This window comes from Onychomys torridus, chromosome 20, assembly GCF_903995425.1.
Source record: "Onychomys torridus chromosome 20, mOncTor1.1, whole genome shotgun sequence".
NCBI lineage: Eukaryota > Metazoa > Chordata > Mammalia > Rodentia > Cricetidae > Onychomys > Onychomys torridus.
Genome location: NC_050462.1, coordinates 37,492,958 through 37,565,046, shown reverse-complemented (window position 1 = coordinate 37,565,046; position 72,089 = coordinate 37,492,958).

Below are 72,089 nucleotides of genomic sequence, written 5' to 3'. Positions count from 1 at the left end.
TTGGGAGTGCACACTTGATAGGGCTATTGAGACACTAGGTCACTGGGAATGCACACTTGATGGGGCTATTAAGACACTAGGTCACTGGGAGTGCACAATTGATGGGGCTACTGAGACACTGGGTCACTGGGAGTGCACACTTGATGGGGCTACTGAGACACTGGGTCACTGGGAGTGCACACTTGATGGGGCTACTGAGACACTGGGTCACTGGGAGTGCACACTTGATGGGGCTATTGAGACACTGGGTGTGCACACTTGATGGGGCTACTGAGACACTGGGTCACTGGGAGTGCACACTTGATGGGGCTACTGAGACACTGGGTCACTGGGAGTGCACACTTGATGAAGCTATTGAGACACTGGGTCACTGGGAGTGCACACTTGATGAAGCTATTGAGACACTGGGTCACTGGGAATGCACACTTGATGAAGCTATTGAGACACTGGGTCACTGGGAGTGCACACTTGATGGGGCTACTGAGGCACTAGGTCACTGGGAGTGCACACTTGATGGAGCTATTGAGACACAGCCCCTTACCTCCCCCTCTCTTTGCTTCCTGGCTGCTTCGCTCTGTCATATGCTCTCCACCATGTTGATCATCTACCTCATCACAGGTCCAAGCAAGGGAGCCACACACAAGGACCAGCGCCCCTGTAGCCATGAGCCAAAAAAAAAGTTGAATTCCTTTAAGCTGGTTACCTTAGGTATCTTGGCACAGGCATGGAGAGCTGAGGACGAACCACCCTCATTGCCCTCCCTCTTGACTGAGGCAGCCCCTCCTAGTGGAAGGCAACAGGATGAGTGAAGGAGCTTTACAGGAGCCTTCACTCCACTCGAAGGAAGAGCCTTTGTTACCCAAACATCTTAGGAAAGCCCCACTTCTAAATGCCACCTTACTTCCCACCAAGGCTTAAACTGGAATCTTGGGAGGCCTTGCTGGAACAACAGAAGCCAATTGTAAGGGACTGGTTTCCTTAGGCTTACCTTAGTCAGGGTCCTGGAGAACGAGCATTGCTTAAAGCAGAAGGCAATGATAACATGGTTGTGAGAAAAACAACCAAGAAAAATGGGTGAGAAAAACCTCCAGGCTGGCCTCATGGACAGTGGCCTATTAATCACATAATTACCCAGACGTGCGCATCCATCTCTCCTTGCTTCCTTGGGCCCCATTTGCCCTGACTGGGTCTTGCCGCTCTGACCTCAGACTGTGGCTGTTAGTGCTGGTCTAGCCTTTGTTGTCTGGAAGTCAGGCTTTGCTCTTATTTTTAGAAAACCTTGGGAGGCACTGTCTTTGCTGGATGTGTCTCCTGAACTCTTTGAAAATGACAGACTTTACAGAAATTCATCTCACGTTTGGGAACTTGTGATGTGTTCCATGCAGCTGTGGCGGATGTGAGATGGCACTATAGGTGCTGCATTGATGGCAGCAGCTGCCAGTTAGTATAAAGATGCGAACCCCTTGACTTTCCATTTTAACCAACTCTTAGATGTTCACATTTTCCATTATTAAATTGGAAGACTTCTGGTGCTTATTTTTGCCTGCTTCCTTAGACTGGTTTTTTTCCCCCCTCTTACAATAACAAAGTCACCCCGTCTGTGGGTAGATCTGTGGAAAGTAACAACACAGGCAGCTGACGTGACTGTCGCAAGTGTCCAGGGCAAACCTGTGGTTAGGGAGGCATCTGTGTTTTATGTGGGCTGGAAATAGGCTGTTTATTTCCCATCTGGAGCGACAGGCATAGCAACAATGGAGATTCTTGACTCAAGAAAGCCTGGCAATACATTAAGTCACAGACTGCTGAATGCATGGAGTTGAGTCGGGTGAACCCTGGCTAGACCACCTCTGCCGTGGCTCACATTTACTTCAAACCTTCCTTTAGAAGGAAGCAAAACCATGGCTCATGCAACTGAACCAGACTAAATAGTTCTGTGTGCATACCTCGCTGCCTTTATTTTTGATATAATGGAAATAAGCTAGGTTCGATATTATCTGCTTGAGTAGACTATTCCTTTGTGGAACCGTTTCCAAGACTTACATTGCTCCCTGCCCTAAAATAGATGACGGGGAATAGAGTTGGAGGACTCTGGTCCCTGTAGCCTAATGGAGGATTTAAAAAAACTAAAGAGGAATTTTAAATAAGAGGTATGTCATGAAAGAAGGGAGTACATGATACAGTGTGGGGTGAGCCATCATTTTCTCTGAAGAGGATGTTTCTGGAAAGAAAGAAGCTTTTTATCAAACCTCACAAGGCAGGCTTATGGAAAATATTTAGACACAAAAGACAAGTGGGGCTTGTAGACACAGGCACATGAAAGAAAAACCTGGAGGAGAGAAAGAGAGAGAGAGAGAGAGAGAGAGAGAGAGAGAGAGAGAGAGCCCAAGGAGTCTAGGGAAGTATATATACTATACAGTAGCCTTGCTCTAACCAGGTCCCATGGAATCCTGTTCATAGTGAATCTTCAGGAAAAATTAAGAAAGGAAAAAGCTGTTACTGGGAGTAACTGAACTTGGCTCTCCTTTCCCAAGTATACATGGCGTGTGTTATTAGTTGTGTGGTTATATCGATGCCAGTATATTTGTGATTCTTTAAAGTGAAAATAGAGTGTGTTGAGTTGTTCACCATAGTTCTTCACCCACAAGGTCATTGGACTGTGGTGTCTCTGCTGGGGGATGCCGTGTGTGCGGAGCCCTTACAAGAAAGTGGTCAGTAATGAGACTGCTGGGAGACACAAAGGAGACATGCTGATCGCTGATGGGCAAGACTTATTTAGACTTATTGCCCATGTAGCCAAATACACATTGGGAGCAAGAGTGGCTGGAGATAGATGGTCCCGAGGGGCAAAGAGGAACCCCCTCCCTCCCTCCTGGCTTCCCTTTCTCCATCCCTTCCTTTGGGAAACCTGAACAGAAGCTACATTGCTAACTCATGTGACCATGTCCCAACTCCAATCTGAATTTAAGCTGCCCTTTTCTGGAGTCAAAAATGGTTGCTTGTCTATAAGAAAGTTTATTTCTGGTTTTGCCCTAGTAGTCTATATAGAATATTGAAAGGAGAGAGCATGGAGCCCACCAAGAAGGAAGAGATGAGCAGGTGAGCCATTGATAGGACCCTCAAGAAAAGAAGAAATCAGTGGTTCAGAGTAACATGGCGTGTATACACTAACTGGACCATGGAACATGGGAGAAATCCCTAGAGACTTCTGGAATTCACTGCAAGAGGTAGACCAGGTAGAAGCCAGGCCCTTTCAGAAGCATGCAGGTGGGGTGCAGGGCTTTGGTAATGAGATGTAACATTAGTAGTCAGTGTACAGTAGGGGCTGACATGCCAGTTACACATAGACCCAGCAAGTCTTCACCTTGCTCCATATCCCTTTTGGAGAGAAAAAAAATCTATGTCACTGGGCCTCTGAGGGAAAGGTATGCTTTACTCTCTGCTGAGCCTGCAGGAAAGAATGTTCCAGACTGTTTGCCATCTTTCCTCTGCTTCCAAAAAAGATTAAGACTGAAGTAAGTCAGGCCAGAAATAAAACCATGCCCTTTCCTTCAGTCACTAGGGATTAAACAGATGATGACCCATCACCACCCCCACCCCACCCCATTCCTGGACCAAATGGAAAGCATCTGACATGGAAAGGGGGGTGGGTCCCATCACAGGACAGTGTGTTCATACATGGGCTGCCTCTCAGGCACAGGAGTTATGAGCTGATGTAGTGTTAAAGCACCCGTTTTTAAACTCTTGCGGGAGTCCCCAAGGCCAAAGAGATCCGCGGAGTCTGGAAGAGTTCTTTAAGAGTGCACCCCTGGATAGAGCATCCATGAGAGCTCGTACTGACTTTCCCCGCTAAATTTAGTCAACGGGTTGCTATTCAGCGAGCAGGTTGGCAAAGGGATTTAAGGAACACTTAAAAACCGATTTTTGTAAGTTCTGCCATCTGTTTTGGAATCATTCAGGACATCTATGTGGAGAAATGGAAATCGCTCTCAAAAGACCGAGGAGAGACTAGCAGCTGGAATCACCTACGTAGCCCCGTCTGTTTGCCCTCGGGGTGTCTGGGAAGTTGCTTGAAACTCTAGAGCGGTCTCCAGGTATGGTTCTGGTTCCAAATTAACAATGAAAGTAAAATTGGACCCGGGGTCATTTGTCCTTTGCAGTCCAGTCAGCCCCCGGACCTTGTAGGTATGTGTGTCTTAGGGACATTTAGAAATACTTCAGCACAGGCAGATAGCAGAGCGCAAAGGCCAGCTGCTGTCTCCAGGTGACGTCGGGTCTCCAGCTTCTGATTGGTCCTCATTTTGAGTCACCTTGCAGGCTGTTCGATGTTTTTCCTCCAACGGTTAAGATAATCGCCATTGCTAACTCAGTATTCAGCAGCGAGGCCCTCTCCTTCTAAGATCCAGCTAGAAATGACTGCACGGTTCTTGGTGTCCTTACTTGCTCATCTCCTCAGTGGTGCCCAGTGAAGGACGAGAGGCCCCTCTATAGTTCTGGGGCATCATTTTATGTATGAGATCTAGGAAGTGATCTGGGGCAGATCCCTCCCCATAACTTCTAACTATTAAAATGTCCTTTCTATGAGTCACATTTTCTTTTAAACTTTGCTTTGAGTGGTTTAGAGTTATGTTTAATACCCTGGAAAAAATCTCCACAATTTAAAAATAAAGCCTTTGTGCAGAGGGCAAAACTCAGTATCACAGAAATGCCATCCAAGGGTTAGAAAGGATCTGGCTAGCCTTTGCAGCACCATAAAAGACTGTGAACACTCTGGACTGTTTCTCAACTAACAGCTTAGACGCATCTAATTGCAAGCAACAGAAATTTACTATGGTTGACTTAGACAAAACAAAAAGAATAAAGGATCTTAGAGAGTGGTAACATTCTAAAGGCATAGTTCACAAACCAGACTGCATAGGAGAGAAAGTTCTAGAGTCAACTTCAGACCCTGGGACATTCAAAGTAGATGGACATTTTTTTTTTAATTTTATCAACAAACCTTTAATGACGTCTGAGCGCCACAGCATTAGCCCTTCTGTCTGCCTTTCATATCTCAGGTTTCTGGAGCCAGATATCTGATGGTCCCACTTTGACCAGTTGTCTATTTTTATGACAGTTATGCTAGAAGACAAACCCAGTTTTAGAACCCTGGGTTCTCTAAGAAACAGGTGCTAGAGCCGTATCTGGCATGCACAAGATTTCCTGGGGGAACTGAGATAAAGATAATGGGGAGAAGTAGAGGATATAGGGTGCACGGCTAAAGCCACAGGGGCGGGGGAGGAGAGGATGCCTTGGCAGGACCTATCATCACAGCAATAACCTTGGCTAATAACTCGGGCTAAGTCAACTAGAGTCTGGGTCACACATTATGAAACGCTTGCAACCTTACAAAAAACGAGGCCGCCCTAATGGCCCTGCTATTCTCAGCCCTTGGCTGGGAGCAGACTGTGGGAAGGGCCGCCTTGTCTGTGAATGTTGTGGTAGACTCGTGAATGCAGCAGCTGGTACCATCAATCAACTACACCCCTTGCAGCACAGTTACTGAGGGTAGATGGTCATGTCTGCCATAGTATTTTTCCTTAGTAGGAAAATGTAAAGAGTGAAGAGGCCATGTAAAGATATCTCCTCAGCATTGCCATTTCGAGCTGAACTTGGGAGAGCTGACAATGGAAGCCTCAGGGGCTCTACCAGTACCAGGATGTGAGTCTGATCGTACTGGGTGGTTCCCAGGTTCCTCCAATATCCATTTCACGTGTGTTATCCTACTTTGCCACGTCTATTTTAAGATCTGGTCAAGTGAACGGAGTTGAATCAAATGGTCGTTTGCAGTATCATAGGAAAGCCATCCCATGGGTAAGAATACCCAAAGCAACTGGTCTTTAGCCTTTCACGCAACTGCAAGTATTTTCTGGTTTTCTCTGTCTTCTTGTTTGCCCAGAACCCTGTCTGTGGGGTTCCACTTTGGCTGTGATTATAATAAACAAGGCATAGCTTCGGTGCCGAGACAACAAGAAAAAAAAAAAAAAAACAAGAGATAGAGGTAGGAAGATGAGGAAAGGGGCTGATTGGTTGGAAGAAGAGGTACCCAGGATTCTGAGAGAAATAGCCTGCCCGTCACACGTACTTTATTCTGGTTTTCCATCCAATACAGCCCCAGGATTCATTTCAATCACAGTCTTCATTTCCTACACCAAACAAGCCAAGAGCCTCTCACTCCTATGTCTCCATAGATACACTATCTATACTGACTGACTCTGTAGGCAACCTCTGATAATGCACAGCAGAGCTCCTCCAACCACCTCTTTGCTCTGTTCTGCAATGTCTTCCTCCATCTACAGCTTCCTGCTCCATTCAATGAATGCATCGCAGTGAGACTCTATACTGAGTGCTACTTAATCAAATGCTTTTCTCTTATAGCCCCAAAACTTCCTTTTCCAATTTCTGTAGAGTCCTATGTTAAACAGTATGAGTGTAAATAAGATTTTATTTGACCATATTAATCATGAGAATGGCATATTTTCACATAAAAATAACTCTCAGTTCTCAAGTACTTGCCATCCAGTGTAGATGTTTCTAATTGGGCGGCTGTTCAGGGCCTCACCTTCAGTCACTCTGTGATTCAAGCTGCCTCCATCTGTAGCTCTCAAAAATTGAGATTTTTGCCACCTCAGCATCTTCTAAGAGCAAATATGATGAAGACAATAAGAGTAGAAGGTATTCTCAGCCAGGATGAAAATTAGCTTATATTATTCATATGTGTTTTCCATTTACCATAACTTATAAAGTAATAAGAACCCGAGCTGCAAGACACACTAGGAAATGTCATTTGATAAATACCGTAATCTATACCAAACTCTAGACAAACTGTTACATGTACTAGAAAAATAGGTTCCCTCCCCAAACCCAACTGCAAATCATTATTTCTTACTACCTAAAATAGTGAACTTTTCTTATCTCCTTTTTATTCATCTGTTACAGCCAAGAACAACTTGTACTCATCAATTCAAACAATAACTATTAAGCTCCATTTACAGGCAGTATGTTTGGCAGTGAATTTATAGAATGTGAGCCATGTCTTGGAAATGCTGATTGCCAGGTAGAAGAGACTGAAACACAGTCACATATAAAAATGAGGAAGGAACTGTGAGGAAGGAGCCTCATCAGACTCAGAAGATCCAGGTAGAGTTTTGCCAAGAAGCAAGGCTTTACATTAGCATCAAAGAATCGATAAGAATAATGAGTCATTTGGGTAGATCGAATACTGCATGCAAAAACTGAGAGCTGTGAAATTAACAATGCATAAAAACTTCATAGGACTTGGTGTGACTGATATGTGGCTAGACAGATGGGTGGTGCTGATGCTGAGGCTATTGGCCAGAGTATGGACAGCATTTATAGCTGAACTGTAGAATTTGATAAACTTGATGTGTGACTTGGAGTAGCAACCTGGCTGGATGAAGGGACCTCTAAACATCAGGTAAGGCTGTGTTTATGTTCAATGCTTTAGTAGATAATGAACTTACCCTTCTTCTAGAGAAAGGGAATCTCACATGGTTTGACATTTGATTAGAATATTGGGGCTCTGAGGGTTTTTCAGAGTTGACTAGCCATTAATAGTTAGTAGACTGAGTGTTAGAAAACCCACTTTTTATGTGGGATTTAGTGACGTTAGAACAAATGTTATACCTTGAATCCTTGGTTCTGAAGAGCTTGGACTTGGCCTCAGTGATGTGACAGAGTTCTCTGCTTTTCCAGCTTGCTGATGGCCTTTCATGATACTTCTCATTTTCATAACGATATGAGCCAAGTCTCCTAAACAATCTCTGTCTCTATGTCTTTGTGTCTCTATTTCCTTACAGTTCTGTTCTGGAGAACCTCAACTAAAGCAGTATGTGTGACTGCACAATAATTTTCAGCAAGGGCTGGAGAAATGGCTCACCTGCTGCTCCAGAGGACCTGGCGTCAGTTCCCAGCACCACGTCAGATACCTGACAACTGCCTGTAACTCCAGCTCCAGTAGATCCAACACCCTCTCCTGGCCTCTGTGAGCGCCTCCATGCACGTGACAAAAATTCACACAGACACATAAAGTTTTTAAAAATTAAAACTTGGGTTGATGCTTACATATTAGCAATTGTATTATAAGACAATGTCAGAGGCATGCCCTTGAATGGGTCATCAGGAATGAAAGGGCTTTGAAGGCTGATGAAGAACTCTGGTTACATTAAAACATGGAAAACAGCATGCAGGAGAGAGGTCAGAAAGTGGATGGTGTTCAGTCAGGTTTATTTCATTTTCATATTTAGATTCCATTGGCAAAGACTGGCTTCGGCACAATCCCAGTATTTCTCTCACCTCCTTGAACCCGATTTATACCAGCTTTCCAAACAGGCACTGCCAGCTCTTTTCTATTTTAAATGAAAATAGCCCAGCTAGGAAGTACTCTAACAGACATCAATCAAAGGATGATCCTAAGACTCCTGTTTCAAACTGTGATGGAGATTCATTCACCTTCCCAGAATGGAGGTAGCAAGTAAGATTCATGTGTCACAGCGCAGCAGTTTATGCTGCTTTCCTGATTGCTCTGCTGACATGGAGTCTGGGATTCCAGGTCCACAAGGCTTTGATTATGATCCCTTGGGGACATTTGACATGAACACAAATGAAGTACAGGAGCTAGTCGAATTGGTCTGCAAAGGACACCCAAGTCCATCTGAAACTGTGATCCAGAGAGGCTCTCTTCACTGGGGGACATTTCTTAGAAATAAGAATAGATTAGACTCCCAAAGCACTGTTTTCAGTGATCTGCGTGAAGCCTTGTTTTCGTCCATGGGATGCCTCATTTCAGGAGCATCCCTTGCAGACTCCGTGGACATGCATCCCGAGGAGGTCCTAGACCTGGTCCCATGGCTTCTATTCTTTTTATTCCCCTGCTGTAGAGGCATGGTTTCCTCTTATTGAAGACTCGTGGTTTAAAGTACACAGTGTGGTGAGTTGAGCCACTGTATAGCTACATAACCACCTTCACACACAAGGCATGGAAAGTTGTCAATGTCCAGGGAAGCAGCCACATGCCTTATTGCTCTTCATTCTCTCCCCTGAACCCATTGTCTATTTAATCACGGATCCGCTCTCCATCTCCGTATTCTTATCTGTTATATTATTTCCTTTGAGGCATGAGCAGAGTCATCTATCTTTTTCCTGCCATACAACATAAGCTTCCTGAAATTCACCCATATGGGTGTCAATTTCCTATTTATGGTTTTATCAATAACCAGTAACTTCAACTGGATTATTGAATTCCAAGGTGCTTTGGGGGATTCTGAACTTCTAGTTGGTATAGAAGTGGGATTAGTCCAGTGGGCTACCCTTCAATCTGTCCACCAGTCGAGTCTCTTTAGTCATGAAGAGATGTTAAATTGTAAGAGCTAGAGCCTTTTAAATGACCCACATGTTCATTTCTGAAACTCTTGCTTTTGAGGATGTCAATTCCCATATGGAATAACTCCCAGCTTCCCTGAGGCACAAATCAATCTTGTACATCTTGAGTCTTCGGGCCTGAAGTAGCTAGCTATCTGGTCCTTTACGTCATTTCATATGCTTTGGGTCAAGGGATGGGGTAGCTAGGGTCTATATCCAGGGAGCATCTGGAATGGCATGAGGCGCTGCTTGGATAATGGCCCCCTTGTTCCATTTTGAGAAGTTCTTTCCGTTTTTGGCATTCACTAGAATTTTTCTTCTTCTTTTCCACAGTGCTAGAACAGAAATCTCAATTTCTTATACATCATCTCCAAATTCAGCTCATATTATTTGCCCTCAGCAGAGCTATTCTGAGCCTGTTCAGCACATGTGTGGTTCAAGAGCTACTGAGAATAAAAGCAGAATTCAGAGATGCTATCTGGTTATCCTCCACCACACACACACACACACACACACACACACACACACACACACACACACACACGCTCTTTCTCTCTCTCCTCCTTTCTCTCCGATGATTGTATCTCCTTAAGTTCAGTCTTCTGAGTTCTCAGGGGAAAAGAAAAAGTCTGTATTTCTTCCTCACCAGTTCTCCCACATCACCTAAACTATGTGTGACTGACTCTACCTGGTTTCAGGCCAAAATAGAAACTCTATGCAACTTTTTTCCTGAAAACATAGAGGCAGCTTTAAGAGTCTGTGTGTTCTGCTTCCCTCTCTGCCTGCCACCTACCTATTGTGTTATGTCCAGGGAATAGAGTTATCATCTACAAAATTCCTTACTTATTTTCATCAAGTAGCCATATTATCTTTTATAGCATGTGTGTGTACATGTGTTCGTGTGTGTTCATGTGTAGTTGTTGGTATATGAGTGTATGTATATATATGTTGTGCATATGTTCGTGTGTGTAGTTGTATATATGTAGGTTGTGTATGTATGTGGTACACAAATGTGTATATAGGTATGTGTATGTAAGGGTGTGTGTGGATGTGTATGTTTCTGTAGTTATTTGTGTGTGTTGTGCCTGTGTTTGTATGTTTATATATGTTCCTTTGTGTAGTTGTGTGTGTGTGGGTGAACATGTGTGTGTGGTACGTGTGTGTGTGTTAAGACAGAGGATAACTTGGGTGTCATACCTCATGTGCTGTCCAATCTTACTTGAGACAGAAACTCACAGTGGCCTAGAACTTGCCACAGAGGCTAGGCTGGCTGGCCAGTGAACCTCAGGGACCTGCCTGTCTTTGCCTCCCCAGCACAGGGATCCATGTTCACACTAATCTGCACAGTATATTTTCTGTGGGTTCTGGGGACTGAAGCCAAGTCCTCACAGTTGGAAGGCAGGCACTCTGCTGACTAAGGTACCTCCCCAGCTCCCATGTTTTCTTGAACTATAAATTGCATTTCTATCTGTGACAGCGCCATCCTGACTGCCTTCAGGGCATCCAGTGTCAGAGGTATGGAGAATTCTGAACTGAGCCACAGTGGGGAATTCCACTCCTATCTTATTATATCTAGAGCAAATTGATGCAAATTACATGACACATACAAGATAAGGTATATGGGTTCTGAGTTCCATTTAGAATGCTACTAAAATTAACTTATAGCTTTGAAATTAATTGAGCATATGAAATAATCCCATTTGGTGTCATCTGCTTAATTTTGGTAGAATAATATTTATGTAAGTAGTACCTAAAAGAATCATTTCATTTCTTTAAGATCCCGAGAGAAGCGTACAGAACAGTGTTATCATCAGGTACATCAGTGCCTCAGGCCCAGCTTGTCCTCTGGTTTTAACAGTGGCAAAAAGGAACTGCAGGGCACCATGGGGTGCATGTGGGGAGGAATCCTAATGATCTAGAAAGTTCACTGCACAGACTCGAACTCCAAACCACAGCTGTGCTTTCACCATTCATGGATGAATCTCATCAGTCTGGCCTTGACCAGCTACTCCAGGTGGAATTCTGCCTGTCACTTTCCTCAGCCATGACAGATGGGTGGACGTGAGGGGAGAAGGAGAAGAGAGAGGAGGGGAGAGAAGCGGGGAGAGGAGGGGAGGAGAGGGGAGGAGAGGATGAAAGAGGAGAGGACAGAGGAGGGGAGAGGGGAGGGGAGAATAGAAGAGGGAAGAATAGGAAAGAGGAGGAGACAGAAAAGAAAACCAATGGGCACCATGCTGAGTGAGTTCATTTAGTGAGGAACAATGGTAGTACCAGTTGGTGTTGGCACTCACCTAGGCTGGACTACAACTCCCAGAATTCCTCTTCCTGTACTCCTCCAGGCTACCAAAGAAACTTAAGGAGCCTGTTTGGAAGGCAAAGCAAGACAGCCATCACTTTCTAGTCCATGCAAATTGCCATTGGCTGGTCATCTCATTGTCAAGAGGCAGTTGAGGTGCCTACATCTGCTGCTCTTTTCCAGGGACCTTCCTCAGATCGCCTGGTTCGGGGGGCACGTGAATGAGAGCCCCCACTTCCTCAAGACAGATGAACCGCCAAGCTCAGAAATATGAGAACTGACCTCACAGGCAGCTTCGTTGAAGCGGTGGCTTTTACTTGTGGGCTCTAGGATGCTCTAGATCTCCATGCTTTAATCCAGATTCCCTTCCTGCCAGCCTCTTCCATGGCTTCAGGCTCCAGCATCAGACAGAAGACCACAGATGTGTAGACACTGAAGTGGATTCCACAAGCACTTCCAGCCAAAGTCCTTTTAAAAAGTACCCCCCAACACACATCAGTGCTTTCACACATGTGCACACATGAACACCTGAATGTATACACAATACAGACCTACAAGTGCCCACACATGCATATGAACACACAGGGACACACCATATATCCTCATACACACATGCCCAGTGTCCCATTTTCTCAATTGAATGCTAACTGCTTCAAACAATAATTGAGAATAATTCAACTTGTAATACATGAATTGGGTTCTAAATTCCCTCTTCAATGGCTTGATCATAGGAACAACTATAAACATGGTGCCTTGATGGTTTTGAAAGCACCATGGTGTTATCAAGGAATTTGAAGTTAATCATCCCTTCTAATAATAATAATAATAGTAATATTAACAACAGATATTTACTCTCTCTTGTATTAGATGTAATAGCGAATATATCATAAGAACCACATGAAGCAAATGATATAATTATTCTCATTTTACAATTGGAGGTTATAAGGCCACACAGAAGCAACTGTTCGAAATGACACAATGAACACATGTTGTGGTCAGGACTTGCATGGTCCTGGTCCAGAGCCCACGTCCCAGATTGCAATGTACACTGTTTCCAATGCTGGGGATTCTGCCAAATTCCACCATGAGTGAAGCAAGTGGACACCACTAAACATAAAGCAGGTGACAGCTTATTTTTTAAAAGGTGCCAGCAAATGTGGGTGAAGTCCCTTGACATTAAGCTTGACCAGGGAGTTCTTATACTTTGGATCTGACTTATCCCTCAAGGACTCACAGGCTGAGGTCTTGGTCCCCAGTGTTCAGAAGTGGGGAATCTGGGGAAGTAACTGGATCTTGAGGGTCAACTTTATCAGCGGGTGATCGATTGGTGGGTCCATAAGTTGTATGGGCCACTGAAAGGTGACAGAAACACAGGAGATAGAACCCAGTAGCAAGCAGTAGGTCCTGGGGGCTGTGCTTTGGGGGCTCTACCTGGGTCTTATAGTCTCTTTGCTTCTGAACTGACGTGAGGAGAGCTGCTATGCTCAAAAGCATGCTTGCCACCATGGTGTTCTAAATGCCATCCTCCTGAAAGCAAGGGCACCAGACAACCAGAAGCTGACACCTCTGAATCCGTGAGCACAATAACCCTTTCCTACCTCCATTTCTCTCGGGTATTTTTCACAGCGACAAAAGGCTAGCTAATACAGATGCAGCAGTGAGTTTTTAAGTTGGCTGCCTCTGGAAGACCAGGCTCTTTCGTCAAGAACGTTGGCATTTGCTTTTTATTTCTCTGTTGCTGTTTCCACACCCCTTTCCCCATTGTCACTCACCACCTACAGCTTTCTTCTTTTCTGAGATTTTTTTTTTTTCTTGCCAGCATTCCAGGCTGGCAATATTTTAGTGGCAGATTGTTACATGCTATTTCACTAAAAATACTCCGAGTCAAGTTACTGGCAGGAGTGTTAGCCTTGGAGGCACACCAACCGTTCAGAGCCTGGAAGGTGCTGTGGTAGTTCCATCCTGGGTTGTCAAGTGGGATGAATCCTTGAGACTGGATTGGGTGCTGGACGCACATGGACTCATGGGAAGAAATGGCTCCCTGACACCAGCGTCTGAACTATTGCTGGAAAAATCTCTTGGCAAGCAAGTAAGTCTTATGGACTTTAAAAGTGACATCCCTCCCTTTGACAACTCATTCTGCACTGCGGACCTTTAAGAATTCAAGTTCCGCTGGGTGGTGGTGGCAGCGGCTGCTGCATGCCTTTCATCCCAGCACTCAGGAGGCAGAGCCAGGCGGATCTCTGTGAGTTCGAGGCCAGCCTGGTCTACAGAGTGAGATCCAGGACAGGCACTAAAGCTACATAGAGAAACCCTGACTCCAAAACAAACAAACAAAAGTTCAAGTTCCTCAGAGGGCCTTCTCCGCTCATCACTCCCACCATCTCTGATTGAAGTCTAGCAGCCTCTGGTTTAAGAGTGTGAGATCTGGAACAGGCTGTCTGGGTTGGAGTTTGGCTTGAAGGCTCCTCACTTCGAGACTTTAAAAATGCTGTGCCTTGGTGTTCTTACCAATAAAAGAAAGTTGATGGTTCTGCTTGCCTCGTATTTTTATTAGGAAGATGAAATAATTTCGCACTTTCAAAGTTCTGAATGGCAAAATAAATGTTTTCAGGTGTTGATTAAACACATTGGTAAATATACCTGGGGTTGAATTTTCTTTGGGTTCCATACACAAATAACTACCAACTTATCTCAGCTTCCATATGACACAAGCATTCCCAAAATGTAACCCAACCTCTCTTCTGAAACCTCCTCTGCTTTTGATCAGGGGCCTCCATCCCTTCTCATCTAGAAACAGGGACATCATTTTCACCTCACTGAACTTCACTAAGCTCTCACTCTATCCAGTAGATCCACGATGCTGCCTCCGAAATATCTTTGAGAGTCTCCTGTGTCTCTCCTATCAGCTTTGCTACTACTGATTGGCAAAGTCACACCAAATGGTGCTCCAGATTTCTACTTATGTAGTTCTCCAATTGACTCCCCAAACTATGGGAGAAAGGACATTTCAAAATCATTTGATCTCCTTCTTTGTCTCTCTGTGTCTCTCCCTGTCTGTCTGAATTCTGTCTGTCTTTCTCTCTGTGTGTCATCTAATCAATGGCATGCACTTCAAGAAACTTTCTGCATGGTTAGCTTTACTTGCCATCCTAATACAACCAAGGATCTGGTGGGAAGAGAGTCTCGGTGGGGGTTTGTGACATTGAGTTGGCCTGTGGCCATGTCTGTGGAGGTTGTCTTAATTATATTAACTGGTATGGGAAGACCCATCACACCATAGACAGCACCATTTCCTAGTCAAAGGGTCCTGAATGGTACAAGAGTGGAGAAATTGAACTGAGCACAAGCAAGCATGAAAGCATGAATGTATTTATTTCTCTGCCCTTGACTGTAGATTTGACTAGTTGCCTCAGGCTCCTGGTCACTGTGACTTCCCTGCCACGATGAGTTGGAGCCTGGAATTTTAAGACAAACAAGCCCCTTCCTGCCCTGAGTTGCTTTTGGGGAGAGTATTTTATCACAGAGACACCAATAAAGCCAAGACAGTCTCGCATGAATGTCTGTAGATCCATATCTATAAAGTTTCATATCCATATGGCTTTAAGATTACAGCCTGCTTTTTCTCTGTACCCTGATCCTCACTCTCAATCACCTTCATCCTAGAACCAGAGGCAAATTGTTGTCTCTTCTTAGGTCAGTAGTTCTCATCCTTCCTATGCTGTGACCCTTTAACACAGTTCCTCATGCTATAGTGACCCCCCTCCCTCCCCACACACCATAGAATTATTTCATTGCTACTTCATACCTATAATTTTGATACTGTTATGAATCATAATGTCAATATCTGATACTCAGGATATCTGATGCACAATGCCCACCCACCATGGGGTTGTGACCCACAGGTTGATTTTATTATCCTCTCCCTTCTTGCCAGCAGCTTTATTCCATCTCCAGATCTTGACTAAGATCTTCCTTTGAGATGCGTCTCTGTGTTACGCTCCTCACCCCAAAGCAGCTCTGATCCCAGTCAGACACTTGGAGCACACCATGCTCTGACATTTCTAACAACCGTAGTTAACACCTTCATTTATTGGCTTTCTTCCTACCAGACTCTGCCTGGCAAAGATTTTATCTAGTTTGCTATTGTATTTGTGCTTTAGCGGAAAAGTCCAATGAGTACCTGTTAAATTGTTGTTTAATGAGTGAGCCAGTGTGGATATGGCTTTGTTCATGGTGTCATAGTCACCTTTTAATGAGAGTCCGTGGACTTATGTAAGAAGTGAATTGATCAGTTGACTTTACTCTGGTCCTAAACCCTGTTTAAAACAACAATTCTGGATTCATGGATCCCAAACTTCTAGAACTGTTTATATTCTGAAATAAAACGTGCCTTATATTCCAATTGTCTTGGCACCAATTGGAGCCTGAAAATATTAATTTGTTATGAATCCACTTTACTAATACTTTCTCATAACTGACAAGGAAGAGTTCCACTCATACTGTTCACAGACACCTTTCTCAAGGCATGCCTCGCCTCTTGTCTGTCACAGAACATGAAGAACCATGGAGTTTGGGTGTGACCTTTTACATCACCTTTGTCCCTCGATGCCTGTAACAAGACACAAGACTTTGAAATAGATCATTCTTTTCATTAGACCTTAATGGCCCTATTACCCGAAAAGCAGAATAAAGCCCCAAGAAAAAGAAAAAAAAGAGACAGAGAGTGTCTGCTCAAAGGACATGTATACATCCTCAAGGACTTCCAGTGTTCCTTGATAAAGCAAGCTGTCTCAAGCGAATCTGAAATTTGTTCCAGCTTTGTTTCAGGAAAGCGGAATGCAAAAGGAGAAAAATCTCCCTTCTCAATCACTAACAAGGTCTAACGCAGTGGTTCTCAACCTGTGGGCCCCATCATTTGGGGGATTATATATTGGTTATCTTACATATCCGTTATTTACATTACAATTCATAATAGTAGCATAATCACAGTTATGAAGTAGCAGCAACAATAATTTTCTGGTTGGGGGTTACTACAACATGAAGGACTATATTAATGTGTCACAGTGTTAGGGAGGTTGAGAACCACTGGTCTAATGTTTATTGTTATCTAGGATAAAATGTAACAGTGTGGCAATGGGCTTATATTATTTGTATTAAAGCTATATAATCAAAAGATCAAAACGAAAAATAAAAAAGTCAAATATAAATGTCTATCTCAAATACTTAATCACTTGATGTTTAGTTTGCTTTCAACCACAGGAAATTTTCATTGAATTTAAAACATGGTTTTCTCATGTATGCAGTGTACAGCTGTGTTTTCTTCTGTCTGCTGAATGTGGGAACGGAGTGCAGGGAATACACGATCTTTTTCATTATCAGCTGGCTGCATCTACCTGCTTGACTTAATCTATAAGTTCTTCCAAGGATTTAAAGCTCATGTAAGAGCACTTCTATCCTGCGTGCTGAATTCAATAAGACGTTCCTGGAATTAGTGGACCTGAAGCTGCAGGGGACACTGGGGTTGTTCCAGACACCCAGTTAACTCAGCTTTAAGGAAGACCATGGGCTCTGGGATGCCAAAGTCAAGAACATGTCCTGTTGTTTCAGCCCTTCTCTTCAGTAACAATTTATGCTTTTCCCAAGAACTTCCCATTCTCAGTATAACCTTTCTTTCTTTCTTTCTTTCTTTCTTTCTTTCTTTCTTTCTTTCTTTCTTTCTTTCTTTCTTTCTTTTTTTGTTTTGTTTTTTGAGACAGGGTTTCTCTGTGTAGTTTTGCACCTTTCCTGGAACTCATTCTGTAGTCCAGGCTGGCCTCGAAATCACAGAGATCCACCTGCTTCTGCCTCCCGAGTGCTGGGATTAAAGGCGTGCGCCACCACCGCCTGACTGGTGCTTCATTTTTATCAAATGCACATGGTGCCATAAGTAAGAATAAGGGTGGTTTAAATATTAGCATATAATTTAACATTGTGATATAGCTTAATATTTGGAAAAAGAATTATTCAAAGTTTATTCCATATTTGAGTAGATAATTGGAATGAAGTGGCAAGGTAAATATTTCTGTAGTTATTTGATTATTTATCACATATACATGGTCCATCTATGTAGCTGTGTATACATAAGAACCTGATTTTAGATGAACTTTATTTATACCAAAAGCTAAAAATTCACACGTTAGGATTAATTTCTTTAAGAAATCTCTGATATGAAGTTTCATCTGTATTCAAATAAAAAATGCAGAAAATAATCAATTTACTAAATACACGTACTTTTACAAAGTAATTAAGATAAAATGAAAAATTCTATTGAAATGTTATATTCCCTTCAGTGTCCCTTAACTGACGCTAAACATCAGGTTTGCCTTGTTGAGTGACCAAAGGCTCTACCTGCACCATCAGAAGAGAAAAGGAACCGGATAATTTTCCTCATCCCCGTGGGAAATCCCAGGAGGAAGTGGAGCAGTGTGTGTACCCTTGGGCTTGGGATTTTCTGCTCCCTCAGAAGTCTGGCTAATAGGGAGAGGTGCTTCCTTCTGTCTGGCTACGGTGCTTGCTGCTTAGCGGTCCTCACAGTTGCCTTGGGCCAGAGTCTTGTCAGAGACCCCTCGAGACAGAACACCCCAGAAAAATAGGTCTTGGATTTCACCGCTGTCGATCCTTTCGTCCTGGTGTTGATTCAAGCGCGAAACACCAACAATGTCACTGTCTGTGCGGGTTCATCTGTTCTCTCTCCCTCCCTCGGGGGAGGGGCACAGTCTGCAGCCTCTTGGACCGCACTTTTAATGCTGCCTTGGACACAAGGCTCTCTAGTGTCTCGGAGCCTTGTTTTCTAGTAAAAGTGGTACCTTCCATCTCGTTTCCAAAACGCCCATCAAGCCACAGCGGGACTTCAATGGATGACTCCTGGTAGACCTGACTAGTGAACAATACGGAGTCAAGGGGCGGGGGAGGTGGGGGGCAGCCATGTGGCAGGGAACACCACGGTAAGCCATTTTTGGTATGGACTTTGATTTGGGGTAGGGGGTGTGAAGAAAAAAACAAACGAACTTCTGTAGCATCATAAACTCTAGTTTGGTTTAAAGCATCATCGAGTTTTACCCAACATCTAGACTTTCTCCAGTAGAAAACTGGGCTTGTCCCCTGTAGTAATGTAGACAGTTCCCTTCAGGTGGCCCTCCTGCTCACCGTAATGAGCGCCTACAAAGGCTTCAGGGTCTCCCCAAATGTATCAGAAAATGCTGCTGCTCTTGTGACCACAGAATTGTCTGCTGAGCCCTTTTGATTTTACGGCAGGTGTGGACACCTGCATGCGATTTGACTTTGAAGCATTTCTTTTATAGTTTGCTGTACAGTTCTGTGCACCACAGTAAGCCAAGATTTGGTTTCAGACACTAATTATCAAGGAATCTTGCCTATGACTGCAGCGTCCCCATTCCAAAAAGGGGATTTCAACTCAACGGTCCTTTTCTTAATTTATTTTTAAGGCAGAGGTTCACGGATTCCAGGTTGACCTAGAGCTTGTTATAGAGCTGAGGATGACCTTGAACTTCTGATCTTCCCATCTCCACCTCCCAAGAGGTGGAATTACAGTTGTTTCATGGAGTTCTAAAGACCAAACTCGGGGCTTTGTGAGTGCTAGGCTAGTATTTCACCAACTGAGTTATCCCCAGCTATCAACGGACCTTCACATTTAGCTTTTTTGGACACACACACACCCAAGTCTCTTTAACTAAACACAATTTTTATAAATACAGCCTCTTCTTGCAGAGACTCCTATAAAAATATTGCCTTTTCTATAAAGTAGCAATTCCCACTGCTAAAATCACTTTCAAAACTTCAATAATGATAGTCAGAAAAAAATGCAGATTAGATGGACATACATGCAAAACATTTAGTGTCCTAAATATTTAAAAGACTTTTTCATTGTGCAGTTTTTCAGCCTCCATATTCTTGACAAAAGGTTCTTGATTTTTTTTCTGTCCTCTGTGGCTCATGGGTTTTTCTAGAACAGTGGACATTTGTAAGCTATGGGCTAATCAGAACCCAGTCCATTACTATTGTTAAACAGAGATCCAGCACTTGGTATTCTCTCTGGAAATGATCCTGGTGTAGCTGGCTTCAACACTGTTTGTTGTTGAATGCTGTTTGAGTCAGGCTTGGTCACACAGAACCTCTTAGGTCCCTTTCAATATTGATACAGACATGCAACTAACACCTCATAGGTCCCTCTTAATATTGATGGAGACATGCAACTTAATCAGCCCCATTGAGATGCTGTGAACTATTTTTTAGATCCTTTGGAAGAGACTGGTACTCACCGGGAATTATATCTAAACATGAAGAAGTGAATCTTTGGAGTCTGCAGTAACCATCCTCCTGTCCAAGGGGACATATTTCTGAACATGGTACAACTGTAATTAAATAGTTGCTTTTCATCAACCTTAAAGGAAGTGAAGCCTGGGACCTTAGAATGTTGCCGATGTCCTGTGAGCATGAGCTCTCAGTATCGAAAGGGCGCTGTGGATTATTTCATAAAATGTCTGAAACTCCAACAATTGAACAGTTGCTTGAAAGCCTTCAAGGGCTTGGAGGGCCAAGTCCCATGGTTGGTTATGCAAATGAATTGCTGTTCTGGGGGCAGAGGGAGAGCATCAATGGGTGTTTTAGCTCAGGTTTCCTAGGGCTGAAGACCACAAGGGTTCATTAAATAATTAACTGATTTTCCCCATGTGGCATTAACAAAATCAATGCACTGTCATGAACTACTAGGCATCAAGGATGAGCCTCAGCCAAACAGAATAAGACAGGGCGCACTGACAGAGAACTCAACCAGAGAATGAACAAAATATTCCCATTTCTCCAGCAGGTATGGACTCAGGCTTGATCAGTCCACCCCTTGGACTTATTGTTTATAGAGTTCTAACAGAGATATACAGTAGTGGAGAATGAAAACCACTCTGGGACTCACACTGACTCAGCCCGTGACTCCAGGCAACCTCGGCACACAGTGTCCTCACCCTCAAAAGGAAGGGGTAAATAGGTACTTTTCAGCCCCCTCTTTTTAGTTTCTAGCCATTCCATTTTTAAACAACTTTTCCAATCATTTTACTTAGCTGAACTATTTTTAAATAGATTTAATTAATAATCATGTAAAGAAATAATGCTCAAAAAGGGAAGAGAGAGGGCAAGTGGGTATTTTTCAAATTCCTTAAGGATTTATATTTTGAGAAAGCTCCCATTGACCTCCAGCATTCCCATTCCCACCGCCATTTATAATCACTATTCTAAATCAATACTTTCTTTCAAGTCAATGGTTGAGAGTCGTGGGAATTTCAGAGCAAGTCACCAAGCACAGTAAATAAGAACAACTAATTACCTGAAAATTTAACGGGTCCAGGTTATCTACATGGAAGAGCAGGCTGAGAGCTTTGGGGCAAAGAGAGTGTTGTGAATTTGAAACCAGGCTATATTGTGAGCATGAGGCTGACCTAGACTGCAGTAGGAGACTTTGTCTCACAAAACCAAATACAATCAAACCCAATCCAAAGCAACCACCAATGATCCAAAACCAATGAACAATTAAAAAAAAAAAAAAACTGATAGAAAAATTTTAAATTTGCTCATGCTGGAAGTGTAGCTCAGTGGATAGGTACGTGTTTAGCAGTCTTAAGACTGCTGAGGTTTGATCTGAAGTGCTCACATGCTTATTCCAAACATCCATTTGAGGACCACTGTCACTTTATAGAGCAGTCATATTTTAAGTGACTTATATTTATTTGCTGACTCACTAGTAGAACACAGTCCCACAGAGGAGTTCTATCATCCTTACCAAGATACAAAGAAGGAAAACGATACTCATGTTTTCAGAATATTTTATGCTCTCCCTATGTTTTATTACACATTTATGCCATGTGTACATGTACAGAGGCATATCTGTCATCAAAGAAAATGGCAGCATCAGAGTCATTGTTAAAGAATGACCCGCCATGCGGTGGTGGTGCACACCTTTAATCCTAGCACTCGGAGGCAGAGCCAGGTGGATCTCTATGAGTTCAAGGCCAACCTGGGCTACCAAGTGAGTTCCAGGACAGGCACCAAAACTACACAGAGAAACCCTGTCTCAAAAAACAAAAAAAAAAAAAAAAAAAAAAAAAAAAATGACCCCATCTATAAAATGCAGGAGCATGTGCGGATGTATTTATTTCAGGTAGAAAAAAATTTGATTTTGGGGATGAAATATTATCAGGACCCAGGTGTGACCCTGGGTCCTGAGAATCATCATGGATTAAGACCTAGCCATTACCCTGGATAATCTACCCAAGAATCCTGCTTTTAGGCACCGCCCATTGGCAGACAAGATTCCTGTTTCCATCCACCTTTCAGGTCAATTGTGACATAACTATTTTAAACCTGAAAACCTTTGGAAGGGCTTAACCTTCATTTTGTAGGAGGGAATACTCACCATCCCTTCCTCTGGCTTTGGTGTGTATCTTCCATGGTTAGAATTCCTTTCGATGTTTTAGGCTCTTCCTTGCCAGCAGGGAAACAAGGCCCTGTCTTTGTGCAGGTTAAAAGCAGGGATGCTCTGAATGTTTAAGGGATTTCATTTCTTTCTGGACCTGTGTTGAGGGTTGTTTTTTTATAGCAGGAACCTGAGGGACTGGGTAATGAGCTCAAATGTACCAAGAGTTATTGAAAAAGTAAGGAATTGACACCAATGGTTTCTAATTGATAATCCAGTCAATAGTAAGTAAACCATTGGAAAAGAAATAAGTAAAAAGTGTTTTAATTTCAGCAGAAGTACAAAATGTTCAAACGCATGAAGCTAAGATATTTGAAATAGGTGACTCCAAGGCAGCAGTCCTCAACCTGTGGGTCACAGCCCCTTTGAGGAGGGGTCGAACGACACAGAGGTCACCTAAGACCATCAGAAAAAAAAAAAAAAAAACAAATATTTGCATTACGATTCACAACAGTAGTAAAATTACAGTTATGAAGTGGCAATGAAAATAGTTTTATGGTTGGGGGTCAGCACAACATGAGGAACTGTATAAAGGGTCACAGCATTGGGAAGATCGAGAACCACTGCTCTAAAGGAAATGGAGGGCTGTGCTCAAATTATTTAGTGTGTCTTCAGCCTTCTGAGGCATGAAGCAACATTTTCCTTAATGAGTCCTTAAGAGGCCGGTCTGTACTAGGCACAAGATGACTGACGTATTTTCTCACGTATGTTGACGTTAAAAGAAGAAGCAGAGATTCAACAACGTTCAGCTGTCCAAGGTCATTCGGTCACCTGAGGCAACCCAGGAATTTCTGCCATCTCTGCTGACTGCAGCGTGCTCTCTCCATTATATCATCCTAAGTCCTTTTCTGGAACCAGTTAGATGCTAACTGGGAATGAAATAAATGGCCTCTGGAAATTCTCTCCATCACCTCCAGTCTACTCTCCCTTCCGTGGTCCCAGTTCTGAACATAGCACTGTTTTTAGCAATCTGCACACACACACACACACACACACACACACACACACACACACACACACACACACCATATAGGCAACAGTGCAACTTAATGAATTCAATGCCGTTTTGCAATCTTCAATTCCCCACACTCTTACCAGACCACACAATCTCCTCGAGAAAGTGACTTTGAAATCCCCTGCTCCAGGCCGAGTTCGCCATCTAATTTTATCTCTATGTGACTTTGTCAAGTAGTCCTCTCTATGTTATCAGAGACCACTATGTCTCCAGTAATAGAGACGGACTGCTGACCACAGACCAGTCCCACTCTCATGAAGCTTTCTCACGAACAGTCATTCTCTTTTATATTTTATAATTACTCTAGCACAGTTAGACACTGGGTTACAGAGGGAAGAGAAAAGGCCAATGCATTTCAAAGGCATTCTTCAATGGATGACTCACGAAGAACGTCCCCCCACCCCCAGTAAACTTGACATCTATAGCTGCCACTGGGTACCTGAAAGTCAATCTTAGCGCTTGCCCTCAGTGTGGTCCTATTAATGAGTTTAAATGCATCCTTTCCAGGTGACTCAAGATACTTAAAGACCTAGAAATGCTTTGGGCCTCTTCTGGGCGAAGAAAACAGATGGTCTTAAGAGCAGTAGTTGGTGTGCATGCCTCAGTCTGAGTTTGATTTGAAGGTGGTTCTGGGAGAGAGGCCAGGGCCCTCAGTGGATGTCTGAGGAGGAATTTACTCCAAAACAGAGAAAGGGAATGGATGCAGGAAGGGTTCAAGAAACGGCAGACAACTGAAGGAACAGAGCAGAAAGGCCAGAGTCCTGTGAAAAGCACCTACCCCAAAACACTCTACTGAAACAGGGGTTATGTACAGGTTGAGGGCCAAGCCCGGAAACAAGCATGGCTCTGGATTCAGGAGGCAGGGGACAGCTGGTGCCTTTGGCTCCACTTAGATTGGTTTGGTTCTATCGTGGGTCTGACCCATGCTGTTCATCTCTGTTTCCCAAGGCGAGGAAGAAATGAACCCACCTGAAAGTTAAGAACCATGATTTAGGGGCTTCGGGATAGCCAGCTCTCCTTCTGTGTTTCCTGGATACAGCACGTGCCACAAGCGATGCTACTGCCCAGTAACGTTTTGTCTGACAGCCTGTCTGCTCTTGGCTACTACTCTTGCTTTCTAATTATTCTTTGTTTAAATTATTTCTTTTACTTTTAAGATTATAATGACATCCTTTCCCCCTTCCCTCTCCTCCCCCCAAGCCCTCCCGATGCCCCCCCCCCCCCCCCCCGCTCTCTTTCAAATCCGTGATCTCTTTTTGAAGTGTTAAGTGCAGATATGGATGTTCCTAAATAGAACTTGCTCAGTCCGTATAGTGTTACTAGTATGTATGTTTTCAGAGCTGACCATTTGGTATTGGATAACCAGTTGGTGTGTTCTTCCCTGGGGAAGACTATCTCTACTGATGTCAACGTTCCTCAGTTGCCTGTAGTTCTTTGTGTAGGGTTGAGGCCTCATGGTCTTCTCCCCATTCACTTTCGCATGCCTGTCGATGTCCTTGTTCAGCTCCCATGTTTAGGCAGCCATGTTAGGGAGACTCTGTGAGTGGAGCTTCTGCTGTTGCTAGCAGACATAATCTCACAGCAAACTCCCTGATCCTCTGGCTCTTACAATCTTTCTGCCCCCTCTTCCAAAATGATCCCTGAGCCTTAGGTGGGGGAGGTGTTTGTAGTTGTCTACAAATGCGGTTCCGGAGACAGCAAGCTCAGAGAAAGGAAGTCCAGCAATCCAGGACCCTTCACACTCATGGACCGGTCAAGATGAAATTTAAAAAAAAAACACCAGGAGATGAAGGCAGAGGGACAATCACCCTGTCTTATTACCAGCCATCTGGTGCCTTCAGATCTGTCTAGGCATCCTGGGAAACCCAAGAGCATCTCACCTGAACACCCATCTTGGCACCCGCCTGTCAGGAAGCATGTTTATTTGCTGTGGATATCGCTCTGTGTAAATAAAGTTCTGATTGGCCAGTGGCCAGGCAGGAAGTATAGGCAGGACAAGAGAGTAGAGAATTCTGGGAAGTAGAAGGTTGGAGAGAGACACCGCCAGCCACCGCCAGAAAAAGCAACATGTAAAGACACCGGTAAGCCACAAGCCATGTGGCAAAGTATAGACTAACAGAAATGGGTTAATTTAAGAGAGAAGAAGTAGATAACAAGCAGCCTGCCACAGCCATACAGTTTATAAACAATGTAAGTTTCTGTGTGCTTTCTTGGTTGGGTCTGAGCGACTGTGGGACTGGCGGGTAAGAGAGATTTGTCCTGACTGGGCCAGGCAGGAAAACTCTAACTACATTTATTGTTTTTCTTTGTAACTGAAAGGCTCCCAAGAAGTCAGCAAGATGCTCTGGTAAGGTCCAGCACTGATTGTGTACACTGAGGATTTGCTCATTTCCAATCTTCTTCCTGCCCACTGTGTAGGCACGAAAGACTTGTCAACCTGTAGTCCACTGTGCCCTGTCCCCCTCCCCCAATATGGCCAAAAGCATGAGTTAGAAACACAGAGAACTTTGCATTAGAATCCTGAATCTGCTGTTGGAAGTTATACATTTCCTCTAAACCTCCATTTCCTCACCTATCATGTGAAAAAAAAAAAAATGATTCATAGAGTCAGCGTGACAATCAGGTAGGGAATCAGGAAGAGCACAATAAATGTTCATTACTATTGCTATCACTACCGTTGGTTACCAAGGCTGCAAAGATGCCCCGTGCTTTCAATGTGCAAAAATATTTTGATGAAACAGCTCTTTAGATACTCTATTCATAGTCCTCACTACCAAGGAAAATGAATGGCAGATAATCTGAAGTGACATGGCATTGCCCAGAGGACCCCTCTTCCCTACTGTCCTCTTAACTTTCTTTCCTCTTGTCAGCCGTTTCATAGAGACGACATGGACGCTCCCTACCAATAGATTCTGCATAACCTCCCACAGAGCCTCGGGCCTGAATGAAGCTAATATCTCTGAGATATAAGGAAGGGCGTAGCAAAATCTAAATGCTATGTGAGAATTCAGTGGAGACTACAAAAGAAAATCTAGTCTCCCAAAAAAGAAAGAAAGCCAAAAATTTGACATAGAGACTGCATCCTGGAAATCAGAGGTTATATTTTAATTTAATTTATATTTAATTTATATATGGGACCCCAAACCAAACAACCATCCAACCAACCAATCTACCAACCAACTGAAAAAACACATTTCCATTGCATTTGGAATGAGATCCTCTAAGAGAAGCACTACGTGTTTGGAAAAGAGTAGCAGGGATGCTGGAGAGTATTTTATGCACCATCCAGTTTGAAATTATCCCCTCTTTTATGCCCTTCGGTAAAAGAAAAAGCAACAAAACGAAACAGTCTACTCAGTAATGATTAGTCCATTACAGTTATCCTAGTCTTTTGGAGGTGGGGGAAATACATAGCAGCTTTGTATTTGTATTGTTCACTCCATGTGGTAAACCAAATTGCTTCAAGTAAAGTATAAAGAAGACAGACACTAAAATTGAAATCTCCCTGCCTCTTGCACCTAGAGGCATATGCTCTAGCTAGAATGCATACACTAAGAAAGCAATAAGAAAAATCGCAGCAAAGCCAAACGCACAAGTTGAACTTGCTTAGACAACTGATTCTGAGGGGCAACCATTTTCACGCTCCATCTGCTTGGAGAAAACTTCATGTTAATCAGGCCTATAAAAGGCTGTGGGCGCGGGGTTCCGTTCTGTTAAAGCCATAAAGACATTGGTACAGTGATGCATCACTTATCTGTCGAGTCGGCATTTATTTTATTATTATTTTATTTACAAAGGGCCACTTTGCACCCCAGGAAGTCTGCTAACTAAAGCCCCTGGGAAACTAGTGAATCCAAGCAGGCTACTGGGTACAATACCAAACACCAATGAAGAAGTAACTTGCTCAACATGAAATATTCATATTGGGAAATTTGACTTTTTAATTTAGATGTCAATTGAGTACCTATCATTCTGCTGAAGAGGCCCGGAAATATATTCACAGAAGACATAAATAGAATCGGCTTACCAGATTTCAATAATTTACTTTGAGGGTCGTACGCCAAAATAATCTGTGACTACTTAGATGCTAGAAAATTCTCCTGTGACTTCCCTTTCTGTGGCCTTGAAAACTCCTGCTAAGACTTGGTCTATTTTATATTTCAATGCTTAACAAATCACGTGACTTAGATTAATACACAATTTGTTGGGAAGCAGAAAACAATATAGAAGCGAAGTTACCTCATTATGATTCATGGCTAATGGTACTGATTTTGAAATGATGATGAGAACCAAAGCTTTGGATTCAAATGATCACACTACAGTACTCAGTCCTGCTCTGCCCTGTGCTTGCCTTGTATCTGTGGGCTAGACCATAAGCATCTCAAAACTTTGGTAACCTGTTCCGTATGATGCAAGAATTCCTTTATCACAAGACTGCAAGGCTGCACTCCATATCAGTTCACAGTGAGGAGGTGAATGGCAGCTTTGGACATTATTATTAAGTATTATATGCTCAGTTATTCCAGGGGAGAATTGATTGACTTGACTGTGGTTATATTCCAATAGACATAACTCTAAACAGAGCAGCCATGGCTTGTTAAGGAAAAACACCTTAGATTTAGCATATCCCTCGTGCAGCACATATTATCAAGCACTAACAATGGCCAAGGATGTCCCAAGTAGAAGGTTTCACACCAAGCATACAATATAGGTTTGTGCCATTGCTGGTTAGAATGCAGCTATGTTCTCCAAGACTTTTGTGAAAGATGGAGCTGACCTTTTCATTTACGCTCCCTATGTGCCAGACACTATGGTAAGCACATGTAATAGCCCTATGCTCTAGGTATCATCCTTAGTTTATTAGTTTATTTTCTTGTGGTGTGTGGGCATGGCTGGGTGGTTTACATGCATGTGTATATGTATTTGCACACACGTGGGCCTAAGTGTGTTCAGGTGGACACGCACATGTGTGTTCGGGCTTATGGATGCTAGATGTTGGTATTGGGTATTGGGGCAAGGTCTCTTGCTGACACTGGAGTTCTAGCCTTTTAACCTAGCTAACCAGCTTACCTTGAAATTTCCTCTGAGTCCTAAGCACTAGAAATCCAGGCAGAGTGCCTCAATTTTGATTTTTTTTAAATGCAGGTTTTGAGGGATTCAACTCTGGACCTCAAGTTTGTGTATCAAGGGCTTCATTCTCTGCACCATCTCTCCAGCTCACTTGTTTTTATTTCTTGAGGTAGAGTTTGACCCTTAGCCCAGGCTAGATGAAACTCAGTATGTAGCCCAGGCTAGCCCCAAACTCTCAGGGGTCACCCTCGCTCCCCCACTTCAGTTTTCCAGATTCTAAGGTGTGTGTCACCACATCTGGTTCTATCCTTGTTTTAGAGATGAGATCACTGGGGTTGAGATGATTAAAGTCTTATCTGAAGTCTCCACTTTGTGGAGGAAGTGGTGGTTTAGGTAGGCCTGACATCTTCTATTAGGACAAATCTTGCTTTCTTACATGGGCAGTAGAGAGGTCTGGAGTATAAGCAGGGTTCACAGAGGAATAGTCTATAACCATGTAAGTGAGGAAATTCCATCTAAAACAAAAGAGAGGTACAGGCAGCATCTTCCCCGGGGATAATCAGGAGGCAAGGGAGAGAGCCTGCTGCTTCTGTGATGCTACATTTGGAGTCTGAGGGAAAACAAAGAAACTGTTGGTGTACAACCTAGAAGATGGAGGCCCAGAATCCAGAACCACCCACTGTGAGCTTGACCTCCTGATTTGCAGTAGGCATCCCCACTGGCCTGGGGAAGTTAACTTGTCCAAGCCTCCATCTTCCCTCTAGGAAGTCATCACAATGATGATGGTGATGATGATGATGATGATGATGATGATGATGATGATGATGATGGTGATAATGATGATGGTGATGGTGATGATAACGATGATGATAGTGGACAGTCAGTCACCACCCAAGAAGAATTTTCTTGGTAAACAATTCTCCCCAGATAAAAGAGTTCTGGCAATTAGTTGACACACAGGCAGTGCATAAGGGAGGCCTTACATTTGACACATTCTCAGTAGCTGTTGTCTGGTGCTATGGTTGATCAAGATCATGGAGACATCAATGTGACTCTCCTTGGTGTGATTTTCCATCCTTGACTTTCTTTTCCCTTCTCCAAAACATCAGTGGCATCCTCTATGCTTAGGGATGTTAGGGTCCAGAAGCCAATAGCAATGAGTCCTTCATGGCCTCCAGGCTAAAGGGGTGTGTGCTGCTTATGGTCCATCATTTCCTCTCCTCCAAAGTGAGGTAGCTTCCCTTCCAGAGATGGAGAAGTGGAAAGGGGAAGATAGGTAAGGCCCACGTGGGTGTGGGCTGCTCCAAAATGGGCTCCTGGCTAGAATCCCCAGTCAAAAATAATCCAGATTAGTGCAGGGAATCTGAAAATACACAGTTGTTCTATCCATTCAGAGATCAAGAAACTAGCAACAGTTGGGGGGGGGTAGCCTGGGGGGTTAGGTCACCCACCAAATAATCTCCATTCCTTAGAACCAGTAAAGGTGCAGGATCAGACCCACCTCTGAGAGATCCCCAAGGCTATAGCTAGGTACACAGGAAGCTACCAGAAAGCTGGGTCAGAAAGATCTTTAGATTGGAGTCTATAAACACACAGCAGCTAACTTCACCAATGACTGAGGACCTCGGATGTGAAAGCACATTTCAGTGGTGGGAAGCAAGGCACTCCCTCCCCCCACCCCTAGGCAGCACATAATGCTGCTCCAGTCCCCTTGGGAACATGCCTGTCACTTGGGAAGTGGGAGCAGGGCTCTAAATCCACTGATTTTTCTATTACCGCTCAGAATAGGTGCTTAAAGGAGGATGTAAGTGGAGTCATAAATCAAGAGAATTATACTGACGCCTCACTTGAGTGAAATGTCATCCAAGCAAGTGCAGCTTTGGAGCTGATGGAAATGATGCCCTGAGCAGGCTCCTGCACACGGAGTGTGTACACTGACAGCCATCAGTGACATGACATGTGGGATTTTGCTCTGCTTCTCCTGACACCAACACTTCACTGGATACCGTGGTACTGTGATAAGGTTTGAAGTGGGATTGCCACATTTTGGTCACACAGACACATGGGATACATCCTATTTTTATCTCTAATTTACTGATGTTAACATTGAGGCCTAGAGATCAAGGTTATACTAGGACTCTAAGATGGGACTGGCAGCAAGGCCAGGCAATGTGTGGCTACAGCCTGTGCGATTGGGTCCTGTATCATTCTTCCCCTTCTGGCATTGGCCAATAGCAGACCTTCTAACAAGACACTGGTGTTGACAATTCCATAGGGCATGCGCAGGAAAAAGAGACTGTGTGGCTGCCTCCTGTGGTCCAGATGACTAATTTACAAGTCACAGAGGAGTCACCGGGAACTATTTAAGGTGAATTTGAAGGATGACTGGGGTTCTGTTGTAAAGGGCCACACTAGAAAAATAAGATCTTGTCATTGCCATAATGAATAGGTCTAGTTTCTATGTGGGGGCTGCTGTGGGCTAGCAACACAGACCATGCAACCACATCCTCACCTGCAAAGATGATGAATGGCTCTCAGAAGACAGGTGTCTTCAGCAGCTCTCATCCCTGAGTAGATGTTGGGTACCAATCTGGTTGCCACTGTTTTGCATTAGAAGTACTCTTCTATATTCTGCCATGTGGCTCAGTTACCTCTGTTCTGTACCATATGTCCGACTTCTTCAGAGTCTCTGGCAAAATCTACACACTGCCTAGATTCCTCTTCCTCTTCCTCTCTCTCCCTGGAAATCCTGCCTATCCTCTCCTGCCTAGCTATTGGCCATTTAGCTCTTTATTAAACCAATCAGAATGTACCTTAGGCAGAGACACATCTTTTCAGTGTACACAAATGCTCCACAATAATGTACAGCCTCTATCCTATTTTCAAAGACAAGGGAATGGAAATGGGGAGGGGTTGAATAACCTGCCCACAGTCACACAGGGAGTAAGTGGCAGAGGCAGCCTTTGAACAAAGCTAGCTTGGCCCCATGTTCCATTCTTTCATTTTTAGGTTGTATTGTTGACTGACTGACCTCCATGGACAGAGGTGAGAAGTCTAAGAAAAGGCTTCACATATAGGACAAAGCTTCCATATATATAGTGTGCTGATCCTTCCAGCAGGACCTTTGAGCTGTGGATGGTGCTCAGGTTACCATGTTAAAATGACTTGCAAAGGTAGCATGTTTTTCTGGGTAGTTTTCTAATACTGGAATTTCACTGTGAAAAGAATAAATAAATCAAAGCTGTAATGTGAACTCCCATTTCTTTTGTTTATATTTCTGCATAATCAAGCAAGGCATTTGTTAACACTGAAACATAGGGTTTAATAGACGTGTACTCTAAGTAGGCAGATCCCTGGAACTTTGAGTAGATGTTTAATAGGCTGGAGAAAGAACAGTTTAGCCACAGCAAACCTGATGATTTAGAGGATTCATGAAGCGATTCTTTAGAAAAACACAAAAGGAAACAGATTGCTCTCTTCAGAACTCAGTGATTTCCTAAGGATCACCTGAAGTGCCTTCCAAGATTGATTTATGCTTGTAAAATATTCAGTACAAAGACAGTTGTTCTTTTTTTTTTTAACAAAATTTTCAGTACTTTGTTTCTATAGTTATTACAAGGACCAAATTACCTAAAATACATACAAACACTTAAGTAGTTGAGTATCAGTATAATCCTAATGCAGGCAAGATGATTGTGAGTTGAGGCCAGGCTGAGCTACACAGTGAAGTGCAGTCTCAGAAGCAAAATAAATTAAAAAAAAATAAAAACAAATCCTGGCATATTGCAGTATTTTTAAAGCTCATTTTCTGTGAAGTCATGGACCTGTGAACCACGCTGGAGTACCCATGCTCCAAACTGGAAACTTACTTAAAATGCAGAAGAAAAGGTGGTACAGAGCACAGACTATGGAGTTGTAGAAAGCAAAGCCTTCTACATAACCCTAATGCAATGGTATGGATTATTACGACTCAGTTTCCCCATCTACAAAATGGGTGTCATAATAAATCTACTTAGTGCAATACTAAGAAGATGGGGTACATTGTGGGCTTGTGTTCATTATAAAAGAGGTAGAAAGCACATAGAACATTACATGCCACACAGCAACAGCAAAAACAGTTACTTTCTGTTATGCAATTAGCAAAATTTCTATGAGTTAGGGACAGATTTTATTCCCATAAGCATTTTGCAAAGCATGAACATAAAGAAACTCCAAAGCAGTGTGACCCACTACAGTACAGGCAGCTTGAGAAACCCCTCTTCTCATGAAGTTTTGGGAGGAACATCAGTTTCTGGGGATGCTTTGAGACAAAACTTTTCATATTCAGATAAAAGTTTTAGAAAACGTATTTCAGGGGCCAGTCGGATGGGTCAGTGGGTAAAGGCATTTGCTGCCAAGCTAGATTACCTGAATTTCATGATCCCTGGGATGCTCATGGTGGAAGGAGAGAACCAACTCTCGTGAGTTGTCCTGTGACCTCTGTGCCACATGCCTGTACACACACAATAAATTAATGTCTTAACATGTTAAGAAAAACATATTCCATACCACTTTACACAGACTCATTATTTACAAAAGCATTCATAACCTGACAGCATTTGCAAACTTCAATATGTGATGGAAGGTTCTTTAGGAAAATGAATTTAGATGTTGAGCAAATAGCTCTAGCTCATAAAAAATGATAATTTGTTGCTGGTTGGTGGTGGCTCATGCCTTTAATCCCAGCACTCGGGGGGGGGGGGGGGCAGAGGCAGGCGGATCTCTGTGAGTTCGAGGCCAGCCTGGGCTACAGAGCGAGTTCCAGGAAAGGCTCCAAAGCTACACAGAGAAACCCTGTCTCAAAAAGCCAAAAAAAAAAAAAAAAAAAAAGATAATTTGTATTTGTTAAGAATATCTTCAGGTCAGAACTCTAGTTGCCTAGATTATCTGAAATGGTATTTATATTTTATAAGAAAGTACACATATTTTTTATTATTTCAGGGTACTAGAAAACGACACCTTTGGCTGCTTCAAGGAAATTGTCAAATTTTAAAAATCAGATTAAAGAAATTATTTGCATAGGAAGAAGATTGCTCCTACTCAAGCGAGCGTGGGTTTTATGAACGGTGTGTGGTAAAAGCAGAAGAGCTTGATGGTTTCTGAAGAAGGCCCCTAGCACACGGCATCCTCCAGTGTTCGCTGCTGTCCATATTGCATTTGGGTTAGCCCTGTGTGCTGATTGAGTCGATGAATACCATTCCTGACAAGTCTTAAAAGGTCCTGGCGGCCAGTCATTGTTGTAGCTTTCAGAATTCAAAGCTGGGTCTAACCGATGGTTCCTTTTCTCCTCTGGTAATAATATGCTTACTGGTGAAACAGTGGCATGAGCATCATGGGAACTACCAACCACTTTCTGCTTGGATTTAAGGTCAGCTCGACAAGATGAAACTTCTACCCGGCACCATTATCAGACCAAGAGCCTATGACAAGTAGACAGGTGATATAAGGAAGACCCTACTACTACTACTACTACTACTACTACTACTACTACTACTACTTAATGGATCTAGTATTAAATGGATTCCTGACGACTTATCATTATACCCATAGATCTATGCTTCTCCCAACCCTCACCTGAGAAGCTTATATTTGCAGTAGATGGTGACTAACTCAGAGACCCACAGTTGACCAAGGTGCAGAGAATAAGAGACTACAGCATATATATATATATATATATATAACCCTTCACACCTCCCAAGGCTTATGGATCATTATGAAAGAGTATTAGAGGCAGAGGTGGTGGGTTACTATGAGGGAACATCTGGACACAGCAGGGCAGGACATGTATAAACTCAGCAGCTGTGAGGTCAAGGTGGATCTGAGAAGAATTGTCGGGGAGAATATGATTTAAAAAAAAAAACACATTGCATAAAACTCAAATATTTAGAAAGTAAAAGACTAAGAAACCCCAAAGTGGGGAGACTGGGCTGGAAACTTCTGCTTGTAGGCTGTGGGGCCCCATGAGCCACCGTGGATGTTCTGCTGGAGAAAATAAACAGAGAATAGGAAGAGGGACAGTGAGAATGGCCTAGCTTTCTGAGCATGCTGGCTGAGGCGATAGGAGGTTGACAGAAGATATCAGTCTCCTTCCTTTTCCTGACAGAGGCCAAGGCGTGTGCTTGGGTCACCATAGACAATATAGAGGAATCCAGAGTCCTCAGAAGGTCATTGCCACAAACAAAATCACAGCAGCAGAAGAGCTGAACCCAGAAGTCCATAGAATCTTCATAGATGAGAAGAGGGTTGTTGTTTGAATCCACCAATCTCCAGTGGTTCGCCACACACTGTAGATGCCTAGAGCAAGAACAGCATCCAGATGGTTTTCCTTCATTTCGTTTCCCAAACACAACTTGAGTGCATTTGCAATTTGTTCTCAGGTTCCTTCTGAACACTGTGTGCTGACTGAATCTTCAGTGTTGTAAAAAGACAGACACCAGCTCATTGCAACACACCAGTGATTGCTGGTGGGAGAGCAAACTTGTCCAGCCACTCTGGAAATCAGTATCTCAGAAAATTGGGAATCAACTGACCTCAAGACTCTTGGGCATAGACCCAAAAGATGGTCAATCATACCACAAGGACACATGCTAAACTATGTTCATAGCAGCATTATTCATAATAGCCAGAACCTGGAAACCACCTAGATGCCCCTAAACCAAAGAATGGATAAAGAAAATGTGGCACATTTACACAATGGAGTATTACTCCGCTGTAAAAAACAAACAATGATATCATGAGATTTGCAGGCAAATGGATGGAACTAGAAAAAAATCATCCTGAATAAGGTAACCCAGACCCAGAAAGATAAACACAGTATGTACTCACTCTTAAATGGACATTAGATGCAAAGCAAAGCATAACCAGGCTACAGTCCACAACCCCAGAGAAGGTAGGTAAAAAGGAGGACCCTAAGAGGGGCACACATGGATAGCCCCAGAAAAAAAGAAAAAGAAAGAAACGCAACAGTGAAATAATAGTGTTGTCTGTAGCCACTCATACCTTGTGTCATATAGTTCTTCTATACAGAAATCGGTTAAGCTAATCTAAAAGTAGATTTTTATGTTTCATTTTTAGTTTTAAGTTTTAAAACTCACAAACCAGGTCATGTGTGTACATTATAGGCAAAGTCCTTCCTGGGTCACCACCATATACTTATCAACAGATCAGCTGCTAAGTAATGCCCCCCCACGCCCAGTTTAATGCTTTCATTTTGAAGGGACCAAAAGGAGAGGTGAAACTATACTTCACATGTGAGACTTTGGAGGAGTGGAGAGTGGGCAGAGAGTGGGCGTTCACAGCCAGATGAGGAGCAAGATGAGACAGAAAATAAATTGAAAGGTGTGGGGTGCTTGCTTCCCTGGGTTTTATTAGTTCTCTGAGTATTGGACTTTGATGAAGAGGAACAAAAGCAAAACTTATGATAGGAAAACCTTTTGGGAGAGTAAATGCAGGACACGAAGCTCAGGTATTTCATTGGGCTGACATTGTGCCTCTTGGACTGTGACTCTGAAAACCTTGAGAACTATTTCTGGAGATTTTTGTGGTTCACACAAGGAAAGTCATTGCCAGATCCAGCAAATGGTGCTTGTCTTAGGGTTTCTATTGTTGTGATGTAACACCATGACCAAAAAGCAAGTTGGGTAGGGAAGGGTTTATTTGACTTACACTTCCATATTTCTGTTCATCATTGAAGGAAGTTAGGCAGGAATTCAAAGAGGGCAGGAACCTGGAGGCAGGAGCTGATGCAGAGGCCATGAAGGGGTGCTGCTTACTGGCTTGCTTCCAAGACTTGCTCAGCCTGCCTTCTTATAGCACCCAGGATCACCAGCCCAGGGATGGCACCAACCACAGTGGGCTGGGCCCTCCCCCATTGAACACTAATTAGGAAAATGCCTTACAGCTGGATCTTACGGAGGCATCTTCTCAGTTGAGATTCCCTCCTTTCAGACAACTCTAGTTTGTGATAAGTTGACATAGACAAGCCAGCACAGTGGTATAAGAGATATTAGATTACATTCAGTGAGGAGAAGGGGACAATATAAAGCTGATAGGTTCTTACATGACCGATGATCAGAAAGCTAAGGGACATGCTCCACTCAGCTAACAACAACAACATTACTGACTGAGCAGAATGTCCCCAGTAAATCAAGACTGGGATTGGGAGATCCGCTACTCATGAAACAAGAGGGATGGCGTCCCCTCCGTCATCTGTTTGAATGAATGTGCACACATGTGCGTTTTCTAATAGAAGCTAAAGGTATAATCCTGGCTGGCCTCCCAGGAAGAGCTCCCAACAGAACAGAGAGTGATGAGGCCTTCAGAAGTGTGGATGCTTTAGTACACCCATGTAGCTTTTCCAGTGGCTTAGAGTCTGCCTGGCAAGCTAGAAGTCACAATTTTTTAAGATTTTTTTTTAAAAGTTATGCGTATGTATATGGAGGTGTGTGTGTGTGTGTGTGTGTGTGTGTGTGTGTGTGCATGTGAGTGCCAGTGTCCACAGAGGCCAGAGGTATGAAGTACTCAGGAGCTAGAGTTATAGGCAGTTCTGAACAGTCCATGAAGGGTGGAAATCAAGCTCGGGTCTTCTACAAACTGGCAAGTGCTCAGCTGAACCATTTCTTCAGCTCCATGATTTTGACAACTGGTTTCAAAACAACTTTTCCCAACTACTTAGGGGCCCATTAGCAAAGCAGAGCTCAGTGAGGGTGAATGTCCCCCAGTGCCCACACAGTGTCTGGAGAGCCATGGGAAGTTAGGGATTGCCCAAAGAATAAAACTATCCTTGAACATTTTGGAGAGATGGCCTTGGAAATCATGGGATGGGCTTTGCTGATATCAGCAGTCTTGAACTGGCCACCTGGAAAAAAAAGTCAATGGGGATCTGAGAGAGTAAAGGAAGGAGATCACCTTCCATGGGAACCAAGGGGACTAACAGAACACACAGGATACTTGGGAACTGTGTTGATGGTTTGGAGAACAGAGGGGAAACTGATAGTGTATATGAGCAGCTGCGGGCAGGACCAAATATTTATTTCATTTCGTTCATATTGAAACGATTTCATTTGGTCTCACTATTGCGAGGACACTTTAGGTCACACAAAATGAACAGGCTGGGATGTTGGACAGGAAGTGCCGAGGGGAAGGAAAATTCAAATGCGGTTTCAGAAGGTGACCTCTTCTGCTAGCAGGTACCACAGGTTTGGGAGAAGGCTCTTCCCTCAGTGGGGTGGGAGGGCCTGCTTTCACTGTTCAGGATAGCTACTCTAGGAGCACCGGCTTCTGATGTATTGCCTTAAACACTTGTTACTGCGCCCCTATGAAAATCTAGGCCAATTGGCTTGAAGCAGAGCCCAGCAATGTTCTTAGACAATGTATATTTAAGAGGGTTTCTTTAGATAAAGATAGACACAAAGTGAATCCTGGTCTCAAAAGTCATCTTTTCCTGCCAAGGTTATGTGGCAGGGACTACATCTGTGAGATGTAGGACTCCTTTTTTTTTTTCAAGACAAGGTTTCTCTGTGTAGCCCTAGCTGTCCTAGAATTTTCTCTGTAGATCAGGCTGGCCTTGAACTCACAGAGATCCGCCTGGCTCTGCCTCCTGAGTGCTGGGATTAAAGGCGTGCGCCACCACCGCCCAGTCCTTCTTCCTGATTCTTTTGTTTCTGCACTACCACCACCACCCTACCTAACCCCCCTCCATCCACCCCTATCCCCCACCCCCACCCCACCCCCACCCCCATCTCCAATACTGGATTCAGCTGACAGTATTGACAATGGCAGGGACTGTACCACTGAGCTATATCCCCAGCCTCATTCATTTTAATACAGTTTCCCAAATAGCATTGTTTCCTTGCTTGGGTAATGATAAGTCTCAGCCTGAAAAACAAAACCTCACTTCCAGGACCCTCAGGTTTTGAAGTGCTTTATTTACCATTACAACCTAGATGGTGGACAGTCCTACCCTTGATCCTTATTGCTCAAATGTTTATATATGACTGTCTCCAAAATGGAGTAGCTAAAAAGCTTGGGTAGATTTAGGAACTGTCTTAACGTGTTCATTGGTGCTTTTGAAGGTGGTTCGTCTTGAGCTCTCTTTTCTCTTGCCTCTGTATCCTTCTGGCTAAGAGTGAAGGACACTTATCATGGCTGAAAAGGCTGTTTCTGGAAATTCATTTCTAATAGGCCTGAAGCAAGTCAAGAAACTGGCATTGTAAAAGATGCTTAATGAGTGATATGCACAGTGTTTAGGTTCCCAGCAATGTGCAGTGGCCAGTCTGCATTAGTCAACGTTTAGCACATTGGTGAATTATGTTGATACATTGTTTGTAAGGGGATTTCCTGAAATTTAATGATCATTTTAAAGACCACATGCAATGAAAGTTTAATTTTAACGATGACTCCAGCGTCTCACTTCAGCCAAACCCTAAGGAGGGGGTGTAGGCAGTTGAGGAAAGACAGGGAGACTGGCTGCTTAGGCATGGCTCTGTGGTCAGTATTCCGGTTAGAAGCTCAGCTCCAGACTACACTGTTTATGGAAGAGGTTTTACCTTCTTTAAACCTCAATTTCCCCACCTCTAAGTAGAGAACAAGTGTATTACACAGACTGCATGAAAGATTCACCCAGAATACTAAGCCCACTGGACGTCACTTGTAATAAATGGCAAAGTGGCATTTCATATTTCTTTGTGGGCTGTCCTTGAACTTTATTACCAACCTGTGTTTGAGAAATTCTTTGTGACATGACTTCAGCTGGGAAACGCAGCCACTGTGCTGCTACAGTACCTTCCAGAAAATTTTAGATGCTTCTTTTCTCATTATCCCATTTGATTTGAGAGCTCATGTGGCTGGGGTTTAGTTGATCAGAGCTCAGACACAGATGCTGAGTCAGGAGTAACAGTTACAAAGGGCCCGGATGAGAGAATCTGTCCTAGTGGTAGTGGTAGCTGGTACAGCCATTTCATTCTGTGGTATAACAGTGCTGTGGAAGCTTCTAGAATTGTCTCTGGCAGGATCACAGCCAGCTGCGGGAACCAGGGGACAGTGTGAGCAGAAGGTCATCCGTGGACTGGATTTAGAGTGTGGTACGCTGTGCTGACTCCCCTCACTTGCTCCTGTCTATTCTAAAAGTCGGGTTCTCCATCTTTTCCAGTGACTTTTGTGAGCTATCTGATGTCAATTAACTCATTCTATTGCAAGTCAGAAAGAACTGGTTCCCACTACTTAGCTTTCAGAACTCTGAGGTGGCTGTGAAGTCAGTTTTTAAGCTATGTACTTTTGGTGAATAAGTATGGAAAAAGGTCTCTGGGCAGACTGTTATTATATGTGAGTTCAAAAACATTGAAAGCATGCTTGCTGTATTCACCCCATATCCTCCGGTGCCTAAAAAAATACCTGATATTGTCAGGAAAGGACGAATTATGGGTAGAGACAGAGCAATGGCATATTCTCATCTCCAAAAGGGTTATACACACACACACACACACACACACACACACACACACACACACACACACAATCAGAACCTGCTGTCTACGCCTCAGAAGACACAGAAGGGCAAACCTGCTGATACTTTCTTATTCACAAGGACGAGAACTTTCTAGAGACAAAGACTATGTGGATTGGGAATTTCAGGACTTATTAATATCAGACTTAGTGGACAGGTTTCAAAGTAAATTAAACAGAGCTGAACAGAAGTTGGATTAGAAAAAATTGCTTGTAAACAAGATGGAATGACAGAAAAAAAAACATGGATTAAAAAGTAAAGGTCTAGGCTATGTGATGAGATTTTTAACTGGAAGAGATAAGTTATATAAATAGCAAAGGAAATTATTTCAAATTGCCCAGAACTCATGAAAAACATTTATTCCCAATAAGAAGTTTAATAAAGATTTGGTTTTTTTATCTACATATATGTGTACGTGCGAGTGTATGTCACATGTGTGTGCAGTGCCTGTGGAGGGCACAAGAGGATGCTGAATCCCCTGGAGCTGGAGTTCCAGGTGGTTGTGAGCTGCCCACTGCCCCGATGGATGCTGGGAACTGAACTTCAGGCTTCTGCAAGAACAAGAAGACTGGCTACCCAGAGCCATCTCACTAACCCATCACATAAAACCTTCTTTAAAAAAGAAATAAATCCGAATCTAAACAGCAAATGAGAGAGGAAGTGAGGGAGAGAGGGGAAGGAGGAGGAGGGAGAGGAGGAGGAGGAGGAGGAGAGAGAGAGAGAGAGAGAGAGAGAGAGAGAGAGAGAAGTATTTTAGTATTTTCTTCAGAAGGAACAATAGTTAAACCGACAGCTGACTTCTTGATAAACACTGTGGATGTTGGAAGGTGAAGTGGCTCCACTGTCATAGACAACACAACAACATGTAGGTCAACGCTGGACAGCATCCTTGACAGGAGTCCTTTGGGATTAGAATCTTAATGGAGCCTTAGCTTTCTTAATCTGTTTAAGTGTACTTTTGCATAATGACAAAATTAGATAACTAGGCAGTTCTCAGAATACATTCTGGTTGTTCAGCACATATTACTAGAATGGCCAACTTAGAGCTTTTTAAGCATGTGTTTTTATTGTTTGAGAATTTCATACATGCGTATAGCATGTGTTGATCAAATCCACTCCTCATTCCCTCCCTCTGACTCCTCCCCACCACCTGTCTCACCCCATTTCATATATTCTTTTTGACCCAGTGGATCTACTTATTGCTGCCAGTTCCCATGGGTATAGAACCAACAACTGGAACAGGGATGGCCCCTCAGAGGCTGCACCCCGGAAGAAAATTTGGTTTTCTCCAAGAAATCATTAATTGCCAAAGGCTCCTCAGCTGGGGATGGAAATTTGTGAGTTTTCCCTCAAGCATGATTGGATTTCTGTTGAGTTGGTCTTATATAGGTCTTGTGAGTGCGGTCAGACTTGCTGTGAGGTCATGTGTTCAATGGCCCAGAAAATACCGCTTCACTGTAGATGTCCACTACCTCTGGTTCTTACATCCTCTCCACTCTGTAGCTAGAGTTTTCTCCAGTCCTGCCTGGCCCACAGTCAGGACAAATCTCTCTCACCCGCCAGTCCCGCAGCCGCTCAAACCCAACCTCATAAACACACAGAGACTTATATAGCTTACAAACTGTATGGCCATGGCAGGCTTCTTGTTATCTAGTTCTTCTATCCTAAATTAACCCATTTCTGTTCATCTATATGTCACCACATGTACCGTGGCTTTATCTGTTGCCTTTACATGCTGCTCCCTGGACAGCAGGCTGGTGTCTCCCCCCTTCCGCCTCCCAGCCTCTCTGTTTGTCCCGCCTAGCCTATACTTCCTGCCTGGCTACTGGCCAATCAGTATTTTATTTATCAATCAATCATAGCAACATATATTCACAACATACAGGACATTACACAGCACCACCCTGTCTTTCATGGTGGTTCCCGCGTCTTGGGGAGAAAGCAGTATGATACTGATGTCTCATGTAGAGCTGAGTAGTGTCTTATTATACAATTGACCATTTGTGAGTCTCTGAGCTAGTTTCCACCTACTGCAAAACGTTTCTCTGATGAAGGGTGGGAGATGATACACAGCTCTTGGCATAAAGATAAGAGCTGATGGAGAAATTTGTTACTATGGCCATTTAGCAGAATAATAGTATTGGGTTCTCCTTTGGGGACTATGACCTAGCCAGAAATGATCTCTCTCTTATAGAGCAGAGAGTAGTTGGTTACTCCCCATAATATTCATCCCACAATAGCATTAGTCAGCATATCTAATCTAGGCCAGTCACTGTTCTCACTCCCTCCATGATGGACTGTTACCTGGAAATGTAAGATAAAATAAGCCCATTTCTCCCCAAGTCTTTTTGATCAAAATATTATCAAAGTATCAGAACCCAAACTGGAGCAGAAACTGTTCCAGATAGCTTGCTATTGCTGTGATGGAGCTGACCCTGTGTTTCTGGTTCGTTCCTTTGTTGTTGTTTAGAGGATTGTGGCAGGTTAACAGCTCGTTAAAATTTGATTTCTCTTCTTCCACGGCGGCATGCAAAGACACTTCCAGCAATAAGAAAGTTATCCAGCATGCACGAAGTTTCCAGGTCAGTACCAGTATTTCTCCATGTCATATGACTCAAGTATGTGGTTTGTTCTGCTGTGGGCTCTTACCACCAAGTTCAGGAGAGTAACCAAGAGTGATGACAATAGCTTGTAATATTTGAAGAATCAGCTTAACAGCGGTAACTCATACCTGGAAATGGGCTTCTTACTTTATAACCTGTGTTGTGTAGGGGGAGAATTGTCATGCCATTATATAGTCAATTCATTTAAACTTTCATATATGTATGTATATATGGAATATGTATACATACATATTAGGACACACACACACACACACACACACACACACACACACACACACACATATATATCCCTAAGCACAGATGGTCCTTAGTTGTTTAAGAAAGGAAGCAGAATAAGACAGTAAGGAGCTTTGCTCCCTCCATGATGGACTGTTACCTGGAAATGTAAGATAAAATAAGCCCGTTTCTCCCCATGTCTTTTTTGATCACTATATTATCAAAGTATCAGAACCCAAACTGGAGCAGAAACTGTTCCAGATAGCGAACTATTGCTGTGATGCAGCTGACTCTGTGTTTCCGGTTTGTTCCATTGTTTTTGTTGTTGTTTAGAGGATTGTGGGAGATCTGGAGCTTGGAAATGGAAGAGACACTGAGGTCCAGATGCTTAGCAAGCTGTCTCATGGGAGCTTGGGAAAAGAAAGAATGTTAGGAGAAGTGCAGACCATGGAGACATAGCATGTAGAGTTTTCGATGGGAACAACGACTATTGGGGATATTCATGTGGTATATTTGAATTAAAAATCTGTGATTTCTGATCCGCTGGGGCTGAAGAATTATCTGTGGTTACCAAGAGCCCAGCATCACTGAAGTGAAACCTTTACCTTCCTGAGATGTGCTAGTTAGCTCAGGTTGGGAAATCAGTTAAGAATAAGGGGCCAGCATCCTGAGACAAAATCCTCTGGGAAGTATTTCCTTGGGGTCAGCACATAGAGGCGGCGGTCCTTAGCAGGTCAGTACTACAACTCAAATGTATTTGGTAATGTGTAAGAGTCTCCGGTGTGGTGCTGGTTTGGAGGGCATGGATTGAGGGAGTCATGGAGAGAAGCTGAAACATGGACTATGTGGCAGGGTTAGTGTCCCTGAAGAAGCCAGGAGATGTCACTGGTGAAGGAAGGTGCAGACTCAGTTGCAGCAGAGATCCCAGCATACAGGACATGCCAGGACCGTGGGACATCAAGGACAGCAGCTGTGGAGTAGAGATGCCCCGAGCCTAGGAGACAAGCTAGGTGTGTTGCAGAATGGTCAAGGACAAAGACAAAAGTATAAGTGGACAATACCAACTATTGCTACAAAATGTACAGTAAAAAATGTACAAGATAATGAGAGCGTTGTGAAATAATATGCCAGATAGTACAATGTAGCTAAGTCAGCATAAGAATAAACAGAAAACCTGAATACAAGTATTACTACCTGTCTTGGTCCACTTGTGTATTGTAATAAAATACCACAGGCTTATTAATTTATAAAAAATAACATTTGTTTCTCACAATTCTAGAGGCTGGAAAGACCAAGATTAAGGAATGGGTAAATGCTGTGTGGTGAGGGCTGTTCTCTGTGCTCAAAATGTTGCCTGTTGCTCTATCCTTCAGAGGGAGGAACCCTCTTTTCTCACGTGAAGGGAGAGCAAAAACATAAAACACATCCTCTCCAGCTGTACTAGTTGTTCTTCTGTGGTTGTGAGAAAACCCTTTGATCAAAAGTAACTTAAGGAAGAGAGAGTCTATATGGCTTACAGTCCCAGAGGGTTAAGAGTCCATGATGGAAGAACAGAGGTGTGACAGCAAGTGACAGTCAGAGCAGAGTACCAAGAGCACACATTCTGAACCACAAGAATGAAACAGAAAGAGCAAACTGGAAGCAGCATGAGGCTTTCCGTCTCCAAGCCAGCTCCTAGTGACATGCTTCCTCTAGCAAGGTTGCACAACCTAAGCCTCCCCAAACAGTTCCACCACCTGGGAACCAGGTGTTCAAATGCCTGAGACTTCAAACCACCACACCAGCTTTACTATAACAGCCCTAAGTCCCACCAAGAGCCTAATTGCCTTTTTTGTGGTCCCAACTCTTAAATACTATCCGATTACTGGTTGTTGTTGTTGTTTTTTTTTTTTTAGCATAGAAATTACAGGGAACGCATTCATTTCACAGATTTATTCAGTGGGGTCAGCGGTTCCGAAATGCCCGTTGTTAAGATAAAATGACAATTCTGCTTTAAAGGAAATACGAAAACAGTTTCTTGTGAGCTGACTATGAGTGATGATGTCCTGGGAACATGGGGTCACCTTGCCCTGAACAACATGCTCTACCGTGGAAAACATTGCATGAACTTAGTCCACAGTTAGAGACGAAAAGAAAGTCCTAAATCAATACATTTGCCAGTTGCATTGCTGATGATATCAGGTAGGCAAGACTCTAACAGCACAGTGGGGGAAACCCGTAGGTTTAAGATGCTATCTTAAAGTGCCTTACCTTTAGGGTTTCTGGAGGGTAGACGTCTGCCATACTTTGTGGTCCCTACTGAAAAGGATATGTCTTAGCAAGTCCCAAAAATGCTAGGTATAACAGTTAAGGTTATTGGCTATTAAAGGCCCTAAAAATGGCCCAAGACAACTTGAGCCCAAGACTTACAGCATTCAGTAGCATGGTTTTCTACTCAGCCAAGGTCAAGCAGTCTACAGGTTCTTATTTTCGTAATTTAAATTTCACTATTTTTCTTTTACAGTTTCATAATGCATAAAAAGAACTGTGGTTCTCTTCACCTTCCATGACTCTTTCAACTCCTGTTGACCTATTCTTCTTCCCTATCCCCACCCCCCACTTCCATGTCTTTCTCATGGTCTATAGGATTTTTAACACGGATAGGATTTCCTCTAAGAACTCTGTGGTCACCACACAGTGAGAACTACTTCTCTACTAACATTCTCCAACAAAGAACAGTACATAAAGAAACAGTAAGAAGTGCTACTCTCCACTCTGCAGAAATCTTCAAAGAATGCAAATGCCATTCTCCTTAAACATGACAAAGCCACTATGGGGTCAAGACATAGTAAAGTAACAGATTTAGGCACCGGGCATCAGATCTAAATGCCGTTCCTCTAAAACATGATGTCAGATATAAGTCCTTAATGGCCCGAAGGCAACTAAGTTTCTCAGAACATGTAGAGAAGGAGCAGGAAGTGGCAAGAAGGGACCCTCTGATGTTTTATCTATCTATCTATCTATCTATCTATCTATCTATCTATCTATCTATCTATCTGCACGTGTGTGTGCCTGAGTGTACATATGTGTACCACATGCATGCGGTGACCAGGGAAGTCAGAAGAAGTAACAGAATCCCCCCAAACTAGAATTTTCGGCAGTTATGAGCTATCATATGGGTGCTGGGAACTGAACCCAAGACTTCCACAGAGCAGCAAGTGCTGTAGTGGTATTTTCTCTGCCCATTTCTATACAGGCCAAAGAGGCAGTGCTTCCTGCCATTGTACATGGCCTCTTATACGGGGTTGGAGAAGGGTCACATGCCCTGCTCCCTGCTCCTGCTTGCAAGGTGGATTCGCTCCCGGTCAAATCAGAGGATGGCTTCTGCTGTCTATTCTGTTTTGTAATCATGAGTGTATTTCCTCAATTTCTATCTTAATAAATTCTGTTAACATTTTAATAGACTCACGTGGATTGATTGCAATAAGTGGCACCCAATGTACAATGGCAGGAAGTACTGCCTCCATTGGGCCATATAGCCCAAGGTCATGGGCAGAGCAAATATCACTACAAAGTGCTATTGATGAAAATGGAAAAGATGGAACCCTTGCTCTTAAGAACAGAACAATCAGGGGCCAGAGGGATGGGGAGGCTTGGAGGGGGCAGGATGGAAGCCTTTTGTTGGGATCTCACTTGTTCTGTTCACATAAATTGCACATTATCATTTACTGAACTTCCACCTAGCTAGATAATCATCTCCACTAGGAAGCTGGGCTAACCCACCATGCACGTCCATCTCCTAGGCTGACCCACCATGGACCTCCATCTCCTAGGCTGACCCACCCTTTACCCCCATCTCCTAGGCTGACCCACCATGCACCTCCATCTCCTAGGCTGACCCACCATGCACCTCCATCTCTTAAGCAGGCTCACTCTACCCTACTCAACTTCTAGTCTTACTGACTGGGGAAAGCACTGTACTAGTTCTAGAAGGTGTCAGATACACCTTGTCACAACACTCCCCAGGCAAGAGAAATAAACATTCCCTTCCTGCAAGAGTCAGGAAGCCCCAAACAACACTGGCTGTCATTACTGAAAAGAACCAGAGCAATTTCAAGAGAGTTATTAATGCTGAAGCTTAATGATGTTGTAATTTCCAGATTTTACATAACTTCATGATACTGCATCTATTTTTTCCTTTCTTTTTTTTTTTATAAATTGAAAACAGGTTTTTGGCATATTCTGCTTTTTCTAATTGATTTATATATAGTTCCTTATAGAAGAAGTCTGTTAAAATAGCACTTATAATATAGGTTGTAAGCATTTTTTTCTCAGTATAGCACACTATTTTATTCTACATATGTGATGATATCTTGTTCATCTATTTGTTTATTATCTTTCCCTGTTAGTCTCCATGTTGCTGAGAATTGACACCAACTTTAAAAGACAATATATGTTTGCGTCTGTGTGAATGCTACATGAACACCAGTGCCCACCAGAGTAGATGGGGTGTCAGATTCTCCAAATCTGAAATTGCCAACAGTTGTAGCTGCCCAGCATGGGTGCTGGGAACCAAACTCGGGTCCTCTAGAAGAGCAACAAGTGCTCTTAACTGCTGAAGCATGGCTTACCCCAGCTTACACTTGAATGATAGCTACATTCTACCACTGTATTACTGGGCATGGTATGTAGTGAGTGGTCAATAGACCAGTGTTGGAAGAATGAAATATGTAAGCATTCATCATGGGCCAGGTGCTGTGGCATTGCAGAAGATGTGAGGTCAAAGAAATACTTCTGGACTTCACAGCCCTCTCATTCCGAGGGCTAGATTGAAGAACCATCTTGGCGCTGTGAAAATACTGATTTCCAAGGCTGCCAGGCCCCTTCTACAAATCCTGAAGGATTGAGGAAGAGAATTCTGCTTCCAGGACAGACCCTTAAGATCCTTGCCACCTGGGATTCATGACCACAAGAAATTCCATCCCCTTGAGTAATAGGGGGGCTATTGATAGCTCCTAACAAAGAGAACACACCAATTCCAAGGTGATTTAATAGACTGCGACTTACTTTGCTCATTGTTGCTGTTTCTTGAGGCCTTTGTTCTTGGGAAAAATAAACTTCTTTCTGTGCTTCTGGGCCCATGAAGAATGTCATGGGGGAAAAGAGAGGGCGTAGAGTCAGCAGGCAACTGAGAACCTAAACCAATAGGTCACAGGGACTGGTTCCTATCATGAACCACAAGAGTGAGCACTGAAGCTGTCAGACCAGCCAGGCCTTCAGATCAGATTACAGCACTGACAGTCTCCTAACTCAGACCCCCAGAAAGATGGGAAGCCGAGACACCAGCAAAGTCTCATTCTGATTCTTGAGCTAAAGCAACTCTCAGACATTGTATACTTATAGTGTAAGCCTCTAAATTCTGGGGTGATTTTGTTATGCACTGATGGTACCTAGTACATAGACCCAAAGAATGTATGCACTATCTGCACATTCATATCCTGGTAAGCTAAGTGGTACCTAGAATTCATGTTACTTAGCTCTGTCATGGACTATTTAAAGGAAATGGGAAAAGGAAGGGAAGGCCCACAAGCAAAAAGACAAGTAGCAATAAAGGGTGTCTTAGTCACTGTACTCCTTGTCTTAGTTAGGGTTTCTATTGCTGAGAAGAGACACCATGACCACGGCAACTCTTTTTTTTTTTTTTTTTTTTTTGGTTTATTGAAACAGAGTTTTTCTCTGTGTAGCTTTGCGCCTTTCCTGGAACTCACTTGGTAGCCCAGGCTGGCCTCGAACTCACAGAGATCCGCCTGGCTCTGCCTCCCGAGTGCTGGGATTAAAGGTGTGCACCACCACCGCCCGGCTAACCACGGCAACTTTTATCAAGGAAAACATTTAATGGGGGGGGGGGGGCTTACATTCAGAGGTTCAGTCCATTATCATCATGGTGTGGCATGGTGGCATGCAAGTAGATATGGTGCTGGAGAAATAGCTGAGAGACCTACATCTTGACTCATTGGCAATCAAAAGTGGTCTGGGACACTGGGCATGGCTTGAGCATATATGAGACCTCAAAGCCCACCCCCATAGTGACACACTTCCTCCAACAAGGCCGTACCTATTGCAACAAAGCTACATCTCCAAATAGAGCCACTCCCTACAAGCTTATGGGGGCCAATTACATTCAACCATAACACTCCTGTAAGACACATCAGAGAGAAAGGGTCAGTCACTCTAAACACCAACACCATCCTGCTAGTGTTTCTGTTTTTAAAAACAATTATTTTAAGATTTATCTATTTATTTATGTATTTATTTTTAATGTGTATAGGAATTTTTCCTACATGTATGTCTATGGATGACAATTTATGCCTGGTATCTTCAGAGTCCAGAAGAGGCAGTTGGATCCCCTGAGATTGGAGTTACAGATGGTTCTGAGCAACCATGTTGATGCTGGGAATAGAACCTAGGTTGAGAGGACAGTGTTTTCAACCACTGAGCCACATCTCCAGCCCAGCTAGGGTTTCAAGATGGAAAAAAAACAAACAAACAAAAAATAGCTCTTTGTCACATGAACCAAAACAATCATTTTATTCACCATGATTATAGTCTTTTTCTGTTTTCATATTATATATATATATATATATATATATATATATAGTTATAGTATAGTTATAGTTATAGTTATAGTTATAGTTATAGTTATAGTTATAGTTATAGTTATTGCTGTTGTATCTACACCTGTAGAATATATAATATAATCTATGTTAAATTAGCAAGTGGAAGGTCTGAGTTGAGTTGCAGAAACCTGGTGATTAACTTATCATAGCTTGTAGTTCAGTGACCCACCCACATCCATAGCCTCACATTACTGGAGTTTCAAATTCCTTTTACAACACAATGGCACATGTAGATTTTAAAACATATACTTTTATTTATTTTTGAGAATTTCATACATATGTATGATATATTTTGATCATATACACTCCCTACTCCCCCCAACTCTTCCCAGACCTCTCCACACTGTGTCCTCTCCCAACTTCATGTCCTTATTTTTTTTTTTTATAGCACACTGATTCCAATTAGTGCTGCCCATATGTGCATGGTAGTGTAGGGCTATTGACTGAAGCATGGGCATTCTACCAGGGATACTCTAAAAACAGTGACTCTCCCTCCCCCAAACAGCCGTCAACTGCCAACAGCTCCTCAGCTAAGGGTGGGACCTTGAGATTCCCCTTTCCCATCTACGCTGGAATTTTGAGTGGCTTGGTCCTGTGCTGGTCTTGTGCAAATCAACCACAGCTGCTGTGAGTGTGTGAGTGAAATGGCCGTCATGTTCAGAAGACACTACTTCACAGCTGCCCTCCCCAATCTCTAGATCCTACAGTCTGCCTAACTCTTCTTCCCCATGCTCCCTGAGCCAAGAGAGATAGAGAGAGAGTGTGTACTTGTAGAAGTAACAACAATGGGGTTAGTCTAACTAAGGTCTACTGCTACAATGAACTAGACAAGGACCTGCTGCTTGATCATAATCAGGATGCCTGTGGAGCATGTTGTTGTTAGGGTTACTTCGGCTGTGATGAAACACCATGACCAAAAGCAAGTACTCCTACTTACAATTCCACATCACTGTTCATGTAAGAAATCAGATATGACAGTAGCTGATGCAGAGGCTATAGAGGATGCTGCTCAGTGGCTTGCTCCTCATGGCTTGCCCAGCCTGTTTTCTTATAGAACCCAGGACCACCAGCCAAGGGATGTCCCCATCCACAATTGTCTGGGGGATCACCCTCATAGATCAATAATTAAGGAAAGGCCCTATAGGCTTGCCTGCTTACAACCTAATCTTACCGGCGCAGTTTTCCCTCTTGTATAAATATAGCTTGTGTCGAGTTGACATAAAACTAGCCAGTGCGAAGCACTTGCCCAGAAAGCAGAGAGCAGGATTCTGAGGCAGCTTTGGGAGAGTGCCCAGAGGTTATTCACTGAAGCACAGAGCTGCTGGTCCTATGACAGGAAAGACTCCCTCAAATATTTCTGAGATGCCTTCAAGCAAATTTTCCAGTTGTCCTGATGATGAACATGCATGCGAATATCCCTTCACACCACCCTCTCCTCTTCTTTCCCTTCTTCCTCCTCTTCCTCCTCCTCCATTCCCTTCTCCCCCTCCACTTCCCAATTTACTCATTGATTTTAGACAGGGCCTCAATCTGTAGTCCCACCTGGCCTCACATTCACGCCCCCTCCTGCCTCAGCGTCCTGAGTACTCGGATCACAGATGTGTGGTGCCACACCCAGCTCTTCACTCTATTCTTTCCACCTCTGCCAAACACTCACATGCCCTTCCCACTCCTTTCCAGGTCAGGGGAAGACTTTGATAAGTCTTTTCTGTATTTATTCCCGAGTCTCACCGTAATCTAACTAAAAGCAGTCAGGACATGTCATAGCACAGGCTGCATGTTTCCTTCTTGGCTCAGAATATTTTTACTGAGCATCCTGGATCGTGGCCTTAAAATGTGGCTTTCCTCAAAGTTCTGGGGTAGGGCCTGGGTACCATGCAACCATGTTCTTTGCTGCTTCGTCAGCTGGGTGACTTGTTTCTTCCAGCTTCCACTGAGGTCATCATTTCCATCTTGATCCAGTTTCCTACTTTGTCCATCCTCTGAGTTCTCACCAGACTTCCGTCTAACCCTCTGCCTACTGCGTTCAGGGCTTTTTCTAGCCTGACCTCCCAACCTCTTTCAATCTTGCCCACTACTTAGTCTCAAAGCTGGTTGCACATTTTCAAGTCTTTTGTAGCAGCTGCCAAAGTCTTTGGGGCCAGGTTTTCATGCTTTTTATTGCTACAGTGTAACACCTGAGGCAGGATACTTTGTAGAGAGAGGTTTCTTCTGCTACAGTGTTAACACTTGAGGCAGGATACTTTGTGGAGAGAGGTTTCTATTGCTACAGTGTAACACTTAAGACAGTATACTTTGTAGAGAGAGGTTTCTATTGCTACAATGTAACACTTGGGGCAGGATACTTTGTAGAGAGAGGTTTCTATTGCTACAATGTAACACTTGGGGCAGGATACTTTGTAGAGAGAGGTTTCTCTAACTCATAGATTTAGAGGATAAAGCACAAGATGGACCTGAGGCAAAAGAGAAAGAAGACAAGACAACCGAAGGGGCCACAAGAGGGGGAAGAGGCCCCTCACCTTGGGATCTTAGTTGACCTCTGCTGCTAACTGAGAGTCAAGGAACTTCAACACAGCTGAGCAAGGCAAAACTGCCAACGGCCATTAGGCCATTTTTCCTACAGTTGTCTCCAACAGGGATGTTAAAACAGCAAAGCAGCAAACTTACTCAGGTCCAGGATGTGTGTAGCCTTGAGTTTTACTGTATTAGTTTTTGTCTCTCATCTCTCAGCCTAAACAGTGTGTCTCACCTCATTAAACTGCTGGACGAGTTCATTCACAGAAAGGAAATTTTTAAGGTAAGAAAAATTAGTTAACCAGCTCTTGTATTTTTTATGGGAATCTTATAGCAGCTTTATGTGTAATTGTAACAAATTAGAAACACTCAAATGACTAATAGGGTGAACAGACACAAAATGTAGGGTATCCACATAGCATTAAACCACTTGGCAACTGAAAGGAACAAGCTATTCATATATGTGATAACATGGGTGACTCTTGGACATTATAATAAGAAAAATTATCCAGATGCTAAAGACTGTATAGATGTGACTGGATAGATCAAGTAGCCCATATACTTTCACTTAACTTTTACATTTTGTAAATAACATCCTCTGAGCAATGTGATACTTAAGGAGTGTGTGTGTGTGTGTGTGTGTGTGTGTGTGTGTGTGTTGATTGTAACAGGATCATGTGTACAGCCATTGCAAGGACAACTCAGCAGGTCTCTCAAATAGCCTGAGTCTACATCTTGGGATTATGTACTCATTTCCTCTATGACTCTCTGCATAAATAGTTAATAAACTCACTAGCTTTGCCTCGTTTGGCCCATCCTGAAACTTCCCTGTGATACAGCCAAGAACCCCGCTCTCCCTGACTCGCAGCCCCTCAGCAGAGAAGGGAACATTCCTTGGACTGCTGCGGGTTGTGTGTCCCTGCTACTTCCGACAGGGTGGCCCCATGTGTTGAGCTTCTAATGAGGGCCTCCCAGCAGGTAACAACACGGTGAGACATGATGATTTCATGGTAAACAAGAAGCCAGAGAGCAATTTACCAAACCCACTGTGTGGGCACTAATTGGAGTCCCACACAAAGGAGACTGGTTCCTTCTCAGGGAAGCCTTCCCAATGATCCAAACACCTTCCTGTAGGTCCCGCTACTTGAACTGCCACTCTTAACCAAGACATAAACCCCTAGGGGAAAACTATAACAGGAGATTATGGAGAAATACCCCCTCAAACATCCCTCTCTAAATAGCCACATACGCCCCAGCTCATGACATGCACTGAGAAGTCTCAAAGCAAAAAGCACGAGCCAGCATTTATTTTTAGCTCATCACAGTTCATACAGTCCACTTCTAATATAATGTTTCCATCCACAGACAAGTTTTTCAATGTTGGCCTAAAGCATCATTGAAATCTCCTCCAAAGAAATCTAGCTGAAAGGGAGCAAAGAAAGAGTTGAAAGTAATTCATTTCTTTTTTTTTTCAATTAATTAATTTTTAGATTAACTGTGTGTGTCTTAGAGTCTGCGTGTGTCTTAGAGTCTGTGTGTGTTTCCTGTGCCTGTTCTTTGGCTCTGTTTTTTTTTTTTTTTTTCTGTTTGTTTGTTTTTGTCCTATTTTGTTTTTGTGATCATCATTATCATAATTATTATGATAATGATTTTAGATGCCTGATTGTATTCTAATGAGAAGGTTGTGGAGTTGGGTGCATGGGGAAGTGGGAAGGGTCCATGAGGGGGTTAAGGGAAGGGAACTGAAATCAGAATATTCTGTAGGGAAAAAAAGTCTATTTTCACTTTTTAAAAAGCCATACAGGATAATGGGTTCCTCAGATCTTCGTACACATACTACTTTTATTTGCTCCTCTTCCCTCCTGCCTCCCCATACCTTTACTTCCTCAGGTTTTGACATTTTCCAGCCTTGAATTATTTTTCTTCTTACGAGATCTCATGGACAGGCTTAGAGAGGGCAACACTGTCCTGCAGGGAACACCCAGTGACGTCAAGAAACTGTGTCTCCTGTCCTTTAACGAAGACAATCTGGTGAGAGTTTCCAAGACTTTCCAATTGCAAAATGAATTTATTGATTTTTTTAAGAGCCCCATGACTCCATTCTGCTTTGAATAAGGTGCTTTTGTTTATTTAAAGACACCCCTTAGATGGCGCATTCCTCCAATCAATTATATAAAGAGCTCGCTGTCTGTCCCAGCCTCCAAGTGGGAAAAGCACTGGAGTAATAAATCAGCTCTTCATCTCTACAGCCCTTGACCCTTCTTTTCTCTAGAGCTGATGAAAGCTCCAATCAACACACAGAGTGATCTAGTAACATGGTCTGCAGGACTTGGGAAAGCATTTGGGGATGTGGAGCAGGAAAGGGTGCGCATATGACTCCACTCCCAACACAGCAGCAAACTAGCTGATCAGGCTGAAAATGGCCCGGGTCACTCCATCAATAAGACTACCCAGGGCCAGCCGAGAGGGACAGTTGTGAATAAGGCAGATCAGAGCTGGTGCGATTTTTCTCTTCATGCTTTTGAAATGCACAGGTACTTGTGCTCAAATTAACCAGTTACAACATTCATTTCATGCTTAGTCTAGGTAGAAAAGTGATGTAGGAAGCAAAATAGCAGAGAAAGAATGCAAAGTACCACCAACACCATCAAGCCGGTGAGTCTAGAGCAGGGGTTCTCAACCTCCCTAATGCCCGACCCTTTAACACAGTTCCTCATGTTGGGCTGACCCCCAACCATAAGACGGTTTCATTGCTATTGCATAACTGTAATTTTGCTACTGTTGTGAACCACAATGTAAATATCTGATATGCAAATAGTCTTAAGTGACCTGTGGAAGGGTCATTTGACCCCCTCTGCCAAGGGGGGAGACATAGATTGAGAATCCCTGGTCTAGATGGACAGTTGTGCCCAAATAGTGCACACAGACATAACGGCACCAAGGAAGAAATACTTCATGCACAGCATTAGTATATGTTCTACTTGGCTTCCCATTGCTGTGATAAGACACTCTAACCAAAAGCAACATAAAAGAGGAAGGGATTTGTTTGGTTTATACTTCCAGGTCACAGGCCATCACTGAGGGAAGGCAGGGCAGGAAACCAAGCAGGAACTGAAATAAAAATGTAGCAGGAATCTTAAAGAGTCTTATTAATAAAATCAAACCTTGGCCAGGTATTGGGATGAATGTTGGAAGATCAGAGAAGCAGACCAAGCCACAGCTTCCTCACCTCTCCAATTCCTCGGCTGATCCTGTTTCCTCAGACTGGAAGCCTCTATGTCCTCATCTGAATGGGTCGCAGCTGAACTGTGTTGCTCCAAAGCCTAAAATTTTAACCAGGTAAAAGCTTCTAGTTTCTGGTCTTCACACCTTATATATCTTTTTACTTTCTGCCTTCACTCCCTGGGATTAAAGGCTCACTTATTGGGATTAAAGGCATGAGTCACCATGCCTGGCTGTTTCCAATGTGGCCTTGAACTCACAGAGATCTAGAGGGATTTCTGCCTCTGGAGTGCTAGGATTAAAGGTGTGAGTGCCACCATTTTCTAACCTCTGTATTTAGTGGCTGTTTGTTCTCTGACCCCAGATAAATTTATTAGGGTGCACAATATTTTGGGGAACGTGATACCACCACATACAAAAACTATGGAGAAAGCTGCTTATTGGCTCACTCTCTGTTACATTTTCTTATGCACTCCAAGACTACCTGCTTAGGAATGGTAGCGCTGTAGTAGGCTGAGCCTTCCTATACCAATTGGTAATGAAGATAATTCTTTTGTTCTGGTTTGGGTTTTTTTGTTGTTGTTTTTGGTTTTGGTTTTTGGTTTTTTTGCCAGAGCTGAGGACCAAACCCAGGGCTTTGTGCTTGCTAGGCAAGCGCTCTACCACTGAGCTAAATCCCCAACTCCTGAAGATAATTCTTAACAGACAAGCCCACAGACCAATATCATCTGGGAAATCCTTCCATGGGACTCTCTCCTCAGGTGATTCTAGGTTGCATCAAATTGCTAGCCAAAGCTGAGTAGGACAATTGGGCTTTCTTTTCAGAATGATATAAATTTCCCTGTTAGCTACCTTGAACCTGTCTTCAAGGATGAAACTGTTGCCATGATTTCCCTTTTGGACACTCCAAATCATGAAGGCCCCAATGAATCAGCTATATTTTCCAGTTTTACTCAGATGGATTTTTGGTAATGCTTTTCTAAAGCTTACTAATTTGGTTTCATAAAAGGAAACTTGGCTGAGCATGGTTATCACAACAGATAAGCAGTCTTAGGGAGTTAGTGATGGCATAGCCTCAGCCCCATAAAAATCTCACAAGGTTGAAATCAGGGCAAAGCTCAGCATGCAAGATGAGCTGGAAGAGCGCTCTTGGAGCAGTGGTTATTAATACCTGCTGAATAACCTGACCTTTGTCACTGTAAACAAGAGCAGATAATTACAGGCTCATCCTAAGAGCAAAGCAGAGATCAAAATTGAGACATTTGTCAAAAGGGATGGAAAAGTAATTTTACAAAAATGAAACATGGAGTCTGAATCTCAGTATTTGACAGCTCTGGCCCTTGTCAAGGAAGATTGGTTACATTCGGTAATGATCATAATTAGCATTCTATTCCATCAGGGCACTTATCCCCTTGTTTTCTGGAGGCAGTGACATGGAGCAGTGTGAATTAGAGGAATAGCTTCTTTTTTTTTTTTTTTTTTTGAGACAGGGTTTCTCTGTGTAGTTTTGGTGCCTGTCCTGGATCTCCCTCTGTAGACCAGGCTGGCCTTGAACTCACAGAGATCCACCTGGCTCTGTCTCTCAAGTGCTGGGATTAAAGGTGTGCATCGCTGCTGCCTGGCTGAGGAATAGCTTTTAGGGATAGCTATTTCTATTTTAGGGATAGCTTTTTCTCTTCCTTTTCTTGCCTGGGTTGGCTCTCCTCAGTCTCTCCCTTGTACATCTTAAGATGAAACTCCAGAGTCAGAGCCACTGGGAAAGGTAGTCTCAGACAAATAAGGTGATGCCTACCAGACTGAACCACTCTCCACCACAGTTCCACAGACAGGTGTGAAATCAAACAGCCCTCAAAGGGAGCATTAGGCCAGGTCTGTTTATAGTTACAGTCTCACTGTGAGCTCTGCACATACACTCCCTTCTCCTAAAGGCAAGATCTATATAGTGAGGACATTTTTTTGGGTTACTAATATGCAAAGGAATTCTTTGAACTGAATTGACATCCCACACACCCAGGCCCATGTAGATGCAAACATGTAGCTCAAGGAGAAAATAATCTGCTGTCACTACTGAAATGAATACAAGGACCAATCATGACTTAGTCAAATTTCATTGTCCTTCTGGGTCATGCCATTATCTCTTCATCTCCCTTTCCAGATTAGATCAGTGGCCTTCAACCTGTGGGTCTCAACCCCTTTGGGAGTTCCATATCAGCTATTTACATTATGTTTCATAACAGTAGCAAAATTGCAGTTATGAAGCAGCAATGAAATAATTTTATGGTTGGGGGTCACCACAACATGAGGAACTGTGTTAAAGAGTCACAGCATTAGGATGTTTGAGAACCACCAGGTTAGATGAAAATTGGGACAGAATCAAGAAAATAGCTAGTTTTCATTAAAGTCCACTGGTCATCAGAGGTCCTCTCCATGAATGCCTTTACATAACTAATGTACTGGGCCTGCACACCTTGGGCCATGACACAGCCCTTTTGAGGAGCCTGGGCCAAAGATCCTCAATGGTTGCAACTTGTCAGCCATATGTCCTATGTCACATGGGTGAGACCAAGGTGCTGTTAGGAGAAGATCCCTCCCCAAGACCAAATTTAAACACTAAATAGCATTCCACACATTAGCCACTGCATCAAGGCTCTGTGAAGATATGCCTCAAAGTTATAGCCAATTAAAGACTTGACAGGCAAACCAATTACTATCAAAGTAAAGGCTAAACCAAGTACCTTAATAAGAATTTTCCAGGTAACTGAGGAAGGGGCATCAAAGGCAGAGTCTGTGGAAAGCAAGCAGATTGTGAGACATGAGATCAACTGGGCTAATGCTGGGCAGCGGGTGGGCATCTTTCATAAAGATGGCCACCCAATGGCTTAGTTCAAACCAAGGTACCATGCAGGACCAACAGGATGACACTGGAGATCTGGATGATGTAAGAGAGTGAGTGTCTGTTTTCTGGATACTGGGAAACCATGGAAAAGCAAGATGGCTTACAGCCAAACCTTGTGTAAGAAAGAACCCGAGGATTTGCAACCATTTGGTTGAATCAAAATGTGTAAGCCTGAATGGTAGTAGGCATTGGCAACTCTGGGCAGATTTTCCTGGCTTCCTACCAGGCTGGCAGGAATTAGGAAGAGGCAGTTGGGACCAAATAGAGACTGAGGGTACAGAGACCTGGCTTCTAGTAGTGTGCTAGATACTTGGATGTTATTTGACTTTGGATAGTCCCCCAATGCTTTTCATACTCAGTTTTCCCATCTGCAATATGGAGATCCAGCATCTACCTCCTTAGGGCAATTGGGGGGGGGGTAGCTGTATTCAGGTCTCCTGGTTTGTACTCCATGAATTGCATCTGTTTTTACATTTACTAAAATGACTAGAATTAATGGCAATCTCACATGCAAGTTTAAAAAAAAAAAAAAAACATGGTTGCAGCAATTCTGCATGTGTGTGCAGGTGGTATAGGTGTGTGGTGTATATGTGCATGCTGTATGGGCGTGTGTGTGTGTGTGTGTGTGTGTGTGTGTGTGTGTGTGTGTGTGTGTTAAAATGGCTTACAAGCTGTGCAGCTAATCCAACAATGGCTGTCTAACAAAGGAAGGTCCAAGAATCCAGGAATTATTCAGTCCATGAAGCTAGATGTCTCAGCTGGTTTTAGCATATGCCAGAATCCCAAAGAAATAGATTCTAATGCTAGTGAAGGAGTGGACTTGCCAGCTACTGTAAAATCAATCAGCCTAAGAGAACATGCTTCCTTTTCCTGTGTCCTTTATATAGACTGCCAGTGGGAGGTGTGATCCAGGTGGATCTTCCTACCTCAAAAGTTCCTAATTAAAAATGAGTCTTCCCTCTTAAAATGATTTAATGAAAAACAAACAAACAAAAACCCAGTCATTTGGGTTTTAGTTAATTCCAGATGTAGTCAAGTTGACAGCCAAGACTAGCCACCATACTTGGTTCCATCCACAGGGGTACAGTAAGGGTTAATTTCACCTCAATCCTTAGAACATCATGGGTGATAAAAGCAGTGAGTAAGGACTCTACAGGAGCTTGGCCCCTCTCCTCTCACCTTGAGTACCACAGGAAGGTAGAGGACAGCTCAAGTGTGGCTTTCAAGTTCAGCATCCTCATCACACTATCTGGCAACCCTGATGCAGACCTGTGAGCAGGTCTCCTTTCAAAGACCGATGCTAATACTTCACAGGGTTGGTGTGGGGACTAAATGAGCTCATATGCAGGGGGAAATGGATTTAAATAAGCCTCCCATGTGTGGCAACACCTCCTTTCTTCTTCATCCCTTCTTCCTTCCCTACTTCCCACCCCTCCTTCCTCTCTCCTTCAGAAAGACCATAAACCTGTGTAGCCCGTAAGAACTGGATTGGAAAAAAAATTATCAGTCCTTTTCAGCCCCTCTCCAGTTCCAGGGATAACCTAGCTTTTTAAAGCTGGTTGGCTGGGAGCTGTCAGGATCTGCCTGCCTCTTTACTTCTCATAGCACTGGAAGGACAAGTGTGTGCCACCACATCCAGCTTGTCTCCTAGGGACCTAATTGGGGCTTATCAAGCAAACATTTTCCCAATGGAGACATCTCCCCAGCCCCAAGGGCTATGTTTCAAGCAAGGACATTCTTGTTTTTCTTCAGTCAGTGGCTCTTGTGCACTCTGTATTCTGAGAGATAGACCAGCCCATATTCCTTTTCCAATTACCACCAAGAAAGAAGAAGCTGGCCAGCTATGTATTCTGGGGCCTCTGAGAAGTAGTCATCCCAGGTCCGCTGCTGTACAAACCCAACAGCAGTAATGTTGCTTCCTGTGGTTGTCCAAATACCACCCAGCTCCCCAAGCCTGCTGATGGATCAGTTATAAGACAGCAGTGAGCAGAGATGAATGCCTTAATTGGCTATTAATATGTGGTCACTACTGTTCTTAGAAATTCTTGATGTTTGTCTAACGACCTAAAAAATAGAGTCCAGATTCTGTGGCTGGTTTCTGTCACACATAAAACCAGGACAGTTGATAGGTAATAGACTGGGCCACGTTGCCATTTCTGGAAAGCCCCAGTTACATTTGTTATAGCTTTAAAAAGCCATGCTCAGAAAGTTGACTGGTAATTCAGTTTATCTCGAATATTAATGATTCACCCTTCCAGAAATGGCCTTGACTAAAATTCAGTGTACAAACCAAACTCCTCTTTCATTGGGTGGCTTGAACAATGAGTGGTGGGGTTCATAGTAAATCAGTTGAGCTGGGTTGGAGAATGATTCTGGTAATGGACTGAATGAGTTTAGGAGGGGTTTTAGATGTTAAAGGATTTGAAACATGGCAGTTTGAAGTTTTTAACGTGGATATGAAATTTAGTCCTCGATAAGTTCTGATGAAATCTCAAATGGAAAGTCCACTGAACACATAATTTCAAAGGATATCTTTGTTGATATACAAAGGCAACTTGATCCTCCTCAGTCTCAACATGAAAGGGTAAAATAATCATCATGCATCAGATCAAATGGTGACAAACTCTAGTTCTCTAGACAACTCGAGAACTAAGTCCCACTCTCCTCCCTCAGTCCCCCAGCCTGAACTGAATGCCCTGTGTCATGCCTCTTCAGTGCCCTTGAAAAAGGTCTTAAGCCATGGAAACAAATGTGCCTCTGCAGAATTCCACAAATGGTACATGGTGGCTTTTCCATCCTGATGTGGATGACATCCCTTGGGGATGTCACAGAGGCAGCCAGTCCCAAAGACCACGAGAGACTTGATAATTAAAAACAAACACCTTGGTTCTCATCCAGACACCAAAGCCCAAATTCATCTGGGTCTGAAATAGCAGCTGAGCGTCCTGCTCAATTTGGCCCCAACTCAGCCCAGACGGAGACTCCTGTTTCCACTAGGAGATGCCAGAAACAAAACCTCCATCCATCTGAAGGCACTGGGGATAAATTTAGCACTGGGGGAAGATGAAAAGGCAATAGACTGTGTGATTTCAGAGCTGTGGATTTCTATGTAAGGGTGGAAAATGGCGTGGGTCAGGATCTTCCTTACCCTGGGTCACACAGGGTACCAAATACTAAGAAACAACTGATACCTCACCCCAAGCCTTATCATGTCAGCTACAGTTGAGAACATGCACCAGAAAGCCTGGTATGGGTAGCTCACACCATGCAATTTCTCCACCCCTCCAGCCCCTGGATGGTGTGCCTTCCAGTAACTGACTAGGGAACTAAAATAATCATAGGTGGCTGTTTATTATTCATATACATAATATACATATTATTCATACAGGCACAACACCACATTCAACACGGGAGATGCTACTGTCTCTAGATGCAAATGGACGAACAAGAGGTCCAAGAAAATAAGCAAACACATCAAACCATGTGTGAGTCACTAAAATACATGTCCCTAACCATATGCTGTCCTTTGCTCCTGGGGAGGGCCTTAGGGTGCTGTTCAGTATTTATCTACTTTAATCCAAGATGCAATGCTGACATACACTGGAAGCAGTTGGTTTCATGATCAGGAGATAAAGGCATCCAGATGGACCTGGGTTTCTAGAGATGGGAATTGTAAAATAGAGAAAGGCCATGCTGATGATTTGGAGCCTGGTCCAATCACTCTCTGGTGTCCAAGACACCCTCTTCAAACAGAAGACTCCAAAACCACAAATCTCTCTTATCTAACGCTCACACACAGACTGTAGACATCTTCCTACAGACTTCAAACCACCTCAAGTTCGCTCGCAGTAATGAAGACAACGTAAATGCTATATAAGTCATTATTGTTTATGGAATAATGAGAAGAAAAGAGAACCTTCATGTTCAGCATTTTCTCCCTGGGATATTTTCACTCTGCAATTGGATGAATCTGCAGCTGTAAAGCCAACATACTGGGAGAGATGACTGTGCACACGTATCATTAGGAGCATTCATAAGGAAGTACCTGGCTAGTTTTTTTTTTTTTTTTTTTAAATCACATTTACAATTCTCAGTAAATGGAAACTTAAAGATGGCGATTAAGAAAACTATTTCTATGGGTTACTGACTGTGTGATGAAGGGGTCAATTGCTTGGCCTCTTTTATTTATTCATTTACAATATGGAGATAACGACAATATTGACGTTAGTTGTCTCTCATGGGATAGCTCTATGAATTAAAGGAGGTAACACATTACAAGAAATATGTGTAGCTGGAATAACCTGTGATTGAAACAATAGTGAGTAAGGGTTCCCAAAGAGGTATAGCTTCAGAACCCTGAGCTGGCATTTGGACTAACGTCTTCCACACTTGGCACATGGATTTGAGGACAGGGTTATACCAAGGTCACTTCAATGGTTTGTGTCTTCAAGAGGAAAAAGGACTCCATTATCCCTCCCCATTCCAAATTTTTTCCATTCTGATATTCCCAATCAAGGATGACCTTTACCCAAGGGTCTCAGGAAGGCAGAGCTTACAATCTAGATCTTGGAAGGTGAGTTGGGGGAGGTGTCTCTAAAAAAAACAAGAGTACGTTTTTATGTTTTTGAAAGAGAAGACAGATGCATGGGAGAAATTGAAGACAGGCAAAGAGTAGATGATGTTTGTGAACCAAGGGGAGGGAGCTGGCAAGGAGTGTGACAAGCAGAGACACAAAGTAAGTGAAAGCCCAGTTCTGAAGGAAGGAGGGGAGCAGCATAAGAAAGAGAAGAAAAAGCAGAGAAGGGTGACTAACCTCTCCTCTTGCATGCTGAGCATGAGGTAGGGCCAGTCCATGGTCACACCCATCTGAGAAGGGCTTTGAAGGAAGTCTGCAAAGCTCCTTAGGCTTGGTCTAGCCAGAGGGAAGGCTCTGTGCTCTGATGGAGAACAGAGACAGCATCAAACACGCTAGCGCATTGTTGGAGTCTGAAATGACTACCAGGAGGCAGCAGATGGGATGTTGAACGGGTGTACAGAAGGATGAAAGCCGAGACAGAAAGACTGAGCTTTCAGATTCTACAATCTGTGCTGCTGGCACCAAGCACAAGCCCCAAAGACACAGTCCTGGGCACCGTAACCTGCATGGTAAAATCCCAGTGCACACTTGCATCCTTAAAGATCAAATGGTGTCAAGCCCTGTTGATTTGTGTCTGCAGTTTTATACTCCATCATGGCGGCTGCCTCACCATGAAATAGATAGGAATTGGAGACATAGGAAGGGCTAGGATGACACTGTCCCCTTCAGTGACATACCCTTAGTGACCCAACTTCCTTTCACTGGGCTCTACCTCTTAATGGTTCCACTGTGTCCCAAAGTGCCACAGGCTTGACCAAGTTCTGAATTCATAACCATTTGGGGGGGCATTAAGGATCCAAACTGTAACAATGGCATATTCAAAACTGTCTCTACTGGGGTTGGTCAACTGTATAGAATCCATGCCCCTGTTGGATTTAACTATAACAGAGCTTAACTGCTTACTTACATATTAATGGCGGAAAAGCAAAATACTTCATTAAACTGGAAATTTAGTGGACTTTGCAGGGGAAAGAAAAATAAAAAGAATTTCAACTGATTCCAATTAAATCCTGCAACCATGATGACAGATTCAAAACGAGTTGCATTAGCAGCTTCCAGAACTGACTTTCAAGGTATTGCTAAAAGTATTTTCTACCTAGCCCAATGCATTGGGCAGAATAGTCAGATGAGTGGATTGGTCACATACATATGACAACATAAAATTTTCTGTTTTCAAATATGTCATTTGTCTTCATTGATGGCCCTTCCAGCTGGTGAAATTCTAGGAGCTTTTAATGAATCGAAGGCTCAACTTGCCTAAAGCCATAGAAGTCACTTGTTCAAAAGTATCATGAACTTGGAACGATAAGAAGATGCACAGCTGTGTGGCTGCTTGATCACCAGGGCTGGGGACATCTCTCGGTAGACATGAGGGCTGGAAGCTGCCCCCAGATAAAAGAGAAGGCATGTGGGACTCACAGGATTGCAGACAATGGAGAAGCTCTGTAAGGCACCAATGAAAGAAAGGCTGGTACTCCTTAATCGCTCAAACACAGGATGGATTTTTAAAGTTGTGATTAGGTAGACAGAGACAGCAAGGAGAGCAGAGGGTGTATATGTAGTTTGTTACTTATCCACGTGTTTACCTGGTTCATTACCACCGGCTCACTAGCGTGAGGTACTTCTCCTGAGAGAGTCTGCTAAGAGCATCTCCACTACACTGCAGTCACAAAGCTCCCAAGATTCACCTCTGCTCCGAATGCAAGGGCTCTGAAAGGCTGTTCTCTGTTACTGTGCAGTAGCGCGTGCATGCGTTCGTGCGTGCATGTGCGTATGCGTGTGCGTGTGCGTGTGCGTGTGCGCGTGTGTGTGTGTGTGTGTGTGTGTGTGTGTGTGTGTGTGTCTTTCTCTGAGGGTCTTTATCTTTTGAGTCTCAATCAGTACCATTTCTACTGCATGCTTCACAAAGCTCTGGGGCTCCAGTCTACCCTGAATATCCAGGCCCTGTAAAGGTGAGGAGCATCTCTGGGGCATTTGCATTTCAGGAGGCTATACCCAGGCAGAGTCCTGTGTCCATCACCTGCCCACCTCAACCCCCACTCCCCACCCCACCCCCGGCCCCCAGCCCCTGCTTCTGATCCCCTGAAGACTGAAGGGAGAGCTGACAGGATCATATCAGTGAGCTATACCCAGTCAGGGTGTTTCGTGTCCTGTTGTGTCCCCCACATTGCCATCTCCCCTCACCGTCCCCACCCTGCTTCTGATCCCCTGAAGACTGAAGGCAGAGCTGCTTGGATCATATCCCTGCTCCTTTTTAATTTAACAAGCCTACTTGGCTACCAGACCGGAGTGGACAGATTGCATACTATCATCATTTAATCTTAGCGTGAAAATTCAATTATCCTTTTTCCAGGATCAACATGGGGTGTGTGTGTGGCGACACCCCAAAGACACAAGGTGACCTGTCTCAGTGGTATGACCCAGCCCACAAGCCAGCTAATGATGCCCGTCTGTCAGCTGGGCCCCAGAAGCTGTAGCCTGGAGGGAGAGGAGCCCAAGCCTGACAGATGGCAGCAGAGGCTTGGCTGACTAAAGGCTAATCCAGCCCGAGCCTCTATTTCATTCCCAGCACCTAGGTCCCTTCTGAACATGGACTGTTTAGTTAAAAGACACACACGCCTGCTTCTGTTCATCAGCTTCACAGCATCAAAATCAACGCGGACAGGCGTTGGATGTTTTTTTTTTTTTTTTTTCTTTTCTTTTTTTTTTTTTCTTTTGCTCTTCTTTCTACCAGCTATTCAATTCTGTGTCTTGTTAAGGAAATTCATAATCCATTTTACCCCATAATTATTTCGTGTAAGTGGGAAATCAAATCGGAAATGGCAGGAGAGAATGAATGCCAGGAAAAGAAACTTAAATCGGAGTGGCTCTTGGCTAACGCTATTTCTCTGTGAGAGTAATTCAGACTTTTGTATCACCCCCACTGAAAAAAACAAAGCAGCATCTGAATCGGGTAAGTGGTTGATTTCCAGAAAGGGGGGGGGGGGAAGGGATGCAATCCGGGAGCTGGGTTCTTGTTTTGCTTTTCTGTTGGAGAAACCTCCGCTCCCCTTCTAGGAGAAATAAGCAAGTAGCTTCAGGATATGTCCCCCACGTCAGTGAACTTCACACTACATGGATATGCTACATGCTATATGTAAACATTTGAGACTACAGGGGGCAAATACCCAGTGGTGCGTGAACCAAGAAGTCCCCAGGAAGAAAAGCAAGATCAGAAAGCGATCCCAACCTCTGCCACTTAAAACATCAGGGAGTTTCAAAAGTCACTCCAGGAGGCAGCTGTGAATGACAGCGTGCCCCAGACCTCACTCGGGGGCCCCTTCCGGCCAGGTTTCATGCTGTTTGGAAAAGTGACAGGAGTTATATTTTCTCACCCAGCTGTTGCTTTTTGACTGAGTAGGTAAGAAGTTGCGGAGGCTCCTCCAGCGACCTGAGGGTGACTTATTTAGAACTGTGTGCAGCGGCTGTTGGAGGAAGGATGGTGAGCAGGTGTTCCCAGCAGACACGGACTCCGGAAAAAGCAAAGGGGCGGGGCAAGTTACCAAGTGTAATGCAGCTTCATTAGTCAAGGCGAGGCCACGTGATCCTGCTGGCCGCCTGTCTTGGAGCCTTGTATGGTGGCTTCTTTCTTCTTCTTCTTCTTCTTCTTCTTCTTCTTCTTCTTCTTCTTCTTCTTCTTCTTCTTCTTCTTCTTCTTCTTCTTCTTCTTCTTCTTCTTCTTCTTCTTCTCCTCCTCCTCCTCCTCCTCCTCCTCCTCCTCCTCCTCCTCCTCCTCCTCTTCTTCTTCTTCTTCTTCTTCTTCTTCTCCTTCCTCCTCCTGCCTCCTGCCTCCTGCCTCCTCCCTCCCCTTCTTCTTCTTCTTCTTCTTCTTCTTCTTCTTCTTCTTCTTCTTCTTCTTCTTCTTCTTCTTCTTCTTCTTCTTCTTCTTCGTATAGCCTAGGAAAACAGCCGTTCCATGTTTAAAGGCTACTGAGAGTATGGGATGATTAGAGGAGAAGAGATGTTGCTTTTTGTGTGTGTTATTCTTCAGCATGGGCTTCCATAGACCGCATCTGCTCACTAAAGTAGTTTGGATTAAAGAAGAGAGTCTTTTTGTGTCTGTAACCCTAGTACTCAAAAGCCTGAGGCAGGAGGATCACTGGGAAGTGGGGGTGCTGGAGTCAGCATGGGCAGACTGGGCTATCCCTCAAAAGCAAATATACATAACTACATACATACATGCATACACACACACACACACACACACACACACACACACACACACACACATGGGGATGGGGTGGGGCAGCATGGGGAGCATCCTAGACAGCAACCCAGAAACTTGGTTTTAGCCTTGACTCTGCCACTTTAGAAAGACCACTTTATCTCTTTGGATGTCCATTTCCAACAGCATAAAGCAAGACGCTTATAATAGAGAATATCTAGGATGTGCTGGAATGAACAAACCTTTTATAAGTCTTTTGTCTGTGGTGTTTAGTGACCAAAGGCAGATGTCAGGAGGCTTCCTCCATTGTTGTCCATTCTTATTCTTTGAAACAGGGTCTCTTACTGACCTAGAATATGCTATTTTGGCTAAACTGGCTGGCGAGCAGGCCCCAGGGATCTACCTATTTCCATCCTCTACCCTCAGTGCTGGGGTTACAGATGTGTGCCCCAACGCTTCTGTTTTATGTGAGGGCTGGGGATCTGAACTCAGGTCCTTTAGTCGCTAAGCCAACTCCTCAGGGCTAATTCTTTGGTTATTAATAAAAGATACTCCAAAAGATTGCTCATTTTAAATGATCCATCTTCAAGTAATATGAGTTCATTGAAGAATTAATGGAAAACCCTGAATGAGATGCTGAGGTGGTTCTCTATACCTCATGTAAACATAGTGTATTCCCTTCCCAAAGCAACAGCATGTAGAAAGCCAAGAAACAATTCATATCTTATAACACAACAGGAGTCCAGGAAACACTGTCCAGTAGCACTTACCATGGTGATGGAAATGTGCAAAATCAATACAGTCCAAGCTGTAGCCATGATTTAAGCACTGAAGTTGCAGCTACTATGACTGTAATTATTTGGATTTTGGTTTGAAATTTAAGCAGTTAGGAATACACTCCTGTTAGAAAGTTCAGATCTCATCATATTCTACTCCAACAAGGTGTATGACCTGTGGTGAAATGAAAAACAGGCTTTCTGTCTACACCCATGTCAATACTTGGGGGCACTTGGGACAATGACAAAGCTGTATGGCTCTGATTCTTTCTGCTGGTGAGGTAATAGAGCAGCATCTCCTTCATGGCTTGGCTGAGAAGACCAGTAAAATCAGTACACAAACCCCTTAGAGGAGAAGAAAATGGAAGAGATCCCATGGGATGAAAGATGATTTCTTTTTTCTCCGTACAACATACAGTGATTCTGGGAACCTGCAGTTAAATGGGAGAGGAGGTTGGGATGTCATGTATGAGAAATTGAAGATAAATAAACCACAGGGCCAAACCACAAGGCCACCAGTGGAACAGATGACAGCAGGGAGTGACGGAAAGCCAAGACATGCAGTACAAAGCGGGGACAATGAGAGGCTGGAAGATGGATCCTTGAGAGCATATTTCAGGTTGACACTTCCTCATGATGAGAGGAATATGGACCACATCAATTGTGAATAGCAATAAACAAGAAAGCCATGACATAACCATAAACGGGAGACCTCACAGAGCTGTAATAATACTTGACATGGGTTACTTTGAAGTAAATAGGTTTATTTTGGCTGCCAGTAGTGAAAGGTCAAGTCCAAGACTGATTAGGAAATGGCTATTAGTTTGGCTTCTGGTGAAGGCTGCCTTTCATGACAGGAACATATGTCAGAGTGAATGCTCATATTTCAAACCAAGAAGTAGAGGAAGACTGAGTCGTGTCCTCCCCCCTCCCCGTAGCTCCCCCCCCCCCATTCCTGCTTCAGAACATACCCAAGGAACTAAGCTTCTTTCACGGGCCCACAATACTCAACAGCACCACCCTGTGAAACAGATCTTTCCATGTGCATTGGAAGACTACCTGTGAACCAAAGCAGCTGCATTAGGGTACTTTTCATTTCCCTAACTGCCTTCCAGAAAGGGATCTGAGCATGAGCTAGGTAGTCCCAAGGAACAGAATCATCCGTAGTAACATGGAATGTTCTGTGTAGACAGGAACACTAAGAATAGAAGTAACTCTTATTAAATATCATATACCATTGAAATTCAGTGGAAACGCCATCTATGGGCGATATTAGGCATTGCAACTAGAAGCACCACTTTCTGTAGACCAATATTTTCTTAATTTTTTTTGAAGTATAGAAAAATGGAAGTATTGCTTTGATCTACTAGTTTACTAAATTAATTCACATTTCCCTGAATTTTCTAAAATTATGATTTTCAAGAGGAAAGCATGTTGAAGCACAATTTACACACCACAAACCTACCCATATTAAGTGTACATGCCATTAATTTTAAATAATTTTAAATAAATACTGTCAATCATTGGTCCCTATCCCAAACTTCTGGGAATAGGAGTTGAGGATATGATGGTAAATAAGACAGATGAATTAGTTCCAGAGAGATCCTAGCCTAGTAAGGAAAGGAGATAACAAAGTATAAAGTCTAAAGTCAAGGAAGCAATTTTTAAAAAGTAAAGAAGTAGTAACAAGCTGTTAAGTTTTAAATAGGATATCCAGGAAGATTCTCACCAACAAGGAGATACTTGGATGATCCTGACAGTTTGGATGAAAATGACCCGTATAGGCTCACATATTTCAGTACTTTATTCCCAGTTAGCGCAACTGTTTGGGAAGGATTAGGAGGCGTGGCTTTGTTAGAGGAGGTGTGTCACTGGGGGTGGGCTTTGAAATTTCAAAAGTCCATGCCATCCCCATCTGCTTTCTTTGCCTCATGGTTGTCTTTCAAGATGGAAGCTCTCAGCTACTACTCCAGTGCCACACCTGCCTGCTTGCTGCCATGCTCCCCGCCATGATGGGCATGGACTCTAAACCTCTGAAACTGTGAGCCCCAAATCCACTCTACCTTCTGTAAGTCACTTTGGTCATGGTGTCTCCTCACAGAAATAGAAAAATAACTAAGAAATACATGAATGGAATTCCAGGCAGAGATTAGAAAGTGAAAGGCTCAAAGTGGAAGCATGCATGCCACACTTCTGTTTGAGGAAAATCTGAGCAGGCACTGTCATAGAAGAAGAAGAAGGAGGAGGAGGAGAAGAAGAAAAGGAGAAGAAGAAGAAGAGGAGGAGGAGGAGGAAGAAGAAGGAGGAGGAGGAGAAGAAGACATGAGACAAGGACTCAACAGGACAATGTCCAACTTTCTAGTATAAGGTTATGAAGTTTTGTGTGTATGTGTGTGTGCGTGCATGTATGTGATGGAGAAAAAAAACCATGGAGGAGCTTAAGTAGCGCAATGAACAACGGGGTTTATATTTGAAAGTATCAGACAGCTGTGCTATGTTTTAAATATGAAACTGTCCCACTAAGTCTCATGCATTAGAGGACTGGTTCTCACCTGGTACTGTTATTTGGAAGGTTCTAGAAATTTAAGAGGTAGGACCTAGCTGGAGAAACTGAATCACTGAGTGTGTGGGCCCTTAGAGGTATCCTGTCCCTGTCTCCTACTTGGATCAGCTCTTCTTCCTGTCTGCCATGGGGTGACCAGCCTCCTTCACCACAAGCTCCTCCTACCACCTCCATGTTCTACCCAAGTGCATAGAGCCAGGCAATCATGGTTTGAACCCTCTGAAACCATAGTACAGAGAAAATACTACCTCCTTTAAGTGGTTCCCTCTGGAACATTGGTCATTGATATGCAAAAGTAGCTAATCTTAGGAACAGCTGCCAAAGGGTAAAAACCAGTAAGAACAGGACAAGTCACAGTGAAGGCTTGGACCAGTAATGGGGTTGGTGACAACTAGCTAGATCATGGGGATACTTTCCAATAACTAGAGATGATGCTTTAAAGATAAAGAACCAAGGAGGAGTCCTGGGATAACTACTGAGTAATCTCCAACTGGTGGGTCTATTTGAGAAGACACTGGGGGGTGGGGAGGGGCTTCTGTTTATTTTAGACGTTTACTAAAAGTTCATGTTAAAATTCAAGGGTGTCCCCTTCTGTGTGCTATACTGGGAAAAAGAATTTAATAGAGGAAATAAAGTAAAGCAGTACGGATTCCCAGCAGGGTCATGAATGGAGCACACATGCACCCTTTAGAATCCTTGTAACAAAGAGGGCTGCAGCTCCAAGCCTATTTGCTAGAAAGTGAGTCAGCTAAGGCAATAGGCAGGAAATGCAAGCCACCAAACATGGCTCGTGCTGTTTCATGCCTGGGAGGATTAGAGCGTCGTATTAAATTGCTGACTAATTGCTGAGTGAAGAAGGTAATGGGAGCTTGAAGGCAAGGATGGGGGGGCGGGGCTGCTTGTAACCAAACACCTCCCTTGTCTGTACCACCACAAGGAAACATTCTGGAAGATTCACAGCATATGGGCCACAGGACTGTTTTCCATTGGACACTGAGAGGCGCTCTGGACAGCTGTAAAGCCATCCTTTAACCAGACTCCTAAGGGGGACTGTTGAGCTGGTGTCTTTTCAAAATAACTAGATGTGCTTCAGTGTCTGTTCACGTCTCAACTGAGTGGTTATGTCTTGGAGGCACCTGTGCTTCCAAGGGTCTGACACATGCCTCTGATGAATGAATGAATGAGGTTAATTCTGCTGCAGGGCAGCTCAAGTTCTTGACTGTCTTCTCAGTGTGAGAAACAAGCCACATCAAACAATGGAGGACACACTATTGGAGGCAGAATTACTTTAATGTGCCTTATGGAGGTGTGGGTGGGATTTAGCTCCTGTTACCTTATGGAAGCTGGGGAAATAATCCTGTGTCTTAACTCTAGGAGTTAACAACATACACACCCTATCCTCAAGGATTAAACACTTAGCGCTTCCAAGAACAAAAGAGAATTGTGTCGTATTTTATATACTCCTGGGGCTATAGAAGCTTGTGCTCAACCTAAACATTGCAATAACATACATCCTGATGAAAAAAGAATACAGACAGAATGATTACAGCTGAGTAATTGATGGCTTTTCTAGGAATATAGTAATTAGCCTTCCTTCCTTCCTTTCTACCCCTGAGATGGTTAAATATTTAACCAGAAAGCGATTTAAAAAATCTTAGTGGGGTTTAGTTTTTCATAACTTTTTGTATTCATTAGACCTCAATATCTTGATCTGTAATTTCCAGAGATTTTCAAAGACAGGTAAGTTGCACCCTTCTTACCACACTGCAAACAAAATATGATAATGATATGCCATATTTATGTAGCCCTTAAGCACAAAGTGGTGTTCTACCACGTGGATGAGTCCATTCCTCAAAGGAAAACATTGTAATCAACTTTCCAGGCCTGTAACCTTCCAATGACTGCTGTTGGCATATG